General features: G+C 33.9%; 1 protein-coding gene across 1 annotated transcript; it reads left to right on the forward strand.

Annotated features, from left to right (window-relative positions):
• The first annotated feature begins 4,738 nt into the window (after positions 1–4,738).
• On the forward strand, positions 4,739–46,346 carry Lurap1l (leucine rich adaptor protein 1 like). Its single transcript, XM_026381791.2, has 2 exons — positions 4,739–5,734; positions 45,532–46,346. The coding sequence occupies exons 1-2, from the start codon at positions 5,429–5,431 to the stop codon at positions 45,904–45,906; spliced, it is 681 nt and encodes a 226-aa protein (XP_026237576.1). The 5' UTR covers positions 4,739–5,428; the 3' UTR covers positions 45,907–46,346.
• The last annotated feature ends 25,743 nt before the right edge of the window (positions 46,347–72,089 follow it).

Here is a 72,089-nt window from a genome sequence, read left to right on the forward strand (position 1 = left end):
GTTTATCTCTGTATGTCTCCCATTTGGAAAATGATCAGGGAAACGGAAGATTCTAGTTCTTCTGCATTATTTACAGCCTTGTGTGCAAAGCATACCTCCAAGACCCAGTATTATTTCATAATGTAATGGGTTGAAATGTGTCCCTCATAAAGATTTGAAGTCCTAACCTTATGGTACCTCAGAATGTTATCTTATTTGGGGATGATATCATTGTAATTAAAACTTGCTATGTTAAAACCTACTAGAGTAGTGTGGGCCCATAATTCAATATGGCATCCTAATAAGAAGACACAAATTTGAATGTAGGTGCAGAGGGAATAGAGCCTTGTGAAGACAGAGGCAGTGATTGGAGTTGCTCTCTCACAAGACAGGGAATGCCTTGGCTTATCAGAAGCTGGAAGATGCAAGGAAGGAACCTCTCCTAGAGGCTTTGAAGGTGAAAAGGGACTGCCAACACCTTGATTTTCGATTTCTGTTCTTTGGAACTATAACACAATAAATTACTATTGGTTTAAGCTATTCAGTTTGTGGTACTTTGTTATGGCAACCATAGGAAACTAACACACACAATTTCACGAGTCTCCTAATCTTCCCGCCTTCTGAATTTAGGACTTCTTTCCCCAAGTTTGGATTTGCTCGACCCCCAGATTTAAAACTGCACTACTTTTTCTGGCTTTCAGTTTTTATTTCTTTTCTTAGTCCTAATAAATAACAATCCTCCAAAGACTTTATGGAACAGGGGTGTGTGGGATCCAGTCCAAATTAGTTTGCAGGAAATAACTGTTACATGCTACTCAGAACCATGATTTTTAAAATTACATTGTACAAGCTTTAAATTAGATAAACTAAAAGGTAATAAATTATCAAAATTCATCACTGCTTTCTAATTATTTGACTATATTTCACTACTCTATGTTCTTGAGCATATTTATTTACATCAATAATTTATTAGTATTAGTTTATTTACATACATTTTATCTGTGTGGTGAAAGCACTATGTAATGCTATACTACTGCCCATCTTTTCCCAGTTCACATTGGCAGCTCCATGTCAGTCATGGTATAAATATTTACATGATAAAAATTGTCAAAGCTACAAATCAATTGTTTTTGTATTTTCAGGAAGCTAGTTGCAAACATTTACCCAGATGGCACTGAAATAAACAATAAAGTCCATTCTCTTACCAAGCTGAGTTGGCTACAAAGGACCGGGCCAAGATAACTGAAGAGATCTCTTTCTGGGCTTTACGTTGAACTTTTCAGTAGGAATTCAGAGCTCTGGAAAATAAGACAAAGCAAATAATACACTCTATTACAAATAATGATGGCCAAGAGATTTGACAGGGATTGTGAAAAGGGGATAAAGGAGACTTAGATGCTGGTGACCTACTTTTAGTATTGTCTACTAAATCTCTCAGGGAAGTAGTTAGCTCTGATTATAAATATTAATTAGATTTCAATTAAAGCACTATGTAAAGGCTCTGTGCTTCTTAAACAGAGATATTTTGGATGTACAAAAGATAGATAGATAGATAGATAGATAGATAGATAGATAGATAGATATGGGTAGATAGCAATAGATGTGGTGTAAATATGTACAACTTGTTCAAACTGGTGATAAACTAGATGATATCACTAAGTAAAACAGACCCAAGCAACTACAAAATCATAGGTGAATCAGATGACTTCATAAACATGGCAGATAAAACCACAGTAGTGCTGGCTGAAATGCATAGGTGAATCAGATGACTTCATAAACATGGCAGATAAAACCACAGTAGTGCTGGCTGATATGCAATTCCACCATATAAGGGTAAAGTCAACATTCTTACCCTTTGCTATGACATTTTCCTTGTGACACCTATAAGCTGAGCAATAATATTTATAGGAACAGCAGTTCTGCTCTGTTAAAGATTTAAGAATGGTATATCCATTAAATGGTTACTTCCTAAGATTCTTAAGGGTAATTTGAGGCAGTTGGCTGCTTAATATTCTTCTTCACTGTGAGGAGTGGAATCTCAGGTTAGAGACTGCCTTTGTCCTCAAACTCTGTGCCAGCAATAGCTGGGAATGCTTCAGACTTTCAACCAGTGCCAGAGAGAAGGGGAAGGCCTTTCTTCTTTTAACCACAAAGCCAGCAGCAGATTAAGGAGTGGTGTTACCCACCCTACACCAAGTCTCACTGAGTCTACTTTTGCTGTAAGTCCTGTGTCTCATACCCGGAAGTGTTCCAACTGTGGAATGTGTGAAGCATACATCACCTCAGTCTGTTGTGACTGAGGCATTCTTTCAAAACGTGTCATCTGAGTCCAACAATATCACTATTTAATTAACCATTGGGTTTTATATATATATATACATACAAAATAAGGAAGAGGCTCCCTTTCCTTCTCTGTGAACACAATCCAACTAGATAATAAACAGTCTCCTAAAGTTCTCCATAGTTTACCATTCATTTTTACATAGCTATTGCATTTTAAATAAGAAAATAGGCAAATCTAGCCCATACCTAAGGCAGTCTCAAAATATTAAATGTATCACAAATACAATGTACAATGGCTAATTTTATCATTTTGCCTTTAAATATATTAGGCCTAGGGAAACCCCCTGGGTTTGGTGTGTTGCAGATAGATATGGATAGATAGCAATAGATGTGGTGTATGACAGGTAGGAATAACCAGGGAGTGATGCTAACAGGGCTTAAGAGGTTTTCCTCTCTACTTTACCTGTTCTTCCTACGTTCCCTTTTTCACTTGTTGCTGACCTCATTCCTAACCGAGTCCGCATCCTGGACCCATTGCTACAGGATCTTGCCAACTAGTTTTTCAAACCAAGGTGTGTAATTAACATAGACTGTCACACATTTTCTCATGGCTGAATCCAGAAAACAAACTAACAAAAACAAAACAACAACAAAAAAATCTGTTCAAGAGCAAAAGGTAAAAAGATCTTGTTTTCAAATATTTTGGGTAAGAAATGTCCTCAGATTAAACTATATGACAGAGTTAACTCAAATGAATTATAGGCCTAGTGAAAGTTCTGTGATTCTAATATATTCTAAAAATTAGCTAAACTAGCATTCAAAATATCTCTATTTTGAATTAAAATATAATAAAGCATTAAATAAAAACTTTTAAATGCTTAACATAACTAAGATTTTAAGTTTATGCTGCTTCTATATTTCATTAGAACAAAATGTTAATTTACATATATACCACACTTTTACTATTTGAAGTTTTTTCTGTTCACTTTCTTGAAAAGGAAGAAAAATATCTTACATTTTTGAGTAATCTTTAGCATCAAATATTCATTGTAGTGTCTATGACTCATAGCAAAAGAGGTAGTCATTATTTTATATCAATGATGATCTAACAAAAAAAGTTTTATTGACTAAGTTTAAGCTAAATATTATATCTGTAATATTCCTTATGTCAAATTTCATAAGGGTTTATAATTAAGGAAAAAAACCTGTTCTTGACTGAAATGTAAGCCCTCCATAATTACATGTCACACTGCAATTCTTATGCTATGAACTTGTGGTTTTCCAAATATAGGACAAAACATGTAGTTTTATCAGTGAGTTGATATTTAGTCTTTTTCTCCTTTGATTCCATAAATGGTGGTTCTAACTTTGAAATGGATCACCTAACTTACAACTATTTCCTTTATTTCTTTTTAAGAGAAAAAAATAACATACAAATTTCTGGTGTATTGACAAGAGAATTCAGCAACTCTCCCCCTGCCATGACCTTATCATTCAGGAACCCTGTTTTCTCTCTTTAGAAGGTTTCCTAAAGGAAGACTATGATTAAAACCAAACCCAGGGATGCATCTTCCAATGTTCTTACCAGTGTAATATCTGAGTGTGACATCTCTAGATGTTACATCAGTGTAACATCTCTAGAAATGGAGGGCTAGAGGAACCAAGAACACAAACACTTGTCCCAGAAATAGAGGGGCCTAAACTTTGGAATATTTCAATAAAAAATAAACCAAATTTGCATTTTAATAGATTGAAAATAGTATCTTCTACTTGAAGATCATTGTCACAAACCCAATGTGGAATCAATCCTATTTTGTTTATAATAATTTACTTAATAGAAGTATCTTTAAATTTGGTGCAATTGGAGTTTCCCCCAAGTGGTTGAAAAATTACAGAAGACAACTTTTTCGCTAGCTAAGCTCAATATGTTTTTCTTCCATAATTATAGTAAAAGTACCTCAGCAACAGCTTCCCCTTAAAAATTTCACTGCTATCATGGAATTATTCTGGATATTTAATTTTTCACTTCAGTTGTGGTGATATCCGGTAATTGTAGTAAGAAAATTATTTTGGATTGTACATTTTTCTTTGAACTTTTGGTTAAATCTCTTCATTTTTCTGATTAGTGTAAAATGATTAGGAAAGGCTTCTAAAGTTAAATAATGTTTGATTTTAGGAAGTTGGGAATGGAAAGTAACACCAAAGTTATTCTTCTGCTTCTAATATTCAAAAATCATTTTAAAAGTTGTAGCTATCAGAAGATTTGGCTGGGAAAACTGAATACCCAATTCTCTAATGTGGGTTCTCCCAAGTACAGCAGAAAATGTTGAAGCTCTGCTCCTACCAGGGAGGTTGAGAAAATGTGTTGCTCTTCTAATCTGCGATATACGGTACAAGGGTTGGCCCTAGTTTGGTCCACCTGCCAGTGGAGTTTAAAGTTTCGAGGCTCAGAGGAACACAATGACTTGGATCAAACACCCTAAATGAGAAGAGGGCATTTCTGCAGCATCCAGGGAATCGTCAAAGTCCTGCTAAACCAACTATCTCCTCTTTAAAGCGTTCAAGCTGCGGAAAGAAACGACCGATTGACTTCCTCTTTCAATGACCAGAGATTATTTCTGACAATCCAGGATATCCCGAAAGCTAGGAGACATATGGCTGGAAAATGAAACGATCCAGGAGCGTGGCCACATCATTATTTTGTGTCGCGTGGGGCCAGATGGGCACTCGGTGAACGGCGCAGGGATGCGAACGGACAGTTTCATAATGTGAATTTTTTTCCCCATAACGCTAAAACAGATTTCGTTTCCTTCTCATTTCTTTGGGTCTCTAGTACCTGCTTTTCCTCCTTCTCTGCAATATCAATTAACTCAACTCTGCAGCAGGGTGGCCAGAAAGGAACAGAATGAGGCGATCTCCATAACCTTAGGAAGTGTCGGAGGAGTCGCAAACCAGGGAACTGCGGCTGCGACCCGCCGCGTCCAGTGCGGATTTCAGGGTTAGCCCTGCCTTGGCCATCATGGAGCGGGCCGTGCCCTCGGTCCATGGAGAATAGAGACCCGGGCGCCCAGAGGAGTTCACTGATCGATCTTGTGGCAGGCTTTGAGGCCGTGGCTGGCTCTCACCCGCTGTCTTTTATCACCATTATCACCATTCTCGAGAAGTCATGGAAGAGGGCCCTCTGCCAGACCTCAGAGACATCGAGCTAAAGCTGGGACGCAAAGTACCCGAGAGCCTAGTGCGCTCGCTCCGCGGGGAGGAGCCGGTTCCCGGGGAAAGGGACAGAGACCCCTGCGGGGGGAGCTGCAGCGGCGGCGGCGGTTGCTGCAGTAGCAGCAGCAGCTGCTGCAGCTTCCCTCCCTCCTTAACATCCTCCTCTTCGTCCTCCCCAACCTCTGGCTCCCCACGACGTAGCCACTCCAGCGCCCTGGAAAGGCTGGAAACCAAGCTTCACCTCCTCAGGCAAGAGATGGTGAGTGCGATGCTCCAGCCGCCGGGGCGGGCCCGGGTGGAAAGATAGGGTGATCAGAGAATGGGGCCAGAGAGAGGCCATCAAGGGCTGCGGAGCACAGTACCGTGAGTGTGGGAAGTGCGGGGTTTAGAAGCACGCAGGGGGGCGTGCGTCCGGAGGCAGCTACTGGGAAGCTTGTTTACCACGGACTTTGCTCGGTCATGCTTTGCTTGCTACAACAGCAGAGTCTGCTCTACTCTGTGTACTTTCTGATAGCGCCAATTCAATACGCCCAGCTCTGACTATGTAGCTGCCAGTCCAGCTTCCCGAGCACCAGCCAACAGAAGGTTTCCAGTCACTGCATCCATCTGGGGCCTACAATGTGCTTTTACACTTTCGGATAGGTTCAAAAGGTGGCTCAGTCCAATGCACTTACTGCAAAAATGCTTCCTAGCTTGCCGAGGGGTGGCGTGGCGGGGTCCTTGCAACCTTCCTTACAGCTTACTCTTTCACCACTATGGCTCCGCCTCTACCCCCACCCCCTCCCTCCTTAATGCAGCTGCAGCTGTTTCAAGGCCACTGTGGAGCATATTCTGCACAGCTGGCTCTTTAAACAGTGGCCCACTCGTCCTTGATGTGCTTATGAATAGATTGTTTCACTGTTTTGATCCAGGAAAGCAGGTGATCACCAGGCCCAGGGATTTGCTAATGACCATCTCCAACCCTTCTCCCTCAACCCTCAATCTGCAATTGTTTTCTCTGCTGTTTGCAAACGTTGGCCTAAGAATAGGACAATGGGACAAGTACAAGGTCTAAGAATGCTTGTTATTCCGGATGCACTTAAACTAAAACATTTATTTACTTGCTTTGAGCCTTGGGCGAGTCTCTGTACCTCAGTTTATTTTCACAGTGATGAACTGATTGAAGGAAATTCTCTTGCTAAATCCTCTGAAGGAAATGACCAAGAATCAACATCGTTTTCTACCAGCTTGCAGAGGACAAAGGTTTCAACAGTGGGCCTCTGTCATCCAGGGGATGGTGAGAAGGATTTCCGACAAAAATGACCTGGTCTTTGGGCGATTTGCATTTGAAAAGTTTCCTAGCTCTTCTTTCTGTAGTAGAAAACCCCAGGAAGTATTAAATTCCAAGCATAAAGTAATCTTGGCAAATATGTTAGTGCAAAAAGTCAGTCTTCAAAGGTCATGACCTGCTAGAGCACTAAAAACGTCTCTCTAAAAACCTCTCACTAGATCTTTAAGGCTGGCCAACTTAAAAACTTTAGTTTTTAAGGTCTCAATTATCCATTATCTTCACTTGGCATGTTCAACATGTTGAAAATGAATATCCGTGTGAATATATGTACATTTATTTATACTTACATTTACATGTGAATATATGTACTATATATCTATATACCATGCACTACAAGGGAATTTATTATGATATTTATGGTTCATTGCCTAAATACACACACATACACAAGTTATACATTTTGGTCATTCAGTATTTATTAAACATTTACTATATCCTGATAATTAACTGCATGCTGAAAATGCAAAATGAAAATATCAAGGAGCATGTCTATTAAGGACTCTCATTTATTATTTATTATTTGTAGTATGCCAAAGCAAGTATGTTGAAGAATTACATAGGATAAAGGCAAAAATATTATTATTTTTGACTAAGGATATCTTCTACACATATTTTTCTTAATGAAAATTTCAAAGTAGATAAAAATCTATTTCCTCAAACCAGATCTGGCATGTATAATATGGTATATTAATAATTTTTTTAAAAAGCAAATAGACACAGTAACAGATTGCTTAGTTTACCATTCATTATATTTTGTATGTGAAGCTTCATTTTCTGTAGACTTAGAAGAATTCTTGCCAAAGCAGATGCTTTTGTGATAATATTCTTAATAGTTCTTCATCTAGCAAATTTCCAAGACTATGTGAGTTTAGAAAGAGGTGACTGGAAAAGTTATATTTCCTTGCCAAAGAGACCATTCCATCCATTTAGCACCGGTGGATGCTAAATATCTAAATATCTCAGCTTTAGCACAATTGTAAAACATCAATTTTTACAAAAAAGTTGGAAGTGTTGTTATAGATGCTGAACAGATGTAGTTCTGCAATTCTGCCTGTCTCCTCCTAGCATCCCCCAGTAGAGAAGTTAAAGATCTAGAGTTGGGCTACAAACTCTTAATCATGTCTATGTTCTTTTCTCTGCTATTCCATGGACACTATGTTAACTTCCTCAGTATTATGTGTGACTTCATATCTTATTCTCATTCTATTGACTTGTTGACACATTTTTCTTCTGGATGGTGTGGAATTATTAGGCTTTGGGCCTGCCCTTGGAACTCTTTCCAAAAAAAAAAAAAACACTTTAGCTATGTGCAAACTTTCCCAGAGATGCCCAGGAATGAAGACTTTCTTCTTTGCCTATAAGAATGGATGTGCATACCAATGACATAGTACAGCATACATTTGCAGGTAGTTAGTCACAACACTTAAGGTTCTTTATATACACATGATTTCATCATTATCTCTCTCACCTCCTTTTATGGTTTTATGGATAATTTCTCTAATTCTTGTGTAAAATGTTACAGTCACTATTGTTAAAAATCTATGAGATGAATTATAAAGCAAACGAGTTGACAAAGAGTTTGAAGAGGGATGAGAAACTATTCTTAATGGCCAAACTTCTTAATGCTGAACCACTTATTGACAACACAAAGAGTGTGATAAGTAATAGAAGGTGTTGGATGAAAAACAATGGAAAAGGAAATTTGCAGCCATATATATGACCCAGTAGGCCAATTCAAGGTAACTTCCAGGATGCTTTTGGGAGGGAACAAATATTCCCAATGCAAAGTGTTTTTAGTTAATTTAGAGATAAGGGATTTTGACAATACAGTAAACAAAGGCAGAGATATACATAGAAAATTTATTATGAAATTGAAAATACGTTTGGGCCTCTTACACAAAGTCTGAATAATATTTGTTCACTACTGTTCAGTTCACCTTTTTTGTCTGTCGTATCATTTGAGCATAAGGAAATGGGAAAGAGGAGGTATTTTCATCCACATTTTTTGAAGAAGATCACTGTGTTCTAGAGAATGGTTGTGAAAGCAGGCCAAGGTCACATAGCTAATAAGAGAACAGAACCAGAACTTGAACTCATATCATCTGACTTTGTACTATGATTTTTCCCCATGTCAGTATGTATTCCAGTTATTTCTCTTCAAAATAAAGTATGGCCCTTATAAATCTGTAAAATCTCAAAATCTAATGAAGTGCAAAGGGACTCACCAAAACAAGCCCTCAGAATGTGTGGCAGGGTTTGTTTTATATTTGGATTCATTCAATAGTCAATAGTAGTTACTAAGCTCCTACTGTGTGTCAAGCCTGCCTCTGACCTGGGGATGTAGAACAAACCGGTGAAGTCCTACATTTGAAGTTTTCATTCCATTGAATATGCAAATACTTATTTTGAAAAATCTTCTTAAGAATGGAATTTAATATTGTTTATTAAATATTACTGTTTTTAAAATCTCACAATACCCCAAATCTTTTTCTAATAAATGTAAGTACTCTCTATCAAAATCTCTTTCAGTGTGTTATAATAAATTTTATATTATATCTTCTTTTACAAGATATTCAAAAGGTTTCAGTGCTATTTCAGTATGCCTATATCATACTTCTAGTTTGAGAGTGAAAGTTATTTTCATCAATTTACTCTAGAGGAAGTTTGAAATGAATACAATTATGAAGGCAATTACTAAAATATAGAAAATTAAAATCAGAAGGGGTTTAATGTACTCTGCCAAGTTTGTCTTCCTAGACAATGACTATTCAGAAAAATTTACCTATTGATGCCTCATTCTGGATTCTAGTCAGTTCTGTATTATGTACAGATGGTTTACCAATGTTAAGATAGTACAGTGTCATTATGAAAATTGGATAGAACATACTGTGTCCTGATCTCCTTATTTGGGGCAATATTTGTACAGTAGTTGAATAATAGTGATGAATAAGAAATCTCTAACTAGTTACTTATCCTTTCTTACTATTAAAGTAGTCAAATTCTTCACCTGATAACTCACCTGTTTTAATATATTTCCCTAAGCAATACTCAGAACAAGATAAACACACACATATATACAGAAAAGTACACAAATTCTAAAAGCATAAAGATAAATGTTAAAATTCTTGAAAATTGTATATTTATATTTTGGTTTTATTGACACTTTCTCTTATTGATGTTTCCCCTCTTGTTTTAAATATCTTGGTCATTTTTATAATAAAAAAATGAAAATACTTTTTAAACTCCCTAAAACTTTTTTTTATTAAATTAACTTCACATTGCTTTGGGCACACTTCAAGGTAGTCTACACGATTTTTATCCTTTAGATACCCTGAGGCAGAAGCTGGAAAGTGGAAGTTATCTTCCCAAGATACCAAAATGATAACATGGGAATATAATTTAACCAGAGAAAAGTTACAAACCAACATGTCAGCAGGTGCCTGAAGCCAAAGCAGACATCAGATATAAGTGTTAAGAAAAACAGATATAACTGAGGAGATATTTTACAGGAAAAGTGTCTTGTGCAAGAATTAAAAGCAATAGTAACTATGCAAAGTAAGGGCTTCATATTAATGATAAAGACATCACAGAAATGAGGAAGCTGATTCCTGACAGTGGCTTCTTCTGCCATTTTGCCTACAGAATGTTAATATACTTAATGGAATAAATACATCTGTTTAAACATACTTCCTTAGTCAGTGGATCAGATTAATAGCAGAGCAAACAAATGCAGTAATGTCACTTTATTAGAAATCCAGTCATATTTTAGAGGACTTATATATAACTCAGAAACATTGAACTTTGAAAAAGCCACAGTTCTGTCCTGTACCTAGGAATGTATGTTGACGCATACATGAAAAACATTTTCTGAAAGAAAAAAAAAAAACTATCTTCTCTTCAGGTAACACAGCCAAAGCCATACTACCCTGTTCAAGAGGGACAGGACAAGATTTTTTGTGACATTCTATTAGCTAAACACTTCATAGGTATCATTGTGTTGAAACCTTAAAACTCTTGTTAGCTTACCATTGTGTGTGTATTATCCTTTTGAACCCTTGTAATACTCTTTTAACTAGATGTAATGTTCACAACAATTTAATAGATGAACCTTGAACTTTATCGAAATTAATGCTTAAAATAGTAAGTGAATGAGCCAGGTTGTGGTTGAGATCTGAGCTTTTAACCAAGCCCATACTATCTTATCACTTTTCAGCTTTCTGTTTTAGAATATCTCCGCACTCACATTGACACTCAGAATCAAATGTATGTATCTGCTCTTTTTCTAGAGTCGCAAAACAATTAACGTTATAATGTATGCCACTTAGTATAAGCCCTCCCAGGAGGGACAAGTACTAAATAAAGTCCCTGACTGTGAACTCTCAAGATTTAGATGACAAAAGCTAGTTGGTTCCCAGCAATCATTCCCTTTCCCTTTTACCACTATCACTAAAATTTCCATAAATATTTCACAAGAGCCACTAATGAAGAATTTCCTGCACTGACCAGTCCCATGCTCAGAGCTCAAAATTAGAGCTCAATAGTGCTCAGGACTTAGGAGTTCCAGGAGCTTTCCACTGGTAGAGATGGTATTCGTTGACCAGCACTCTGTTGTGCCTTTCTAGTTGTATGGGTGAAACACATTGATTCAAACTGTGCTCAAAGTAAACTCCATTTATAGAATTCACAAGGAAAAAGAAGATTATATTTTCAGACATGCATTTTGAAAGTCCCAGTCTTAGACATCAAAATAAAACCTAAGGATTTTTTTTTTCTTTTAAAAAAGAGGCTAAACTGTGTTGGGATGTTTATTTTTATAGCATTTTCTAATATTCATTTTACCAATAAGGACACTATGATTCAAACAGGTTAAGTAACTTGACAAAGTCAGCATAAAAGAAGAATCCATGATTGACCCCCAGCCTTCATTCAAATAAAGACTATCATGGGTCTGGTTACACACTGGATCCAAATTGTTTCCAAATTATACTATATTCACATACCATATAGTGTACCCATCTATTCTGAAGGAACATTTTTGTAATAATTTTATTACATATCTACAACACCAGATCTCTTGGCATTATTTTTAAAAAGTTTATTTCCTTCTTTAAAAATATGTGATTTCTCATGGTAAAACTTGATCCAAATTGTTTCCAAATTATACTATATTCACATACCATATAGTGTACCCATCTATTCTGAAGGAACATTTTTGTAATAATTTTATTACATATCTACAACACCAGATCTCTTGGCATTATTTTTAAAAAGTTTATTTCCTTCTTTAAAAATATGTGATTTCTCATGGTAAAACTTACAGAAATACAGACATGTATGGTAAAAAGCAGAACAAGCCCCCATTCACCTGATATTATGCTTCCCATCTTACTCTGTATTCCAAAGGAAACTGCTGCTGACAGTTTGATGTGAATCCTCTCAGATTTTTTTTTTGTATTTACCCCCCACCCCTGTGTGAGTGTGTGTGTGTGTGTGTGTGTGTGCACAAATGCACTTAAATGATATTGGTGTGTTTCTATTTTATTTTCCTTACTTGATATTTTATATTATATATATATTTTTTATGATTACAGTAGGACAGTTGTATTCTAAATAATTTGCATGTATTATGTCATTTCATTATCATTTCTCCCGTATTTATGAAATAAGCACTAAGTGGTATGAAGTATTATAAAATGATTCTTGGTAGCGCTTAAGAAATGTTTGGCTATTCAGTTTTTATCATATTCTCTCATGTCTCTTATAAAACCTGAAAATGTAATTATTTCACTGTTATAATAAGAGACTATCCAAACATTTAAAATTTATATTATAAAGTAGATTTTTTTCCATAGAAGTCATAAAAAACTTAAACAGAATACTTCATTCTTTCATCCATCCACAGAGGGGAAAAATAACTTTCAAATCGGAATGTACATTTTTTCAATCATGTAGTATTTTAATATAATCTTATTAGGTTTTCTACTGATAAAAAAGAGTACTTATAAAAACTCTAAAAATTGAAATAAATGCTAACATGGCACAAGGTAATATCTATTACATGAAGAGGACAGAATGGCCACCCAGGAATATAGTGTGCCTTTAGTCTTCATGGTTCAACAGGATTTTAGTTTGAAGACTTTGGGAGGCACATGATAACAAGACAAATTATATTCCTAGATGTCAGATATCATCAGAAAGTTGATTCTACAACTGGAGAAACAAATAATATTCTACATGTTTTTCCTTCAAAAGGTTAATTCCATCAATCAGGACTTGGTCATATTGAACCATCTTTAAAGGGTGACTTCATTCTTGATCTTTCTTGATCTCTGATGAATTGATTTTAGGTTTTCAGAGGATAATCTATTCTGTCATTTCTCAGATCTAGGGAAACATTACTCTCACTAGCATATACCCTTTACTGTCAACTGCACATTGCTTTTAATTTTTAGTTTTCAAGAAATACTTGACATATACATTTGAAATAAACACTGGATAATATAGCTTGCTTTTATATGAATTAATAATGATTAATATGTCATTGTAATTAAAATTCTATATTTTTTTCTTTGGGTATTATAGGTTAGGACAACTGAAGTGAGATAGAATTAAGTCTTCTCATTTTCCATATAATTGGTGAGCAGAATGAAATTGTTGCTATATTAATGCCCACCTCAGTAAACTCATGAACAAGGTTTTCACACCAGTATCCAACAAAACAGTTGAGATACATCTGGTATGACTCAGGGATTACCAGGGAAAACTATTATGTTAACATTTTTTGTGATGTTTTGGGCAAAAGACATATACCTGAACTTGTCTATGTTAACTTGTTCTTTGCCAACCAAAGCAAGCTTAAGAACAAAACTGAGGGGAAGTTGGTCCCTCCAGGTAATAAAGTTGAGTTTTCAAAGTTGCTCTATTGAGAGAACCACCTGGAATTCCCTGGCTGAGAATTTAATCATAAATAGCTGCTCTTAGCTTTTTATAAGTGCAAAGTTAACTGTGTTTCTAGGTTTTTTTTCTTAACTTCATAAAATTTTAAAATTATTATTAAAATAATATATACTGTTGTTAAAACATAAACAGTATAGAAGGATCTTCAGTGGAAAGTGAGCTTCCTACATCCCCCTTTTCAATTTCTGTTCCCTACAGATGATTACTAAATAATTCTTTATGAATTCTTATAAACATATGCAATCATAGTTTGGACCTTCAGTTATAATTACAGCCATAGAATTATATATATGTACTTATATAGAGTTTGTAAATCAAGACTGTTAGAAACTCTTGATTCAACTATTTTTCTATGTTCAACAGATAATTGCTACTCTTTTAATTTTTTTACATATAATACACACATACTTTGCTTCAAATCACAACTTAGCGTGCTATGACTTTGAATAGATTATTGATATGTATATATTATTTTGCAGCACATATATCTGAGTTAATAAATTTGGTATGTAACATCCCTCCACAGAAGTAGCACCTCAAGTGATTAGTATCAAAGTAAGAATAAGTCACTTCCATTCTTTCTGTAAATTGTTTAAAAATCAATCAGTGGTTCCGGATTTTAGTTATTCTGGCATACTGGTTAAAACAAGTAATGGAAGGTCCACCATTTGAAGGCAAAGAAGTTGAAAAGTCAGCTCAAATATTTACAAACCATTCTACAGTCTCTTCATAGGAATTTATGAATGCCTTATGTTTCGTGTCAGAAATAATTAAATAGAAAATATTAAATAAATGTTCAAATAGGCTTTCAGAGAGGAAGTTAGAACTTAACCAAGATCAATAAATGACTAGAAATCAATAATACCTCAGAAAAAGCCCATTTTGAGGATTTTACAGAAATCGTGGACAAGAATCTGAAACCACACTGTGGTGTTTTACCATTTTAAAATGTAATGATAAAATCATATTACTAAGAAATAATGCACAAGGATCCACCTAGTATAGTTTAATTATATTACATAGATTGGTGATTTTAGCCACACCATTAAACTTAATGAGTTGGTGGCTAACTAAATGCTATGCACTGACAAAAATCCTTTTGCTGTTAAAGCACATTATTGTTTTTTTCAGATTTTTATAAGTCTCTGGGGCTAAAGATTTCCACAGAGTGACAGCCTGAGAGATTCTAAAAGTATGGCTCCATTTGTCCCTTTCTTCTTGTGTCAAGTTTTTGGTTATATATTCCAACTTGGTTATTAATATTGCTATCTTTTCCTCCCACAGTGTAATCACCTCGAGGGCAGAAGCTGTGACTAACCAATCCTTGTACTTGCTTAACACCTGGACATTTAGTTAGGAATTAAATACTTGTATAATGTGTGAATGAAAGTCCATCTTAATTCTGCTTCCCATTTTTGGTTTGGAGCACACTAGTAATATTTCCTTTTTTGGAGCAGAGCAAAGAACCCAAAGCCTCCTTTGCCTCCCACCAGCCAAGCCCAGTCACTTGGAACTTAGTTTCTTGATGAAAGAAAGACTCATACATCTTTCTGCTGTCTGTTATTGTGATGATTGAATTTAAAAACAAAATAACCGTTCTGTCTACTTTGAAATGAGGCAGGAGAATTTCCTCTTGGTTATGGAATCTACTCTACCATCAGATAGAGCCAATCTCAGGGACCACTGCTCCTAGCAGTGTTGCAGAGTATGGAAGTGAAAGGTAGTTGTTTTTCATCACCCATAAGTGCACAAAAATTATGCACACATTAGGTTTTTCCACCTTCTTTTCCTACTCTGGGATGAGATTTTTGATGTCTCAGGGCAAAAAGAAAGAATTTTAAAAAGAACCATATTTCTAGTACTATAAATATTGATATATGGCATAGTCTATATGATTTTACCTGAAAATAATCATTCAATTTTACAGTCTAAGTTAGTAGCTGGGTAGCATGAGGGTATGAATTCTCTGTCCCTATCATAGCTCTCGGTTAAGGTTAGGAATTTACAAAGTGTAGTGTGAGGTGGACCAGTTGTATCTGAGGTGTTTGAAGCAGTCAGCAAACTTTTGGTAAACATCATATAAGCAATGTCCAGATGGATAAGCTGAAAGGGTAAAATGAGGAAGACTATTTCTTGAGTTTTCATTCATTATAGATTCTAAAATTGGTAGGAGTTTCATTTAATTAATCCACTTTTGTGTATGTATGTGTGAGTATGTATGAGTGTGTGTGAGTGTGTGTGTGTGTGTGTGTGTGTGTGTGTGTGTGTGTGTTTGAATTTGGGACCAGATTACAAAAATTAAAAATGTCTATCAAATATTCTAGTGTTGCAACTAAACTATTGGCTGTATCTGTATGTGTTTACTTCTGGATATATATAATTATTTTTTTTGTCTCTACACGAACTTTTTAAATACTCACTTTCCCAAAAGTACCAGTCTTACCACCTTCCAAGAAACTCCTCTACATGAGATTTTCCTGCTTTTAATCTCAGTCTTTCTTAATTACATCATGCACTGGAGAAATTTCAAATCTGTGGCAGGGATTTTAAAAATAGTTTGGGTTGAAAGAATTTTACTCTTTACAAAAAAGTTGCAAAAATTGGGCCCAAAAATCATTGTATGACCCTTACCCACATTTCCCTAGGTTTTACATTTACCTTTCTTGTGTTCTCCCTCTATCTTTCTACACACACACACACACACACACACACACACACACACTCTTTCTTAAACATTCTTCAACTTTCTTAAAAATTGAAGACATGATATCACTTTGCCTCTAGATACCTCAGTAACCATTTCCCTGCCCCCCCAAAAAGAATAATTATGGGTCACACAAAAATGCTATCTTTCTTCCCTTTTATGTACATTTTTACACAATATCACAACTAATGACTTACATCACTTTTCCCTACTGAGTTCAGATCTATTCTGAGAATGTTTTTCAACAGAGCACTGCCAATGGTCATTTGGCAGCCACCTGTGGCCAGTATTCAGTTAGATAACACAAGTCCACCTGAAGCATAGTAGGGGTAATGAGAAACACATTTCCTCAATTTCGCACCTTCTTCCTGGCTTAATGTCAGAAACTATGTCCTCATCAAGTCAACTTCTCATTTGGAGCTTCTGACTTATATGAAAGTAAGAATAATAACTAAATGATTTTGTTTGATACATGGTATTCAGCAAATATAATTCAAATACTAGATGAATCACTATTGCTTTGTAATATTTAAGCAGAGCAAATATTCTGAGAATCCACTTTATTAGATGAAGATGAAAGAAAGAGAACAACACAGAAAAAAGTAAGAATTTGTTGACATTTTATCTCAAAAAGATTTCTCCTGTTAGTCATTATTTTGCATCGTGTAAGCACTTGGATTTATATCTTCTTTTCTCTGTCCTGAAGTCATAAGATTACAATAATCATGCAGTGAATACAGCATTCATTTCACTACAATGTTTACAGCATATATTTGATAAAATCAAGTGTTAGCCCTATATAGGTGGCTTAATAACAGACTTTTGCCTGATATAGTATTCTGTATAGTAGTCGGTTGGTCAGGGAATGAATGAATCAATTGGCAATTGCCATCACTATTGCCTAGTTATATCAAATTTATTTTTTAAATTCAAACAAATTACTTGGTGATTATATTTAACAATAAAATCCATATATTGGATTTTAAAGACGTTTTAAGAGTTCTTAAAAACTACTCACTTAATTTTTCTCTAATCTGGTTACAATTCATGTTTGCCAGGAACTGTGATCCTGACAACCACAAGAAATGAAATAAAATTTTTAACTTTTATATTTCTGCTTCTTAACTTTGAGTTTACCATTTCATTTTTAGAACTTGCCTTTGTGTTTGCATTGCAATGCAGTGCTTGTTCCAATTATTCCTTATTTGGACACTTCTAAAAATTAGTTTGAAAACGATGGAATAAATATGCGAAAGGAAAGTCAGAATAAGTAAGAGATTTATGATCCTTATATGTGTGCTTTTGCCAATGGGACAAAATGAATTAGAAAATGACAAGGAATATTTTTGCAGATACTAAATTTATACTTCGTAACCCTTAGTACATGTTTTCTTAATAGGGATCAAACTTAAGAACTTAGAAGTGGATCTTGAAATTTCCTCCACTGTTTCATTCCCCTTCCTTCAATTATCATCCTTTAGCAGCCTGGGATATTATAAAATTATTGCTAAATCTACCAATATGCACCATAGGGAAATAACATCTTGATTATTCACCACTGTGCTTAATATAAAAAAGGACTCTTAACTGTTGATATTGATGCAATGTAGTTTATCATTTAGTCAAATTGATTCTGAACAGTATATCTTTTTGTTGTAGAGTTGGATGTATATCCTTTATTTCCTACTAGGCATTTTGGACTTGTTTGTTTACTCAGTGGCCATGGTTTTTTCATTGTTCTCCTTTCCAACAATGCTATAATATACATTTATAAGTAGAATTATAAGGAGAATAGTTTCATGGAAGTTGGGAAATTTGTTCAATGAAGCAATTGGCTATTTCCCCTTTACTGAAGTTAAAATTTTATGTGGATTCAGACATGCTGAGATAAAAAAATCTGAGAAGATTTAATGACTATTGTGTACTCTATTAAAGTGAGAAACCTACTGCCAAGGGTATTCTTTGTAGTTATAGTACAAAAAAATCTCTTCAGTGAATAACAGCTTTACCTAGAACCAGACATAGAAAATGAATGTGCTTTGAAGGGTGGTGACCAAACAAACCATTTTCATTTATTTAATTAATAAAATGAGTTCAGAATATGGCCATGATAGTCAATAAATCAAGAGTAAGACTGAACCCACAAATGGTTGCAGCTTTCTGTATTAGCTGTTCTTAAATAATCATAGCTCAACCATCTTGCTTCATTGGTATTAATAAGCAAGTCCTGGAAACGATTAAGGTCTGTAACACTCTTTTATTAAAAACCACTAAGCATTAATTAAGTCTCTTAGGAGCGATAATCAAATGCTCAAGTTGCTGAACTGGAAATGGAGACACAGAGATTGAGTGATCTCACAGTTGATAAAGATGAGGCCAGCTTTCCCACTTCCCAAACTGGTTGTTCCAGGTGTCATAGAGCAGCCAATATAAATAGAGGAAATGATTTCCATTTATGCTTTAATTCCAAAAGTTCAGGCATCATTACTAGGTATGCTCAGTAGTTTCATAACAATAAGTGTTGGTTCATTTTTGTTTGCATTCAGTTTTAAGACAAATTGATTCTATTTGGATTTCACCCAATTCTTAAGGAGGAATGTACTATTACTTTTTTTTTAAAACATCATTGAGCTGATTTTGTGTCAATAGATCAAATAACTTAAAAAACTATCCTCTACATGAAAATTCCCCAGTGCTCTTTTGTAAACAGAATTTGGAGCTACTCAAGTGCACTGACTCTTCTGAGAACAAACAAAGCGATTTAAGGATATGCCGAGAATGTCAATTTGGTTCATACACTTGGGAATGAGTCTAACAGGAATCTATTTGCCATCTCTATGACTTTCCATGTGAAATTAACTTTACCCCAGCCAAATATCTTGTTCATTTCAATTAAATACTGATGATAGAAATCTATAGCAAATATACATATTTCTAAATCCTCACTTCTTGTTGGGCTTCAGGGACAGATGGAAATTCTCAGCTGCACACCATTTAACTGTATAAATATCTACCCTGGACATGGTTCACCATCTCTGCTTCTAGAAATGTTTCCATAATAGGCATCAAATGAATATAAGACATATTTTTTAAGCATCAACAATATCCCACTCCTTTGATAAGCCCTAGAAGGAATACAAATAAAGTTGAAGACACGGATTTTAGTGTACTTGTAAATCAATCAGGTAGATTAAGACATGAGGTTACTACTAAAGCAATTTAACCTCCATGGTATTGAAAATTCCAATCTCACAATCCCATCATCTGTCATAAAATGTAATTTTGTAAACAATAAATTCATCTTAATCATTTAAGTAACTCGATGCCCTAAAGCTAGTCTTTTGCATGCTGACCTGAGCCTCAGCTCAGACTTACCCTGTGTACTTCTGTCTCTCATCATTTGTAGCTACTGTTCCTTTTGCCTAGATTTTTCTTCCTTTCCCATCCCACTGTCTCCCATGCTTTATGTATCCTTATTATCCTTCAGATCAAACCCCTGATTTCCTTTTATTTAACTTTTGTTATATATTTGTTTATTTTTACTTTTTTATATCCCTTGGTAGCTAGAACCATACCCAGTTTATTTTATCTCTAGGATTTAACACAGTACTGGAGGAATACATTAATAGTAAATGGACTTATTAATTTTCTAGGTTAGCCCTTTGAGAAAGTGATAAGAGATAAAATTAACAGCAGAAGTGATTAAAGTGAAGGGTAAGCTACTTAGATAGTTTTAGCAAATTCTGGGGTAGTGATAGGCATAGGCATGGATTGTCTAGGAAACCTTAAGAATGACTGAGATACGTAGGGTAGTTGTGTTGGAATTAATGAAAAAAAATTAAAAAGTCAAAGTAATTAGTTAGTAGAGAATACTAAATGCCAAGCTAAGAAGTTCAAATATGATGATTTAATAGTCAATAAGGACCAACTGCATCCTTATTTTAGGGAATTTATTTTATTAAAGTTGGTTTACTATAGCATGCTTATTCATTTTTTTTCTTATAACTTTGTTCTTGAGAACCAAACAATTTCCATGTGTTTTATATTATAGGATCTTTAAAGGATGTTTCACTTTTGAACTAGTAATAAACAAGAAAACACACTGTTGATTACTGAGGAATGAAAATATGCAGTAAAACAAAAAATGACAAAAATATTTTTGGAACAAGAATAGAAAGAGTCAAAACATTCATCTTGTATAAGATATAAATATTTCAAAAAAAATGTCTGTTTTTTCCTATCGGATATAATTTCCACATTAAACAGGTTTTATGATTTCATATTATGATCTGGATAAATCATAGTTTTATTACCATTGAAGTATTCTAAATGAAAAAATGACATTTATCCATAATGTCACATTTATATAATTCTCTATGTTTATGATAGTTTGATTTATTTTGGAATTAAAGATCTTTTCTGATTAAAATATTTGGGAAAGTTATAAAATATTAAAGGGGGGAGCATGATTATAATGCCCAGAGGCCATTATCATCAACATTTACTTTGAGTTTTTTTTCTATAAAATTTTCTTTTGCATTGTTGAAGTTACAATTTGTAATTTAGATATTATTCTGTGTACATCTTGCTTCTCTGTTTGACATGGCATTATAAAACTTTTCCTATGTGACTTTCCTAAATTCAATTTGTGTTATCTGAAAAGTATTCTCTAATATCTGCATGTTCTTAATATTGGAAGCTTAACTTGTTTCTTATATTGTACTGTGATGAATATCTATTCTATATTTCAGGTTATTTTCATTATAATTCCTAGATTAAGGAATAAATGTGATTTTTTTCTAATTTTACAACAAGATTTTCCAATTTGTGATTTACATTTCTTTTGTCAGACCTACTATTCTCGTTATTTTTTTTTTAAGTGCATGAATTCTGAATTCTTGTAGGGAGCAAGCAAGCAGGTTGAGCATGCAGGCTTCAGAGTTGGGTACATTGAGGCCTAAATCCCAGTTCCATCCCTTCCAAGAAGTGCAGCTCTCTCTGAGTGGTAGTCTGAAGAGAATGATTTAGGGGTTTTATTAAGATTAAGTGAAAGTAAGTAAGGTATTTGTTCTAATGTCTTGCACTAAAGTTTTATTAAAGGTTATTTATTATTTATTATTCTATTGCTATTATTATTATTAGGGTTCTTTACTGTCACTATTAAAGTCAACTTGAGTTAGTTAAAATTTTCCATGTGGGATTACAAGACAATAACAATAAGAAGAAATTCCAAACAGCCTACTTACTCAACAACAAAAACCTCCACTACCTCTGAAATGCATGACTACCAGAACTCTTCCCATGGAGGGCTTTACTTAAGAGAACAATACTTGTTTTCCAGAAAACAGTGTAATACCTCCTGCTGCTCCTTACCCTACTCCCTGAGAATTGAACTCTGATAATTGCAAAGTCAGTCTAGAAAGATGCTACTGCTATTAGTAACCAGTAGCAATGGGAATCACATTCTGGCCACTTTATAAAAGCAGGACCTACAAAATGTTAGGAGAAATTCATGTCAAGTTTTAGTTGCTTGCAAAAACTGTATTCCTGAATCAAGGATATACACTGGAGAAGAAAAAATAGGCTGTTTTACTATTTTCCAAGGAGTCTAGGTACAATAGAGATTATAGTATTTTAACTTCATCCAGGAGGATTTTGATTAGTATAACATTGTCTAAAATTCTATTGAAAGTTTATGCCAAAGTTTGAGATTTTTTTGTTGACTTTGACTTTTTTAATTATAATTTGTGAAAGGGTTTTGGGTTTTATTTGAATTCAGCAAATTCTTTAATTGTTTTATTTGTGTAAGTTGTATATTTGCCTTACAAGAGAGAAATCAAATTAACCCAACAGAATCTTATTTAGAAAATTCATAAACAAGGAATGAGTTGCTAATTATATGACAGTTATATCCAATAGTATTCAGCTATTAGTTTGATAGACACATGAATATACTTCTTGATTTCATTTTTGTCTTATGAGATTATGCGTTATGTTTATGATATAACCTCCAAATAATTATGGAATATTTCTTTAAAATGAGCATGAATTTAGATTCTAGTTCTATGATTCAGCATCATATCTGAAGATATCTCTGAAGTGTTTTTTATATATTGAGACAAAGTTTTAACATAAGCATCATTCTTATTTCTAATTCATAATCAAAGGCATGTGTAATTATAATATAAAATTGTAAATGTTCCATAGGTGAAATTTTCAGTGCAGCATTCAGATAAGGCATCATATGAGCAAGAATAGTAAAACTTGGTATTAGAAACCTGGTGTCTAGACATGTCCTAATGAATTCATCATGTACCATCTGCTCCAATAATTCTTGCCACCGGCAGTCATATTTTGCCAGTGATATTATGGAATTTTACCTATAGTGCTTTGGCTTTTGTTTATGAATTTTTCTACCTGGGTATTGAAAACACTGTGACATGAACCATACTTCCAAACTGGAAGTCCCATATTTTAATAGGACAGTTAAAAACTGTGGGAAAATTAGGACCCAATTAAATCTTCATTGCCTACATTATTTTCTTTGCCATCCTTTGCACCTTTCTTGATGAGAATTGAGAAAAGTGGACCAGGCTATTCCCAGTAGCTTTTCAGAAATGTGGTGATCCATCTGTTGCCATATGCCAGACATCTGCTTTTATCATCCTCATTTGTGGTCCTTCAAAGCTAGAAGTGATGAATTAACATTGAATATATGCTAATTTGTAGTGCTAGAACCATTATTTGCAAACCATTTAATTAGGCAGCAGTAATTTTCAGATGTAAGTAATATTAGAGGATAAGAACAGAAATCAAAAACGATTTGTATTCCCAGTCACCGTTTTTGAATCAGTTTATAATTTCTAGATAATTGTGACATCTTCAAGATTTCATTTTCTTATCAGAAAAACAATGAGGAGGGATCCTTGCTTATAAAACTTGCTGAATTTACATCAAAGTGAATATGATATCAAATATAATAGGGTAGAATCATGGATGAATGTTCATGCAGGTCACCACTTGGTCCTGATTGTACATTGTTTCTTTCTTGGAAAAGATATTAATTTTTATCTAGTACTAAATTGTTAACTGCAAGTGTTGAAGGAATATTATAAATTAGTACCACACTGATCATCCTATAATAAAAACATCATCAATTGTTTTAGTATTATGGAAATATTGGTGAGTTGGAACCAGAAGGTTGAGTGAGGTATTTGTCCAATTTCTAGCAGTAAGTGATGATACAATTTTGGCAAGTCATCAATCTTGGGTTTGCATATGTTTCATAAAATGTGGTAGTCTAACTCCATCATTAACTATGGCTGCTTTTACCATGAGAAATCTGCAGTTTTATTTCTAGCTTTAAGGCTATATTTTCATTGTGGAATAGTAGTAATCACTTTTGAATTTATCAATCTTCTTGTTCTATGTATACATGTAATTATTTACAGCAATATAATATTGATGATGTTTTAGATTTAAATAGCATTTTCTTTTAAAATTGAAATTAAAGTTACTTAAGTAACATGTATTGGGCAAATTTTCTACACTAAAACATGAATGTCTACATAACATTTCTGAACAAGAGAGCAACTAGATTTTTAATGGAAACAAAAGCCAGTCAGTTTAACTGCCCTGCTTAATTGCGTTAAATTCCAATCCCTTTGAATATCGCATTTTAAAAATGTATGCTATTCTATTTTTTATCATACACATTTCAATTGTACAACCATGATGTTCTGATATACATAAAGAAATGGTTACTGGAGTCTTGGAAATTAACATATCTATCATCTCATATGATTTCCTTTAAAAAGTTTTGTATGTGTGTGATAAAAGTACATAAAATCTCTTCTTAACAAATTTTTGGCATACCACGCAATCTTAAATATACAGTCCTCATAAAGTACATTAGATTTTAGACTTATTCATGTTAAACTTTATGCCTTTTAACCTGTGTTATAGCATTTTAAAAGTAAAAGGCATAGGTAAATTTTATTCAGCCTTGTAGGACCCATTTCTATGCTACATGCATACATTATCTCATGCAGTTCTCTCAAGTAAATGATATGCACCATTTTGTATATTAGTAAAGAAAATGTTAAATAACATATTCAACTGACAAAAACCAAAGAGCTAATTAGTGGAAGAATAACATTTTAACCTTGGTTTTTAGAGATCAAAATATTTTTAAATAGGATACCAAGATTTCTGGAATACTATTTTATTATGCTGTACACATTTAAAGACTAAATGTACTGTTTCAAAAGGGGAGGTGGTGATTAATTACTCCTTATTTAAATTAAATTTAGAGAAATTGTTTTGGTAAATTCTTTTTGTAAATGGTATAACCCACACTTGGGCAATAATCTGTCAAGATCATCTGGATATTTGATATTTTAGTAATTTCCAAAATGTGAATGGTAGTCTCTCTTGCCAAGCTCAAACAGAAACTTTGACCTCCTATTTTAATTTTTATTGGGCAAAAGATAAATTGTGATTCCTAAGTTGTAAAAGCAACTAAAAATATTTAGGGTTTTTACATAGTGATAAAGATGTAAATTCTCATCTTTTTTAAAAAGAAGTATTTTTTCCTGTGAGTTACATAAATAGAAAATATTGTCTCTTAATTATAATAATGATAATGCAATTCCTATGGCCCCCTTCATCCAAAAATATACAAACACTCCATGAGCTCTAACTAATTGAGTCTAGCTGCATCTCTCTGAAGTAACATAGCATCAGAATATTATTTCAAATGTGGTGAAGTATATTAAGAAACTTGTTCATAGGGATTTGTGAATTAGCAGTTACTGATGGTATATCTATGAATCTGTACCACAATTTTTTTTATTGGAGTTCTGGTCTATATTTTTTTCTAACAGAAATCATGTTTCTAAAATAATCTATCATTTTTTAAAAAAGTTTTTCCTAGATCAATTTCATTAAACTGCTATAAGGCTATGATTTAAAGAGGAAATCTCAATTTAAGAACATGTTAAAATAATTTAAAACATAAAGTATGTTTAGGAATTAAAACTGGAATCAATGAGTTCTATTGCATTTGAAAATCAGGTGACAAACTTCTCTTGTGTTCATTTAAAAAAGGAGGAGGGGATATAAACAGACTTCAGAGAAACTTCAGAATGTCTCCAAACAGGGAAAGCAGCTCAAAATCCAAAAGGAAGAACATATTTACCATGAGAATTTTAAGAACAGTAAGACTGAGTTTATGGGGAGGAAATGGGAGATCAGAATAAGAATTTGGAGTCAGGCCCACTGGGCCTTTCTGTGTCATATACTTGAAAAGCATTTTGCCCTCATTTTTGCCTCTGATTAGAAATGGAAAAGAGCCTTGATTCACATATACAAATTAGCTTTTTAAATTTTTTTTTTCTTTAATTTCCAGCCCAATTTCTTCTAAGTGTGAATCTCTCACTCTGGATTCAAAGAGATGAAATAATACAATTTAAACAAACTCCCTACTAGAAAATTTAACAACATACTTACCGCCTCTTTTTTCCTACTAGAAAATTTAACAACATTTCAGAAAGAGACTTTGATAATAAAGGTGGCCTGTGTCAATCTAAGCTTTACTCCTTAGCTAATTTCCCTCTACGACTAAATTATTTTTTCTCTATTATTCTTTGCTCTTGTAGTAGTATATTTTTAACTACACAAAAGAGCCTATGATGCTAATAAAACACCCCAGAACTTTTTTGAGGGCAGTTCTGTCAGTAGCCTGCAACATAGCAATGAGTTAAAGCTCTGATCAAAAGCTTCTGTTTAGGATAAAGGGGTGAAGTTTCCCATGCAAAGAACTGTCACAGCATTTCCCAGGGTTGTTGTCCTTGCTCAACATTCAGCTCTTTCATGACATGCCTCCAAATTACCTTTCCACCTTCACTTCTCACCCCATACTAAATCTCTGGCCCCTTTAGTTGACTTGCAAACTTATAAACACAAAATGAACTTTGACATCTCTGGGGCTTTGCTCTTTTTCTTAATTTGAAGCTGAAATTATAATACCCTTCTCGGTATGGACCCCCTGCACCCATCTCACAACACATGACCTCTTTTCCCAAAATACATCCTTACTTACTCTCTGCTGCATTGCCGTGTACTGTGTGTTCCTTCTCTTCTTTCATCCATTTCTTAATTCAGCATACATGTATTGCTCTCCCATGTACCACACTGGAAATTAGGAGTATTCAGTAGGATAGAGTCACTGGCTTGGACTTCATGCTTACCACCTCTTTGTTCCTTGGTTTTGGGTTGTCACCAATATGTCTGTTATATCTTGAAAATTTCTCTATCTAGAAAAACCATTGCCCATGTATAAACCCTTTCTACCAATCCAGTTATCTTCCAGAATCAAACTCTGAAATCATTCCATCAATGACCTTTGGGGCACATGAACGAACCTGCACTTTTTTTTTTGTTTTGAAAACTATACAATATTTATTCACTTCTAATGTGCTGAATTAGAAACAAAAGGCATTGTAGAGCTCAAAATAATTTTAAAGATTATCTCCAATATTCTCATATGACAGAAAAATGGAAGCATGAGAAAATTAGGAAACTTATCATAAGTCACAGGTTAAGTTACTGGTACAAACAAAACTAACATCAAAGTTTAGGTTTCCTTGCCATTCCCACTTAACTATCCTATAAATGGGTAGTTGAGTCATGAAGTATCACAGTAGTAATTAAATTACAAATTTATCATTCCTGTTTTAAATGTATTTGCATATTATTTCTGCTGCGAATGGCCAAATGTAGATATAAACATGACAAATTGCACTGAATTCAAAGGAGAGCCATCTCTCACAGGGCCTGATAAAATTATCTGCATTCATGAGAGTGAAATTCTAGAATATTAAGTTGAAAAAAAGGAATATAATATTGTAATCATGGCTATTTCAATGAGTGCAACTTAATGTAAAACAAACATAATAATTGTTTAAACACTTTAATTTCTAAAAGACAAGATAGAGGTATATATAGTCATTGATATTCTGAGGGGCCAGAGATACATTAAGCTATTTGTAGAAATAAAATATAAACAGTTAAGGAAAATTATTGGTACTGACTCATTGTGATACTTAGTACCTAGTGTGTTCTGAGTCACAGTACGATGTTGTAAAATAACATACTTTTTCTGGCTTACTGGCATAAGACTCCTAAAATTCTTGGAATTTCCAAAGTAGCAAATGCTTTTTTATGTGCTAGTGAGTTGACTGAAGTTAGCAGCCTGTAGGTGGCTTCAGTTTTGGGACAGGTCACTATGAAAATAGCATTGCATGATTAGAGACCAGGGATTTATATATTTGTATAAATAAATTTATATAAATTTATATTTATTTATATATTTATTCATATATGGATATATATGTTCAAACCCTAACTCTAACCCTAAACCCATTTCTAAATTTAGTCCAATCTCTACTACTGCCCCTAAATAGAAACCTCTTTATATATAAACCATAAATGGTCATATATTTTGAGATATACATTTAAAATTCACATAAAAATTCATATAAAAATTTATACATATATATGTATATATATGTGTGTATGTTTATACATGTTCTTTTCTACACGCATACCCTATCTTTAAAACAAATCATAACAATTCCCCTTAACATCAATTTATCCATGTATGAAACTTTGGGGAAGGTTGAGGGGTGAAGGTAAAGTTGGTCAGTGATGTAGCCAGCCATCCTTATGTAATAATGATCTCCATGAAAACCACAAAGAACAGGGATGAAAGAGTGTTCTTACAGCTGGATCTGTGGAGGTTCCTGGAGGATGGCACACCCAGAGAGGGTATGAAAGTTCTTGCCCTTCTCACGTGCTTCTTAGTGTATCCTTTGCAATATTCTTTATAATAACTGGTAAATATAAGTGAAGTGTTTTCCTAAATTCTTTGAGCTGCTCTAGCAAATCAATCAAAATCCAAGAGTGGGTAGGAAGAATCTTGATTTATAGCTTATTGTTCAGAAGTACAAATAATACACTCCGGAGATTGGTATAAGAAGCCAGGGACAGTCTTGTGTGACTGAGCCTTTAACCTGCAGGATCTGATGCTATCTTTAGGAAGATAATATCAGAATTGAATTGAATTAGACATCTGAGCCAATGTCGACTGCAGAGTACTTGCTTGGTGTATGGAGAAAGTCCCATCCCACACATCCAGTCACAGAAGTATTCTGTCATGGTTGTTGAGTAAGAGAAGCATTTTGGTTTGGTTTTCTTTGTATTCTCAGATACAGATAATCAGAGACACAAATTCATCAGAAATAGTCAGTTCATTCTTTCCTCATGGAATTCACCGTGGTTCCCACTGAAAAGACAAAACGTACTGAGTCATCCTTGAAGTATTAAATTCACTATATTTCTTTGTCCTAGGCAATTAGGGTGACTTTTTCAATGAATAAAATATAAGAAAAGAATAAATGAAGGTTAACAAGGAGCTAAAGACCTTGGGATAGATGTTTATCACAGCAGGGTCACGTTTTTGAGGTCCTTGGTATCAGCTGCCTTGTCTATACTGTACTAAGCCCATCTCCATTTGTGTCCATTCTAAGATTTGTCTGCAGTTCTGTTTTATGATTATGTGGAAGTATGATTTACAAAAACAGGTTAAAAGCATGACATACAAATATAAAACAAGGTTATGCTAAAGATTTATTTAACTCACTGCAATAGATATCAGGATGGAAAGGGTGGTTAAAGGAAGAAATAGAGCAGCAGAGGTAAAAAAAAAAAAAAAAAAAAAATAGCCCATTAGGGAAAGTACACTAAGTTCAATTCATTAGGGAGTCGTGTCTGTTTTATTTTTTCATGTTTAATACCAACAAGGCTAGGACCTGGACAACTCTCTACCTAGATCCAGCTTGTTTGTTTTGTAAATACTTTTATTGGAACACAAGCTCACCCACTCATTGACTTGATTGCTATATGGCTGCTATCTAGCAATCTTAAATCTAAGGCAATTGCCCAGGGGCCTTAGAGAATAACTCAAAGATAATTTGTATGCAAAATATATTAAAAAAATTTTCCCATGAATTTAGGGTCCTACCTTGGAAGGCAAAGTTAAAAATATTATCTGAGTAATTTAGGTATTTGACTATAACGCTATCATATTTGCCTAAAAACAATGAAGAGTTATATTAGCTACAGCCCCTCCCCCTTTTTTTTAAACAACCAAGGACCTGCCAAAGTCAGCACAAAGCTCAGAAAATTATTTAGTGAGTTAGATAAGAAATCTCTGCTACCTGGCCAGATTATATAGAATAATAACCTTTCTTTTCCTTGTTAAAAGCAAAATTAAATTATAACAATTTTCATTTGAACAGCGGTAAAAAATAGTTCTTGTTTTGCATTAATATGTTTAAAGTAATATATTTGCAAGTACCTTTAAAATTTCTCTTTTGAACTAATTCATCAAAACTGAGAAAATTTACCAACATTTTACATGTTAAGCACTTCTTTTCAGAATCATTACTTATAAATATTACAGTATAAAGCAAATAAAGTAGGGTATTTGGCTTTTAGGAGTTCTTGTGTTGTTTTTGTGTATTATTCAGTTTTCCATATCAGTTCAACTTGTTTGTTATTATTTTCTCCACATTTCGGAACCAACAAACATTTTTAACTGAGAAAAAAACACTCTCCTCTTTGGTTAGTAAAAATACATTTTAGTTATAATTCTTTGCAATGTTTAGTCCTGCCCAGTCTCAACCATTCACATAAGCCATGATTTGCAATCAAATATACTAATCTTTCAGAGATAAATGGGAGAGTGATTTCTGCAGGTCACACACCAGCACTTCAGATCCTCACAGCCAACAATGTAGCTTTTATAACTTTGTAGGTGACAAAATGAATATGTTCACTAAAATGACTTTAATTTTTATTTTAATAGATGATAAAGTCTACCTTCTTTATTATCTATTATCTGTTAAAATAAAAAGCAAAGGTCTCTATCATAGTTTGTGACCAATGTTTCAATATTCTCTCTTCTTTAGGAATTATGCAGTATTCATAGATTTTTTATTTATTCACTTGATTTACTATCATTTTAAGGTCTAAATATCTTATAATTATATATAATAGTATGTTCTGCAACATAATTGCAGTTGAATGAAAAAGATTCAGAACTGTAATTCAATAGAATATATAATTACATATTTTCTTAACTCACATTTAACTTAATAAATGGAAGAAAGATTAGTTTAATCTCATCAGTAAACCAGTTTAAGAAATGTTTTGAAGATTAACTAGTATCTTATTAAAAAATAAATCCAAATCTCAAAATATTATCTCATGTATTTATTCTCCATATCAACAAAACCAGGAATAACAGTTAACTATGTATAAACTAAAATTATTAAACTGATATGTGTCTACATAGTCACTTTGATTCTTATATGAAAATGCCTCTGAGCTATCATTATTTTGGTAGAATTTTTCCCCATAGAAAGATAGAACATTTCTCTACAGAAAGAGTTCAGTTTATTTTCTCATAATTTGGGAATATTAATTTTTGCAAGTCTTTATTAGCCTCTATAACTAGAAAAGTTTACTTTTACTTAAGATATATTGTAATTAATTTTTTAGAAGTTGAAAAATGTTTAATGTTCCCATTAACTAGTGGTAAAAGGTTTTTCTCTATTAAACACACAATCACCTCAGGACTTAAAATTTCAATTCTGTAACCTCACGTACAGGGCACTAGAAAGAACAGTCTCAATGGGTTATTTTCCTATTCAATGGAAACAAAATATTTTCTTCATAGATTTGAGCAGACAAATGGACACACAGGCAAACAATAGAGAAACAGAAAATAAGCTTGTTACTTCTCTCATAACAGAGGATAAATTTTCATCATCCAATATGAATCAGCAAGTGATCACATCATGAAACCAGATGGCTAATTACAGTCACCCCAAATGGGAAATAATTTAAAGATTATGTGACCTTTACTGGCCTCAATTCTCAGTACCCACTAGTCCCTGGAATTGACTGTTTTACACATAATGTTTTATACATGGGGAATCTTTTGACTATATAATTGAGACCAGCATAGCAATCCACTATCTAGTTGTAAATATGGACATTTCCTAGCCAATGAGTTAAACAAAAGAAAATATAAGGCACAATCCGAAACAACAAAACAAACCAGAACACTGAACCAAAAAAAGAAACGAAGAGTCAGAAAGGTAAAGTTCTATTGCAGTTTATGATTCATTCCAGAAGCTTCTTAGGTAAACTTATTGAGCCAGATCTAGTATATGATCACACTGTGCTTATTAAGAGCAACCTGCAAATATGCCAAAATGTAAAGTCACAAACCTGACTCTTATTCAAATATAGACAGAACATGGGCTGGGGCTGTAGCTCAGTGGTAGAGCGCCTGCCTAGCAAGTGTGAGGCACTAGATTCAATTCTCAGCACCACATATAAATATATAAATATAATGAAGGCAAATTAACAATAAAAAAAGAAAAAAAGATTGAGCTCATTTGATGAGAAAACCAGTAATGAGTTACAGCTGGTTAAAAAGAGAATTAGAGGAACAGGGTGCATGTTATTGCAGGAAAGTCATATGAAATCAGTTTCTTAATTTAGGGACAAAAGTGTCAAATGTCACTGCACAATAAAACTAACTTTTGAGATTATCTGTTTTACTAGACCAAAGTCATTTATCTTTCTTTGATACACAAATCTACAACTTATAAGTCTCAGGAAAGTCAATAGTAAACAGCAGATCACACAAAAGCATATCCCTACAGACAATTAAATAAGACTTTGATGGGCCTCTTAGGGTGTGCTCCAGCATTGCTGGGGAGACATTCAAACTTCACTTCATTTCCAAATGTGGGATATGTTTTTAAAACAATTTTATGTTGTCAGGCTTTTAGAAGTCTATAGATATTCTCAAGGAAATTTGGGGTATAAATGGATTGTACTTATATTTATTTTTTAAATTTTTGTTGGAAGCCTAGAAGAAAAAAAATAAGGTACTATGATTTCCATTTCTATATTGTAAAGTTCTTTAGTTGGAGTGACAGTTAATGTTGTCTCTGTGTTCTACCAGCATCCAGAAGAATATCATGAGTGTACTCAATAAGTACTAACAGCCTTTCTCAGTTCCTCAATTAGTCCTTTGGCCACTATTCAACCATATTTTCCTACTTCTATGAACAACTAATGCCCAGAATTGAGACTGAAAAGGATAACTGGTTATGCTAAACTGAGGGATTATCAGTTAGGTTTGGAAGAGGCTGGCTGTTTCTCTCAGCCTGGGAATATAAAGACCATTTCTAGGCTGTGCAACTGGAGAGACTAAGAATATGTAGCTAAATTAACTTCACTGCAGTTCTACCTTTGCCACTTTAAAGCTACAAGAACTTGAACAAGGATACATTACTTCTCTGATTGCCCTTTTCTTTCAGCTGCATAAGGAGATCACTGTGTCTTTATATCTATAGTATGTTTCTTGTAGACAATGTAGTTAGGTTTTGTTTGTTTTTTCAATCTCCATCTGTTAATTGCTGTTTTTGGAATGTTCACATTTAATGTAACATTTGGTATAGTTGAACTAATATATATCATATATGTAACTGTTTTCTAATAGTTTCCTTTGTTCATTCTTATTTTTTTCTTTCCTTCTCCTCCCCTCCCCCCTTTTTTCCTTGTCTTACAATTCTGTGGTTTAAAATGGGCATTTTATGAGATTCCATTTTCTCTTTTTTTAAAAAAATATTTGTTTTTTTAGGTGTAGATGGACACAACACAATGTCTTTCTTTTTATGTGGTGCTGAGTATCGAACCCAGGTCCTGCCCGTGCTAGGTGAGCACTACCACTGAGCCACAATCCCAGCTCCTCCATTTCTCTTTGCCTAGACTATCTATTGTACTTCTTTTTTAAAATACAAAAAAAAAAAAAAAATTAGTGGCTGCCCTGGAATTTTCAATATACATTTTCAATCAATCTGTGTACTTTCAAATATCATGCCACATCATGGTAGTTCAGTTCTTGTTCTAGAATATTCCTGATTCTTCCTTTGAGTTCCTTATAAAATCACTGTCATCCATTTCACTTGTATATAAGATACCACTAAATAAATTGTGGAGGTGGTGGTGGTTACCTTGAACTGTTACCTGTTAGATCATTTAAATATGAAAAATAATGTATTTTATATGCATTTATTCCTCTCCTAGTACTCCTGCATTCCTTATGTAGATCTAAATTAGTCTATACATTTTCCTTCTCTCTGAAGCACTTCAAATCTGCTGGTAACAGATTCCTTCAATTTTTGTTTGAGAAAAGCTTTATTTATCCTTTAGTATTTTTAATAATATAAAAATATATAAACAAAATCTATTTTAATCACTTTTAAGTATTCAGTCCATTGTACTATGGAGAGTCCTATTGCTGTGCAGCTACCACCATTGTCCATCTCCAGAATCTTTTTTATCTTCTCCTTTACTTTGAGTTATAGTTATGTTGCATACAGAATTCTCACTGATTCTTTGTTCCTTCAGGACTTAAATATTTTACTCTGCACTGTTCTTGCTCACTTGGTTTCTGAAGAAACATCCAGTTTATTGCTTATCCTTGTTCCTTGTAAGGTGTTTCCTTCCTGGCTTTTTTCAAGATTTCCCCCACCCCTTATTTGATTTTATACAGTTTGAATATAATTGAGATAGGGTTTAGACTATGTAGAAGGGGCTGAGATAGGCCATTAGTGTGATGTTTTGTGTTTATGTGTGGGGGCATTAGGTTCTGTTCATTGTTTGCTATTGCTGGGAGGTGGGTGTCAGTGAGTAAATTTTCCTCTGGTATTCTTGTTTCTGTCTACTCTATTTTTATTGGGTTCTTTTGAATATGCTTTAATTAGGGTCAGGGGCCTGAAGCTCTTTCACTGTAACTCCTCAGTAGCCTTGCTGATATGGTAGTAGAATGTAGAGGAAGGACAAATACTCTATAATCCATGGGTAAGTCCAGTCTTCCAGTGAGCTGAGGTGGATATTTCCTTCTCATAGGTTGGCTAGGCTTTAGTGACCATCCCCCATTATGTTAAGATCTGGTAAAATGATTTCCCTTAAGGACAGGCCTAGGTAAGGAGAAGAGAGTGGCCAGTATGTATTTCAAAGCTTCCTTTCCTCTATCAGAAACAGGGTGGATAAGAAGAACTTGATATGGCTCCAGGAGGTAAAACTCATGCAAGTGAGGAGGAGGTCTACCTGAGACTGCCTTCTTAGAGTTTCTAACACACATGTCCACACAAAGTCTCCAGCAATTCATCAATTGCAGTTTAAAGTTCCTACTGACATTGATTCTAGCTGACCTTCTGCTTCTGGGCTTCTGTTTCCAGTAAACTATGATTCTGTGTATTGACCAGTATTCTAGGGCCATATGATTTGTCCTGTGACCTCAATACTCTGATTATCCTTAGAATAGTTATTGAATTTCCAGTTTGTTCAGCTTTCTTCTCCTTGGGAAGATGGGCATAACAACTTCTAAGCTCTTTACATGTCAGACTAGAATAACAATGAAAATAATAATCAGCTTTATCATAGTTTTTTGTGATGATGACATTAAATTTATTACATAAGTTAATATTTAAGGCATCAAGTTAAGTACATGGTTATTAGGAAGCATTTGACTAATGGCAGATACTTTTATTAGTATTCTCAAAGCCATTTTTAAAAGGTGAGACTGACTAAATCACTAGACTAGAAAGTCAATGTGTTGTTAAGTATTGAAATATAAAAGTTTATTTTTATTTTTTTATTGGCTGTCCTTCCGATCTCTGATCCCAGCTAGTCAGAGTTAGATCACTGCTCCCAGCAATAGAGACTCTCCCATCTGGAGAGTCCCACCCAAGAGTGCCAAATGAAAATATTTAGTCAGTGTTTAGGTATCATATGAAAAACAAGAGAAAATTGACTCTCAGCTTTATGAAGTAAAGCACTTCAAATATTCACAAATTATTGTCATCAAGTAAAAAGTACAATAAAATGGCAATTTTTCAGTTTTATTTTCTAGGCAAAAGAACTATGCTACAGATAAATCTTTCCAAAGAAAATTAATTAATATATGAAAAAATATCTGGCTCATAAGAGACAGCTCAGTATTTATAACTCTTATCCCCATCCTAATCTCTTCTCCTTTTGGCTCAAGTGAAGGCCAAGTTAGAATACATTTTCAAATTAAAAGGGGAATTCTGAAAAACAAGATTCCAGTTTGATAAAGTTGTCAGTATGTTCATCTCTTTGTGTCTTCTAAACTCTTCAAGTTGTATCTGAATATTATTATCTAAGCATAACTTAGTTTCTCAGTATATTTGCTACTTTTTATGACCCTCACATTATAAGGAGTTTTGTAAATGAAATCCATTGAAAGCATTACCTGTGGCACCAATTACCAAGCATATCATCTGTCATTTTCCCTTCAGTGTAAGAAACCAACTTCTCTAAGGGAGAAGAAAGGTTGCCCCATGGGAGATGCCCTGGCCGCTTTGATGAACCTTGACTTCCCTGAACACTCATTGTTTCTGTCCGTAAATATTTAACTACTTACTCTATTCATGACTTTTTTTTCAAACTGCAAAGTAATGTATCAGAAGAGTAGAACTCCATGGACACAGTGGTTTAGCATCCACCATTCCAAATTATCCACCCGTAGAAAAATCTCCAAACCTTCACAAAATTTAAAATATGGCCTGTGTAATATCAGCATTGGTATATTAGTTATTCATGCTATGTAATAAGTAGCCTCAAAATTAGCAACTCCAAAATCACATATGTATTATTCCCTAGTCTCTGTGAGTCAGAAGTCTGCGCACAGATTAACTTGTGTCCCTGGCTCAGGGTCTTTCACAAGACTGCCATCAAAGTGTCAGTTGGTGCCTGAAAGCCCAATTCAGGGAGGATCCACTTCATGATCACTTATGTGCTCAGTGGCAGATGCCAGGTCCTTTTCCTTGCTAGTTGTTGACCAGTGATCCCAGTTCCCTACCACGTGAATCTCACCATGGGCCAGTACACAGCATGGAGGATGGCTTCTGTCAGAAAAAAGCCAGACACTGTTGTACCCCAGACAGAAGCCACAATCTAGTAATGTGTTTCATAAGTAATAACCTGTGACTTTTGCCCTATTCTGTTCTTTGGAAATAGTCAGTAGGCTCAGTCTACACACAAAGGCAGGGAACTGTGTGAGGATACAAATACCAGGAGAGGGGATAATGAAGAGATTTTTAAAGTCTGCTTACCTGATCAGTATCTATTGGGAACTTGTTAGAAATACGAAATGATGAAACTATTGAACTAAATAGAAATTTTAGCCAGATTTCTAGGTGATTTGTCTACACAACAAAGATTAGAGGAGATTCCTGCTCTAAGAGCAGGGCTATGTTGAAGAGTCTGCTTCCTCACTTAATTTTACCTACTTATTGGTAACTTTTTAATAAGTCAAAGATCTATTGTCCTTGCAATTTAGTTCTCTCCTACTCAGGAAATAGAAAAAAATATATAAGGATACTGAAGCACAACTTGGCTATGAATAGCAGATTCAAAATAGAATTGGGAGAATAAGAAATAGGGGACCTAAAAACTATGCCAAACAACTAGTGACAGCATCAAAAAATTATGGAAACAGAAGATGCACCATCTAAAATGGGGTATTACTACCTTATTTCCCTTAAACGCATTGTTGAATAACTCTGCATTATAAAGCTTATTATTTACCATGATACCCCATACTATCTGGATCATGGTTCTGTTTACAAACATAAAGAAGTGTACAGCATTATTTTAGAAATATATCCATCAAAAATTATCACAAAATGTAAATGCTCATCTAAGTGATTTTCAGATTTTGTAACTTGATTATTTAATTTCCCAATATATTTCATGTCTCAATGATGCAGAAATAATTTAATCTGTATTCAGTACTTGACATTTTTTATAAAAGGCATTAATAATTTTACTGTATTTTGTATTTACCTCAAATTATATTCAGTTGAAGAAATAAAATTATATTCTGGTTCTAATTTTATACAGAAAAATAAAAACACTAAGGGATAAATTGAACATCTCTGATGTATCACAAGATGTGTGAGCTGTTTATTACATTTTTAGGAATTTTCTGAATTAGTTAATTACAGTCATTATTAAAACTTAAGGTACACGTATAAATCTATGAATAAATGTTAAATTCAAAACAAAAGCAGTACATACTAAATATTAATAGGTTCCTAATTATTTTACTACTTTTTACTATTTATTATTTTCTTGAGGTTTTGTAAAGTACCTGTTATATCTAAAGAATAAAAATACGAGTGAGCATCTTTTGAAACATCAATTCCATGTTTCGTAGCATCACATCAGGACCCTTGAGATTGGCCATGATAGAAGTTTTTAGACCCCAGAAATTATAAGAGATATAAATTAGGACTTGAGTTTTATTGTGTTGATTTTAAGCTTAATAAAGTGATGGAGAAAATGTTAATATTAGAGTAAATTAAACTTGAAAAGTGTGGCATGTCCCTAGTTGTTGATCTGCTAATTATAGGGGAATGAAATATTCTCCAGGAAGTCAGAAACTGTTATCCAATTCAGTAAAGAAGTTTCTCATATCATTGATGAACTGGTAAAGTTCTGACATAATTAATCCTGAGGCTAAAACAGGTTTCTGTTTAATGGTTATAATTTGCACTATGTGAGAAATAGCTTAACAGTAAATCACATATCAGATTTAATGATTAAAAAATTATTGAAAAAAGAGTTAAATTGTGACTACCACTATTTGTGAAATCCTATTTGCACTGCAATCAGAGGTTGTTATGCTCTGAAGGGTTTAGTAAGAATGAACAAAAGCATACCCTGAGAATTAATTGGTTATGTAAAATTTATAATAAAAAGTTATTTTATGTTTTATTATTTTTATAAAGTATGCTATATACATTTTATATAGGCACAATTTATATTACACTTATAAAGATGATTAGTTTGGAACTTAAATGTTCATCAGAGGACCATGTGTTAAAAATTTGGTCCCCAGCCTGATTCTGTTGAGATGTGGTGGACCCCTTAAGAGGTGAGCCTAGCAATAGGAAGTTAGGTCATTGGAGTGGCCCTTGAAGGGAATATTGAGACCACAGGCCCAGAGTGACTGAGGCCAAGCAACCATGGATTACAACCTCTGAAAGCACAAACCAAAATAAATCTTTACCCTGTATAAGTTGATTATATCAGGTACTTTGTCACAGTGACAGAAAGCTGACTAAGACAGTATGTAAGTGTGTATGCATACATGTATATATTTTTTCCTAGGAAGCTGGTTATTGAACAATTAATTACCAGCACACCATTCTATATCCTTCCCTTACAATGTAAACATGGCTGCTACAAATCACAGAGGAGCACATTACCATGTCCTAGTCTTCTATATGAAAATACTACTTTAAATTTTAAATTGGAAAAAAATAAATATGCAGAATATTTATTATAATTTTCTAGAGACACACTTCTCTGGTTCCGTGTGTATTAGCTTCTCTGCTATGAACTTGGGGAGTCCGTGTTTTTGTTAAATCTTCTGAGTAATCTCAGTTCAGGTGATTTGCAGTCTGTTGCCTTAGTCACAATTAAACTTTGCACATGTATTTTTAAAGCACTCAGGGAAAAAACTTTTCCTTTATTACAATATAGAAAAAAGAATCAACATCACAGGACTGTAGGTATCAAACTGATCCTAGAACCTGATGGAATAAGACTGAAAATCTGTGTGTGCTCCTTTAGTAACCGGAAGACTTACCAGGAGGAGTTGTACAGGCCTCATGAGCAGGCATGCTGGCAGGCATTTATGCTTAAGATTCAGAGGAATCACATGCCCTTTTTCAAATAAATCAGATAGAGCTTTCTATGTGATCAAAACAACATCCATCAGTCAGCTGTGTTGATGACAGTGTTTTTATGTGTGCAATTCAGCCTTTCGGGAAATTACTCTTCTATATGGTTTCTGGAAATGAATGAACTGCTTTAGTTATTGTTCAGTTCCACCCATAAACAACTCAAATGGAAGAAGACAAGCTGACGCGTATAAAAACGGAAGCCTCCATGGTCCAATTAGAAAGAAATTTTGCTGTAACTTTTGAACCAACTGAGAAAGGGAAAGAAAATGCTGAAGTAACAGCCATGACTTCTATATGGCTGCAGGCTTTTCTCCTGAATATTCCAGATGAAAAGCATTCAGTAGAAATGAACGTTGTATAGTGGCTTTTCGAAATGCAAAAAGATAATAATATCCTTGTGAGTCCTCTGAGAAAACAGCTAGAGGAGTACTTTATAAATTAATATTTATATTATTATTACCATTAATAAAGTCAGAAATTTTAAGAATGGGTATACCAAAAATCTTCTATGATCATCAAATTGAGAATGTGGTAAATTTGGAGAAGGAGCAGATTTGGACAGGAGGAGTTTATGCAAGGGAACTTGCAAATAAAATGAGATAAGCTGTTGGAAAAATATTCCAGGCTCCTTTTTACAAGAGCTCTTCAAGCAATACAGATGCTTTAAGTTTTAAATGTATATAAAGTAACAGTGATTAGACAAGTTAGAAAAGAAGCATTTCCAGAATTAAACTCTTTCCCCAAAACAAATCAGAGAAAAATGCTGATTTGTTTCTCCCAGTTAGAATCTAGGGTTAGAGTGTCACATTTAAAAGGCAAGTCTGATCTGTTTTCTTTTCTTCATGAACTTGATTATGGGCTTAAAAAAAAAAGAAAATGCCTTTCTTCCTTTTAATTCACATTATAACTATCAGGACACTGGAGATTTATATCTGGATATTGTGAATTTTACAGTAGGAATGCATAACTGGGAGATGTCTTGCTTTTATCTGTTTAGCTGACATTCATAAATAAAGGATAAAAATAGTGGGGGAGGACTTTAGGAGAGTTGTGATTACAAAGTGCTATCCAAGCTTCCCATATGACAAGATAGAATGAAAACCATCCCTCTATGGAAGATTCGCTCAGCAGCTCATGTGTACACTTCAGTTAATTTATGGACATATTAAACATGATATGCATGTTTGTCTTGAAACACAAACATGACTTTTACTGAAGCCTAAATGGTAAGAGCACATACTATTATTAAAATTACCACATATTTCTGATAAGGTCGATAAAATGCAAAAAAGAGCTCAAACTTCTGGTGTTTTATCAGCAGAGTTTTTATCAGCAGCATCTTTTGTTGAATCTATTGACCAGCAAAATTGATTTTTCTGTCTCTTCTATAGTCTACATAACTTTTGTAGCTGAAACAATTTAGTAATTAAACAGCCCCAGGAAAAAACAAGAATCAAATGTCAGAATGGGTGGAAATCCTGGGATTATCTCATCTGCAGAACCTCTTTATCAAATAACAGCTGAAATGCAACCTCAGTATGAAATGCAGACAGTAATATAAGAGAACTCCTGAGCTGAATTCAGTCTTAATTGGGAAAAATTTGTCTTTGCTCATAGAACTGCCTTACCATCCACCTTTTATTGAACCCCGTGGCTCATTGGAGCTCAGAATAAAACCATGATTTTTCCTCATGTGTTAGGAAACTGAACTTCTCTACCCTGAGCCACTTTGCCCAAAGGTCACAGGTAGATCACATCAGAGGTGAACTGGAGTCTTGTACCACATTTCTCATACAATACCACAAAAGAAGTGAACTTAATAGCAGCTCCTTGATTAGTTGAAAGTTTGCCCACATTCTTTCTTGGATTTCATTATGCCAATTCATAACCTTTGCATTCTGTCAGTATTAAAAATGGTAATTTGAAAGAAAACAGATCTAGAAAAGTTTACTAATAGGAATATTTGATTTTTCAAGATCTTTTATTTCAAATTCTACCATAGACTCAGTTCACCACTTATCCAAAAATTACATGAAGTTTTAGAATTCTCCCTAAAATACAAACAGCTATTATTCCACAATCTTAAAGCATGAGAAACTTAGGATAAAGAAGAACCACTCTGCAGAAACTGTAAGGACTAGAGATGGAGAAGGGAATCCAAATACTTTTGGGGGGGGGAGTACGTGCCCTGTTTGCATGTTCCCTTTGTTCCACTCATTTCACCAGATGTTTACAGAACACCTGCGCTGTGCTCAGTTATCACCTCTAAGCAAACAGAATAATGTTTGGAGTGTGACTCACACCTTGAAGTCCACTTCCTTTTAGAAAAATTATCTTGTATTCTGTAAATTTTAGCAAGGAAGAATCTTACTGCAATTACTCAATGCCTAAAATTTGAAATGAATAGAAATAAAACCATATACTGGGAACACTTCAATATTGAAATGTTCTTTCTGAATTACCACTTTCCTTCCTCTTCAGTCACATATCACTGACCCACAGCAAAACTCCAGGTTCCCATCAGTTGTTCCAATCTGGATCAAAGCTGGTTGTTTGGTGGCTGGACAGATCCTGATAGAGTACCTACTATGTGTCAGGCACTCTTTCAGTCTTGGCTCAGAGTTACAAGAAGGATGGACCAAGTATTCCACAACTCCTCCATGTTTGTGGGGGTGGGCAGAGAAAAAGCACATGAAAAGCAGGATGATTTTAATTAGTCCTAAACATTATGAAGGAAACAAAAGACCTACAGAAATATAAAAATAGGCATGAGGGCTGGATACCATGATTGATCAGGAGAACAGGTTCTCCAAGGAGGTAGCATTTAAGCTCAGATCCTGAAGAGGGCTCCAACTCTCAATATTCGCAGAGTAAAGTCATGAGACCCCAGCTGAAAGAACCACCAGGATTTGTGCTGCCAGGGCAAGGCTACCCTGTTCTTAATTGATGGCCAGACTTCCCAAAGACTGAAATGAGTAACACTGAGGAAACGTGGGGCAGCTACTGGAGACAGAAGCAACATTGTGATTTAGTTCTTTGGTGGATTGCTCATGCTTTCATCAGTAGCATCACCACACCTTAGTTCTTGGAGAATGCAGAGTGTGAGCCAGGGCACTCTGAGCCTGGAGCTCCAATACCAGACCAGCAGCCAGGCGTGTGAACCAGCACACCCAGCGCTCCCACACAGGGAAGCTGTTTACTCTTCTCAGAGGACACAGGGTTAGACACAGTGAAATCCATAATCATTATCAGCCAGATCAACTCGTTCTAACCGACCTACTTTCGTCATATTTTTCCCCAACAATAGTTCAACGGCCTGTGAATGTTTTGCCTTCAGAAGCAAAAGATTTTCTTATTTAAATAGATCATTTCATGGTCAAAGGAAGCTTTTGTTGCTTCATAGCCTTACTCCCCTTTTATTCGTATTGCTCGATAAAAGTTTTAAAAAGTATTTGATGCAGCCACTGTGTAAGTAAAACAAAAATTGCTGACAGAAAATTTATTCTAAGTACATATTAACCCCAACAGTGACATGGTATCTGGGAACATATAATTGTGACTATATTAAGAGATGAACTTTCACGGATGCTAAAATTTTGACTATTTCTCAAAAATCAATCAGTGCTTTGAAGAGACCTTAGATATAGTTTCAGGCTGGACATGGTGACTCACTCCTGTAACCCAGTGACTCTAGAACTAAGGAAAAGGATCACAAGTTTGAGGCCATCCTCAGCAACTTAACAAGATCCTTAGCAACTTAGCGAGATGGTGTCTCAAAATGAAAAATATAAAAAGGGCCGGGATGTAGTTCAGTACTAAAGTACCCCTGAGTTCAATCTCCAGTACTACTACTACTACTACTACTACTAATAATAATAATAATGATACAGAGTTTCATGTAAGACATGGCTTCTTTCTTTGGGGAAAGTCTAAAAGGAACAGTAATTATTACCACTATAAGATTGTATAAAATAAAGCTCATTTTAAGTTATAAACCAAACAGACTATAGAGATAAAATGGGCCAGCAGGACATCTAGAGTCAGCAAGGAGTGCTTGACAGAAGAAATAGAACTAGAACATGAAGAATTTGAAAGAGTGAAAGTGAAGTACTTTAAGTGAGGGGAAGATCAGGGCACATCCCCAAAGCAGAACTTGGGCTGAAACACTTCCATGAACAGGGTAGATATGTGAGTATATGCAGCTTTGGTCCATTTGGGGAGCTATTTGGAAATGGTCAGACTGATATTACACCATGCCTACGATGGGCACAGCAAGGTGCATCAAGTACAGATGCCTGCTAAAGGATTTTGTAAGAGTTTAACTGATATTGATCTTTCTGCACTTCTCAATGTACCCAGGCACGTTGTTGGTCATTTGTAAATATTTGTAATATTTCTAACTTGAATGATGTCACAATGACTCATGGAATATGTGAGTGAATCTGAGCATAAAGACTGCCAAAACCTCCTTCTCCAACATAAAGTTATTGCAAGGTCATTGAGACACCATCAAAAACAGAGGAACATCAAGATTTACTAAGTTCACAACCTTCACTTCATGAACATTTCAGAGAGAAATAAATTTCCCTGTACTCTATCTAGTCAATTTATTCTTGATGCTTTTCTCAGAGAAGATGAAGAATTCATTAGTCAATTTCATATCCCAGCAAATTTATTTTTTTTCTTAATGTGTACTTTTTTTCATCTTGAATTTCTACTTGCACTTTTGTGTCTCTAAAACCTGTAACCTTACATCTACTGAAGACATGAGTGTAAGTTGCATCTCTACTGAGGTTTGTGTGTCATGTTCATAGAAGCCAAAGTTCACCTTCAGTTATGGATTAACTCTTCACCAGGAAATATTTTTATATGAATACATATCTTGGAATACAATGAACTCCTTTTTCTCTTCTGGCTTGAGTCATTCAAGAATGAGTGCCTTTTATAATTCTAGAAACACACAAATCTGAGTTAGTCTTCGATTGTAAAGAGAGAATTGGCCTGGCCCAGCCTTTTGGGCTAATACCACAAGTAAAATAACAAAAAATCCATGTTCAAACCATAATGAATATGAGCGGAACTTCTAGTGGCCAACCAAGACCAGGCGCACAGATCTTTAGAGGATCCACTTCTATCCAGTTCCAACAAGAACAGGGGCAATCATGAGAGTTCTCTTCCCTAAGCTACTACGTAGTTGATGTTATAAAGGGTTCTCATTAAATTCTGGGGCATACGAAAACATCCTGCTTTATGGCTGTGGAAACAGATTTCTCTGAAATATCTTAGAATTGGCAAAAGGACTACACACTTAGATGGCTCTTAGGGGAGTCCCAGGACATTTTTATATCCCAATTTTGATTAGAGTGTCCCTGACATATCTAAAACAAATACTTAGATCTCCAAACATATTTGTAGCCTTCATCTTGTAAGTTGTGTCATTCTAGTGCAGCAGCACCCTTTTCAATTCAGAGAATACTAGGTCAATTTGGTTCTTGTTAATAGTAAGAGTAATAGTCCATATTGTTTGTGCCAATGTCATCATGAGGAGTATAGCCTTTCCTGTACTCTTAACCCTTTTTTGTAGATTTCAATTTCTTCATCTGTAGATAAGAATAAAAATAATAAGGCTATTGTACAGTGTTATTAGATTTTGCTAATTAACGTTGAATTTTTTATAATGATGCCTAGCATGGTATAACTCAATAAGTAGAAGTCCCATCATGCTGATGAGATGTATTAATTTCTATATCTTCCCCCTTTCCCTACCCTTTAGTGTGGATATACATTCCCATGTAAACTTGGATAAACTATTAACCTGACAAGAGAGAATATATCTCTCAGCAGAGACTTTCACATTCAATATACTATTTTCTGGTAGCTTGGTTAGGGTCAGGGATGCAGAGGGAATTTTATGGACCCTTTTGGACTCTGATGCATCTGGCAGGAAGCGAGTTCTTTGATTATGACTCCTGCCAATGGTCAGCAATTTCCAAAGAGATCCTGAGATCAAGTATACTTGTATTTTATTCTGTGGATTTAAAATCGTAGGCTGTAGCGGACAGTATCCACATGAATTTGGAGTTTGTTAAGAATGTAGAATAAGTGGCATGTCTTTCCTGTCTCCCTCTTCCACATAGGTTAACCTCAGAGCCACAGATGTCAGACTTATGCGCCAGTTGCTCCTCATCAATGAGAGCATCGAGTCCATCAAGTGGATGATGGAGGAGAAAGCCACCATCACTAGCCGAGGCAGCAGTCTCAGTGGCAGTCTGTGCAGCCTGTTGGAGAGCCAGAGCACCTCCTTACACGGCAGCTACAACAGCCTGCAGGATGGCAGTGATGGGCTAGATGGCATCTCTGTGGGAAGCTACCTGGACACTTTGGCTGATGATGTCCCAGGCCATCAGACCCCTTCAGACTTTGACCAGTTCAGTGACGGCTCCATCATAGAGGACTCACAAGCCCTGCACAAGCCTCCTAAATTGGATTCTGACTACTACTGCTTTGGCTAATGACCCAGTTTTTTGCATGGGACTGGTGTGCAATTAACTTGTATGTATCTTTCTTCTCTGCTGCTATATTTTTGGTGTGATTTTGTAAAATAAGACAACCTTTTAAAAGAAGCTTATTTTTAAACTGCTTAATGACATTTCTGTTGCTCCTAATATTTCTCATCTAGACTGATTTATTTTTCTCTGTTACATCTCTATTTTTATTTATTAAAATGATTTTCCTCCCTTCTTTTAGAGTAGCACAAAGAAAGTAGGGGGAAAAGAATAAGCAATAATTATGTTTTTGCTTTTGTTTTCAGAGCAAGGGGTCAGGGATTACAAGGAAAACTTTGCTAAATTTTACAATAAACCAAAGTATGAAAACTGTTAATCTTGTTGCTGTGTCCTTAAATGATTCAAGATTTTATCTTCCAAAAGATACTGAGATCTATTACTGTTTGTAGATTAGGTTGCACAAACTCCTTGAACAAAATCAAGGGTGCCAATTATGGTACACTTTTACATGCCATCATTGGAAAGCCCCCAAGTGTATGCAACCTGATCACTTCACCCTTTTGTGAAGGATTTTGTCATCAGTCATTTTAACTCATATATTAGACATATCTGTCTGACAATATGTATTAGTACTTCAAATTTTGAGGAATATTGAGGTCAGGTATGATGGTGATTAAAGGCAAATATGCCCTACATTTAAATTTGAGATTTTGTTGGTGTTTTCTTATAAGCACTTTGCAATTCTACCGGGATGTCTAAACATATATGTGTATCTACAGATGGATAGATAGACAGCCATACAGGTAACAGATATCATAGGAAATCAGCATCTTTATCCACTTATGAAGTCCACTTATGGTATTTTTTCATCCTGGGAAGGATAAATAGTCTTTTAATTTTCTGAAATGATACTGGAAATATTATAACTTATGCAGTGAGTGAAAATTTTAATTTTGATATTTTTAGTCCTCTACAAATTTTTATCTAGATGATTCCTAGTGAGACAATTTAATTAAAATTTCAAGCTGTTCTTTGTTATGATTTACAATATGAATCAAAAAAGTTTTCTCACTTGTAAATGAGAAGTTTCCTTTTATTCTATACTCATTGCACACCTGGAAACTTATCATTTGTTTCCAAGACATATATTATTCAATTTACATTTAAAACCTATCAGTGCACATATTTTTCATTAATTTTTTCCATAAATTCTTAGGTGTAATCCTCATCACTATAATCCCATAATGTCAGGATTGTCACTATTATAAGTTTAAGGAAACTGTGGCACAGAGAATGTGAGTCACTGCATTAAATCTTCCACTAAATGTCCAAAATAGAATTTGAACTTGGCTCTGTTGTATTCCTATCACTGATACTCAATAACCTCTTTGCTTATTGACTTAAAATAATAAATATGAGAAAGCAAATTTAAACCCATGATAAAAAAGTGTAGCAAACTATTTTCTGGTAGTATCCATGTTTTTCCATACGGAATCTACCAAGCTCTTTCTTGAAATTGCATGTATCAAATCAGTGTTATACCTAGTGATGACTCAGGGAGGGAGCCACACAACAATGGTTTTTAATATAATCCTTTCTCTCTCTGTACTTTTATTTTCAACTCAGTAAAGGGTGGTTGGCTGGTTATTTGTTTGATTTTAATCTGGAATCAAACCAAGAAGTTTTTAGCACAGATTGTTTATCATATTAAAATTCAAGAGCACACATTGTGACCCAACAGAAAAAACAACCTCAGAAGCAAGACCAATGAATTTCAAACAGAAGGTAGTGAAATATGTAACCATATGTCTACAGCACAGCAAAAAAAAAAAAAAATCCTTCACAAGAGGAAAGTGAGCAGACAGCAATGCAAGAGGAAAAAAGAGTGAATTCTAACCTCTTTAAGGCTCAACATTTGCCTACAAGAAGCTATGTATGTAAAAGACAATTTCTGCTCAGATCATAGATTCAGACTGTGAAATCAGTATGAAGATTTTTTAAAATATATTTTTCTTTTCCAACAAGCTTCCCTGATATTTGTTCATACCTTCTATAAATTGACCTTGTATAGAATAGAAACTTTAAAAAATTATGAGTATTATGTAGAAGAAATGTATAGAATAGTTTTCAGTTAGAAATTATATTTTAAGAAAACTATAATGGACATTGGCAGAATATCTGCGAATAATTTTTGGCTCCATTAATAGTAAGAGTTTTAACATTTATATGCTTTATATTTATTCCAACTTATTTCACAAGAGATAGCAAATATTGATTGTATATACCAATAATGTTTTCATAGTTGATTTCACTAAGAGGAGGAGAATATGGTAATAAACAAGATTAATTACTAACATATTAATTGGTCTGAAGACAATGAATGCAAAGAAGTGCCTCAATTAAAACTGAAACTGAAGTTTAAAACTCAAGAATCCCTACAACTAACCTTGTACCTGAAGCACTTCATGTTTCATCTCTGTCAGCCCTATCAGGAAACAAGATAAAAAGTTAAAGCAAAGGTGTTGTGCAAACTCTTCTGCCTGCAATGAGTTATGTCTTTCCATAGAAAATGGAATGTGCCTGAGTTACATTAATCTATTTTATGGACTTGTTAGTCTCCTATTGCAATGAAAATAATTGAATGTAAGGAATTCAGACAACTTAAAGCTAATACATTTCTCTTTGGCATTTTGCAAATTAAGGAGCTCTAGATCACCAACCACCTTAGAAGCCTTCACTTCGAGGAAATCCTCCTGTTTATCCTACCAGTCAGACTCAAATTACAAAGTACAAATTTTTAAGCATTAGTCAAGTTTAGAAATGCAATGAAGAGTCAGCAAGGGCTGTTGGATACATGATAAAGGCACTTGGGTCACCATGAAGAATTTTAGGCATTTGCTTCCCCAACACATCAAAACACAATCAAACCACCTCCATGATGCCAAAACAAATGGTTATTTCAAGATCCCCATCTTACTAACATCTCAGCAGCAGTTTGGCACATTGGATGGTGTCTTTTTGGAAGAATGTCTTCACTTGGCTTCCAGTGACATCATTTCCTCTTGGATTCCCTCATTGCCCACTGCCTGCTTGCTCACAGATTCCTTTTCTGTTTCTCTTCTTCATTTTCCCGACCTCCATAAAGCAAGAGTGTTCCAGAGCTAAATACTCTTCCAAAACTTGTTTCCCCAAAACCAAGGAATTCACTTAATTACAGAGTTCTAAATGATGTCTATATGCTGAGATTTCTGAATGTTTATCTTGTGTCCAGTCTCCCTTCTTAACTTCAGTCTCCCATGTCTACCTTTCTTCAGAGCATCTCTACTTGATATCTGATAAGCACCTCACTCTAAACATTTCCCAAACTGTGAGAAATCTTACCCAGTTTTGTTAAGTGATGACTACTCTCATCAAATTCTCAGCCTGTTTTATTCAGCTTTCGTTGCTGTGACCAAAATACCAGACAAGAAAAACATAGAGAAGGAAAAGTTTATTTTAGCTCATGGTTTCAGATTCAGTCTGTGCTCAGCTCACTCCATAGCTCTGGGCCCAAGATGAGGCAGAACATCATGGTGGAATTGCATGGTTAAAAAAAAAAAAAAAAAGAAGCAGCAGCAGCTCAGGACATGGCAATCAGGAAGGGGAGAGAGAGAAAGAGAGATAGTGCTCCACTCACCAAGAACAAAATATAAACCCCAAAGGCATACCCCCAGTGACCTTCTTCCTGCAGCCACACCTTACCTATCTACAGTTACCCAGCCCGTTAAGCCATATCAGTGGATTAATCCACTTATTGGGTTATAATTTTAATAATCTAATCAATTTATCTCTGAATGTTCTTGCATTGTCTCACACATGAGCTTTTGAGGGACATCACATACCAAAACCATAACACAACCCAAATCCTTAAAGTCGCTCTTATTCTCTTTCCTTCCAACAATATCCAACACTATTCTCTCCACTTCAGATGTAGATTGGGATTACAACAAATTCTCACCACAACCTCTACTGTCACTCTAACACATCTCCCTGGGACTACTGCAATAGCCCTATCTTGTTTCTTTGCTTTCATCCTGATCACTGCCAGTGCTTAACACAACAGAGTGATTTTACAAGATACAACTCATATTTTGCCAGCCTCTATCTCAAGCCTGTAATGGATTTCCATCTCTCTTGGAGTCTAATCCAATTTTTTACTGTGGACTACGAAATCCTGGGCCCTCTGTCATCCTTATGCCTATCTGGTCTCATCTGGTATCATCCCTCTCTCATTTTTTGTGAAGCCTCATTTGCATCCCTGTTATTTCTTAAAAATCTCAAAATCCTGTCCAGTATGGCAGTTCATGCTTGTAATTTCAGGGTGCTGAGGCAGTAGGATCACAAATCTGAGGGCAGCCTGGGAAACTTAGTAAGATCAGTCTCAAAAAAAAATCATTAAATAAATAAAAAATCCTAGGGATATAACTCAGTGGTCAAGTGCCCCTAGGCAAAATACCCAGTAATACAAACAAAAATCCTCCTCAAAATGCCTATTCCAACCTCAGAATGTTTGCACTTCTCATTTCTTCTTTCTGAAATGTTCTTCTGCTCCTTGTTGGTAAACCTTGATTCACAGTCCTTTGTGATCTGCAGTCAAATGGCAGCTTGCCTGAGAAGACTTCTTCCATAATAAGCTGACTGACACTCCCTGTGCTCTTTACTGTGGTTTACTTTTCCTCATAACCCTTTCTGTCATTATGGTATATTGTGTGTGTGCTCTTTGCTTCTCTACACTAGGATGCAATGAAAATAAGTTAATTCTGCTCACTTCCACATGTCCCATCGCCTAAAATAACATCTGTCACACAGTAGGTACCAGATAAATATTTTTTTAACTGTAGCAATTTTTGAACATTTGCTGAGTATCTTCTAGGCACATTTGACTGTGCCAGGTTGTGGTGATGCAGAGGTGAGGAAGATATAAATCCCATCTTCAAGGAGCTCATTTGTTCAGTGAGTTTCTCTGGTAGGAAGAATATGTTCCTCACTTCCACCCTGGAGCTGCCCATGTCCTAATCAGTGACCCTGTGAATATATTACCCTGCATGGCAAAAGGGACTTTGAAGATGTGATTAATGATTTTGGAATAAAGACCCTGGTTTATCTGAGTGAGGATTATAACTGAGAGGAAAGACTGTCAGAGAGAGAGAGAGAGAGAGAAAGAGAGAAAGAGAGGGGGGGAGGGAGAGAGAGAGGGAGAGGGAGAGAGAGAGATGTGTTGAAATGTTCTAGTTGGCTCTTCTGCCTCTGTCTCCAAAAGACTTGATAAGATCCATTTTAAAGGAGGAATAATTTATTTGTTGCTCACAGTTTCAGAGGTCTCAGTCCATAGATGGCTGACACCATTGCTCTGGGCCCAAGGTGAGGCAGAACATCAAAGCAGAATGATGTGACAAAGGAAAGCAACTCAGGATATGACAATCAGAAATCAGAAAGAGCTCTGCTCACAAAAAGATTTTGTGTTTATATATATATATATATATATATATATATATATATATACAAATTATAAACATATTTTGTTTATAATTTGTATATAAGGCACAACCTGAGTGACCTACCTCCTCCTGCTCATAGTTACCACCCAGTTGTTCTATTCAAATGAATGAATGCACTGACTAGATTAAGGATCTCATAACCCAATGATTTTATTTCACCTCAAAACATTCTCTCATTGTCTCACACATGAACTTGTGGGAGACCCCTCATATCTAAACCATAACAAATGCTATACTGCTGGCTGTGAGGCCAGAAGAGGCCATGAACCAAGGAAAGCACAGCAGGGTACAAATTCTATTTCCAAGCATGGATTTTATTAGCTAGGGTATAAATCTTACACTATTTCTATATAATTCCAGTTATGATTGTTTAAATTTTTAGTTGATTGTGTCCATTAAACACTAACCAACACTCAAATATTCTCACCTATCATTGTGTAGCATGTTTAAGCCATGGCCTGGGTGAGTTAAACCAGAGCCAGTACTGGAATCCCATCTACCTGTATTTGGCTGCTAGTTAAATTCCAAACATTGCCCAAAGTTGGCATTCCTTCAAGTCTTAACATCATGTGCAGGACCTGTTTATCTAATGTGGGAGGGAGAATTGTCAGAGCCTGTGTTATTTCATTCTTTACTAATAAGAGATCTTGTACCAATAGGGAACTGTATGCATTCTTAATGTTTTTAGATTGTTCTCAGAGCAATTTACTATCATTATTTTTACATCAGCCAAATCCACCTATAAATCAAACACACGTATAACTATCAACTCTGCATTTTTCCCTAGCACAAAGGAGTCAGAAGATCTCTAACTCCTTTGTAGCTGATACACTGCAGCTTTTCACTTGCCCTTTTCCTCAAAGCATTCTCTTTGAGATTTTAATTGAAGATTTTAGGAAAAATGATAGCAAGGAGTCCCTCAAACAACCTCAATATCTTTCTATTATAAAATATATACAGAGTTGATTGTGCACAATATGTCAGACCCTCAAAAACCTGAGGTTGTAAAGAATTTTGAGATCTTTTGATGTTGAATCTGCAAAGACTGAGAGAACATGCGAAATGGTATCTCTTTTGGCAAATAAAGAGAATAAGACATTTGGGGGCGACTAGTACCATGTGATGGACAGTGTGACCAAATAATCTTTCTAAACTGATCCACACTTGCAGCATAGTGAATGGTTCAAGGTGTCTTAATGCAAAATCAACAAACAAAAATAATTAATTCCATTTGAAATTCAAATGATGCAATGTAAAACAAAAGAAAGACACTTGAGTAGAGAAATGGCATAGTCATCATCATCAACATACAATTAATCAGTGCTATAAAGTATAAAGGCTTTGATTTTAGAGTATCTCCCTTCTGACAATTACTAGATGGTGAACTTGAAATAAGTAACTATTTCTTTGCATCTTTGTTTTCTTATTTGTAAATAGGCATAATGAAACCTGTCTCATAAAATTGTTGGTGAATTGATTAATATTTGAAAGTGCTCAGAATATCTCTTGGCACACAGAGATGCATAGCAAATGGTGTTGCTACATGCCTATAATAAATAATTAAGTAAAAATTGTTTATATATTAAAAGAGAAGAAATTAGGACTGGTTAATCATAGTGCATACAGCTAAAGTATGTACATGGTGGCATAACTAATCTGATCATTATTTCCAACCAACTCCTCTGTGACAGAGGAATAGAAGTTAGTCTTACTCAGGGTTGCCCTCATAGCTAGCCATGACCATGAGACAAATTTTGACCACCAAGCTGTTAGCAGAAATCTGTCAGAGAATTCTGGAAAACCTTTTACTGACTTTGAGCTGTGTATATAAATCATTCCTGAACTCGATATTTTGAGGTTCTCACATGCTTATTTCCTATGCAGTTGTAAAACTCTTAAAGGAAAGGGCATTAAAAGTGTAACTTATATTTCAAGATTATTAACACACAGTGACAGCATTTAATTTAAAATAAAAACTAAACACAGTTGTTTTTATTCTTTCCTTGGGATCTCCATAATATAGCTAATATATGAGATTTTTTTTAAGCAAAACAGCTTTTCACCTTTATAATACATGCTTTAGAATAGCAAGTCTTCAGAATGGTAAGAAGGTACTAAATTCAAATTCTGTTTTCTCACATTTCATTTCTAGAAAACAATCAAAGTGCATAAAGAATCATTTTGACATGAAGACCTTCTAAAGTATTGCTAACTTGTTATCTCAAATTTTATTTGGAGTTATGTTTTAAGAAATAGAAAAAATATTGATAGAATGTTTCGCTTTTTCTTTCATATCTTTTTACAGCTATTACATGAGATAAATACGATGACTTACTTTTATTGATTTATTATAGGTGGAAAAAACAGTCAATATAAATAAGAATGGAGTTTAAAATGTAGCTCTACCTGACTGCCTTTTCCTACTAGTTTTGTCAAATTAATCAGTGAGGTAAATGATAGTGACAAAATGATGACTAGTGATCTGATTTCTAGTCTTATATCAAAAGATTATCTTAATTCAGTAGAACTTCACCGGACAGTCAATGGAAATTCTATCATGACTTTACCCTACTTCCAAATTTTTATAACTCATAGGATTTTGGAATATTAATATCCTAGTGTATTTTACTGGCATGGTTCTAGGCCTAAATATTTGCCAGAAATTAGGATGAAGGACTTCATCAAATTGATGATGAGTGGCTCCCACTAGAGTCAATGAGAGGCCCAATGCAAATACCTCCTACCAAAAATGGCTGAGATCTCAAGTGCTGCCCTGCAAGGTGGATGATTAATTAGGTTAAAATGAGCATTATGGTTTGGATATGAGGTGTCCCCCCAAAGCTCCTGTGATAATGCAGCAATATTCAAAAGTAAAATGATCAGTCCATCTTGTTTTGAATGGACTAAGTAGTGACCACAGGCAGATCTGGGGTGGCTGGAGGGGGTGGGTCATTGGGGGGAAGATTCCCTCTATTGCACCCTTTGGCCATGATGTGCTGCCTCACCTTGGGCCCAGAGCAACAGAGTTGGTTATCTATGAACTGAGTCTTCTGAAACTGTGAGTTCCAAATAAACTGTTTCTGAAAGTTTTTCTTGTCAGATTTTTGGTCACAGAGATGTAAAGCTAACTGAACATTAAGCCTCTCAGAGAATTTGCAAAGTTAACAAGTTGGGTTTATTAAATGCTATTTTGAAAGAATGAAAATACCACAGTAAAAATGTCATTCTTTTTTTATTTGAGGTTCCTACATTGATGAGAAACATATATGAACTTGCAGGCCCAGAAGGTCTAAAGAATTTAATTTTGAGGTTTTGCTCTGGAATGGAAAAAAAATGATATATTTTTACCACAAGATTGTATTTTAGGAGTGCTACAAAGAAATCTGAAGTACTAATAGCTGGAGTCAGTGTGATTTGGTAGCCGGGAATTATTAGGATTTTTTTAAAGTTTTAAGCAATTCAGTTTTGAATAAGTACAGCAATCCATTATTTCTTTTAGTGAGGCAAATACCTCTATATTCTTACATTCTTGCAGAGCTTTGTCTTGCTTAATTATGAAAATCTGTCCTGGCTCATATTTCACATAGATTCATTTTTTAAAAAAAGAACCATAAAACATATTTTTATATAAAATATTCCTTTGCTCATGGTTATTATGTAGTTCAGTACTCTAACATCCTCCATTTGAGGACTTTCTATTGCAGAATCTCATCTCCTTTCCTTGGAACTCAAACCTACAACTTTATCTTGTCCAACATCAGCATTGAGAGAGTCAAAAACATCACAGTGAGAGGGTCAAAAACACCAGATAAGCCAAAAAGACCTAAAAGATGAATCATAATATAAATTATTAAAAATGTTATTGATAACAGAAGCCAATAATAAAACCAATGCAAAGTCTCAAATCCTGCTCAACAGACAAAGACCAGAGACCAGGAAGATAATTAAAAGAGACTACGTTGAAAAATAAATCAGGGTACAAAGCTAAGAGTATGTAACCTTGATACATGAACCTTTATATGATAACCTTGATAAATGAACCCAGGGAAAAAGGTTGGGCTCCAATGGTGAAAAAGTATAAACTCTGATCCACCACCCACAGCCTCAGGCTGTTCTAAAAGCCATCAGAGGCATGGTTCATTAGCAGGTCAAGCTGGTTTAAGAAGCCAGGGAAAGGCAAATGCAAAACGTTCTTTCTAGAAACATTCCATCTCCCTGTTCTCCGAATATGCCTTAACAATACTTTATCCATATCTTTGTTATTCCTATACTCAAGAATATCTCCCTCTATTTTCTATATATACCAATCCATTTTGGTTTTGAAGACCTGTTTTCTCAGTACCACTCAGCTTCTCTCTATACGAAAGTACTCATTGATCTGACCACATATTTTGGTGCCTAAGAATTTTCTGTAACATGATGTTACTATGGGTATGTAAATGTATGTACACATAATCAATTTGAAGGTGAGTCCACACATTTTTACCTCCCCATTGCCTAGTATATTATAGTATTCCATGCTTATTAGTAAATGTTCAAAATATTGCTATTTTTTGAGTGAGTGGCAATATGGAAAAATATGAGAACAGAAATGAAAGATATCAAAGAAACACTGAGAAGCTAAATAATGTGCCTAAAAATGCCAACTATGAAATTATTTTTTTAATTATTAAAAGTGTTAATAAAATAAATTGATCAAGGTTTTTTAAATTTAGTTTTGTTATATGCCATAGTCATTTGAAAGATCCCATTTGCAATAAGAAAAACTACATAAACTATTGAAGAAGAATTACTAAGAAATGAATTTGTCCTACTATAAACTTTTCAAAATAAGTAATATAAACTTTAAAAAATATATTGCAATCATGTACAAATTTTTCAGTAATTTATATTTTAAAAAACAAGTAATAAGATAAAATAGACTATTATGGAAGAAAATAGCAAACAGAAGAATCCATTTTTAATTTCATCTAGTTGAAGGACCCAAATAGTGAAAGAATCTATTCAGTAAAGGAAGAATAAAAGAAAAAAAAATTATGCTAGTTAACAAACTCTTTCAAATCAATAATAATTTTTTTAAAAGTCTGTTGCTGATGAAAAAGAGATCTCTAGGAAAAGAATAGATAAAATTTTATAGAGACATTTGGTATATATAATACATGTACCAAATAATAATAGAAAAAAATAGTTATTTAATAAATTCCATTGAGGTAAGAAGTTAGGAATTTGAAAACAAAATCTATTTTTTACCTACAATTGAAACTACAAACAAAAATAAATATGATGTGTATTAGTCTTAGTTTAAAAAATAACCCTGAGCAAACCAGAGAAGACCACTTATTTAATTTTAAATCAACTGAGATTTAAAAACAAATTAAAACAATGAAAAATTTTGTATGTAAAAGTTAAAACTGTAGAATGTAGGAAGAAAGACAAATAAGTTATTAAAAATGCAGCAAATGGAATAATATGAAGAAGACAATTGGAAAGAATATTATCAAAACACAAATAAATGAACAAAAGGAACAAAGGACATAAATTGTAAAAAGCTCAGTTAATAAATCACTATATGACAGTAATCTTGATATTAAGTAATGATAAAAATAAGTTCCATATTTGCCTATTAAATTTCCCAACACTTCAAACTTATTTGTATATGTAAATTACTAATGCCCTAATATATTTTATTCATTACAATTAGAAAATATGTAAATTTATAAATCTTGAGGGCAAAAACTCAGAAATAATCCAAATAAGGAGAAAGTCATAAGTAGAAATCTACATATTTACCATGAAATTAAATTAGTATAATAGAAATAATCAAAATACCTAGTAATAGGGAAAATGTTAATTGACTATGTTATATATACTATAATAAATTCTGCTAATATAAGCATCAATAATGGTAATTATGAAGTTTATATAGTAAGGTAAAATATTTTTTATTAATGCAGAGTGACAAATATTAACACTTTTATGCAGAATAACTGTGATTAGGTACATTCGTGAAATAGGTACATATGCATATTGTGACGTTTTCCCCATTTATATTATGAAACACTATATTATTGAACTTACATATTGAATTAAAGAAAATTTTAAACACAGAGTTCAATTGCCCTCTAACTTCATTAAATCTATTTATCAATATTCAATAAGGATTCTATTTTTCATTGCCTTCACCATCTCTAAAAATCATATCTTTTAAAATTTTACCAGTTTAATTTAAAATCATCTTCCATTGGTATCTTTTGCTTCCTTCCTAATTAGTGAGATTGAGTCTCTATTCATCTTAAAATTTGCCCTTCACTTTTCTTCTATAATCAGAGTTTATTCTTTGCCAATTTTTATTAAGAGGTGTTCCTGTGATTATGTAGGTGATTTTACATATTACCAGGAAAATAACCTCTATTTTTTAAAGGCCATTTTTAAGTGTAAAGACTTTTAGAATATTAGCATATCTGCTTATACTTTGATAATTGATTCACTTATAATAACAGGTAATACTATTGTTTTCAAGTCATTTTGACATGCATAATTTAACTTTATTTTTACAGATTAGAGGGATTGAGCTTTAGATTGTCTATTATTGAAAAATGTCCAACTGACCTTATTTTAAGTGTGAGATTCAGTGAGAATTTTTAGAATTTTTAGAATCATATTCAACCATAATAGTTTAAATCTGAAGATTCCATCATGAATAAATGATCATCTGCATATCTTCTTCTGCAAACCTGATCTCATGGATCAAATTGTAAATTCATCTTTCAAGGCTATAAAATGAATCAACAAACAGCGTTATTGAACTACAAAATCCTCCTCAAATATTAGGAAACCATCCTCTTTACTTATGACATGGTTCTGCAGCCCTCCACAGAAAGTAGCTCCATAGAGAAGATCCTATTAATTATTTATTATTGTCTGGTGATGGTAATGTTTATTCATGATTCATCTGAAAGGCTTTCAAATAAAATATTCTACCAAGTCAAACTACTATGAAAATGTCATAGTTTTAGAAAAGCTAGATTAGAGAGTCAGTTATTATTGAAACTTAGCTTGATGTGTTTTGGTTACAGGCTCTGAGCTTGGCACTAAAAAATATCTGATTTCTACCCATAAAAATGCTTTAAAAAATCTTTTCCAAGATCAGGTGATGGCACATATTTATAATCCCAGTGACTTGGGAGGCTCAGTGAGGAGGATCACAATTTGAAGATCAACTGGGTAACTTAGTGAGACCTTATCTCAAAATGAAATATAAAAAGTACAGGGAAAGTAGCTTAGTGGTAGAATATCCCTGGGTCTAATCCCAAAAAGTATGCACACATGCATACATAAGAAACCTATCCCAAAGCTACCAGGAAGAATGATTAATTTTTTTAATCCAATGTTGAATACATTGTAGATACTAGATAAGTATATACTATATGTTTATTACTAGAAAAAAATCTCAGAAAACCTTTCAATGGTATGTGGTTAATTTCCAATCCAATTTTACTTTGATTTTGTATATCTTGATTTTGGAATAATGCTTTTTATTTCTCAGACTTGAACAATTACTTTTTGAATTGTGCATTGTTTCTGTATGGCTTTCCTTTGTTTCATAACTAAACTTGGAGTAAAATGTCTTTCATTGTACTCATTTGACAATGTCTATGCTAAATTTCATGGATGCCTTCTTAGCTTAACTTAGCAAATTAACTGCTACGACAGTTTATTTAGGCTCAGATTTAACCTGAATCAAATATTCACAAAAGAAATAAAAGGTATTTTAATTCCAAGAGTTCAGCAGAATTGCTTGAATTTCTGAAGATAAAAAAAAATGTTTATATACAAATACAAGAGCTCAAGGAAGTTGATCCATATGTAGTTTTATGAATTAGAATAGTACATTTTATAAGCTTTCTGACAAAACACAATATGCAACTAATATATTCTGTATTTATATTTATATTCTATAAGGAATAATAAGAAAATATGTGAAGAGGAGAAACAATTTTTTGGAAGCAACTCTCACTTTTCAAGTGGTCATTTACCCAAGAAACGAATGTATGATGTGCTCTGAAGTGGATGCTTTGGATGTAGAGGATGCTTTTTAAGATAAAGGTTGAATTTGGTTTTAAATAGCTCATTGTTGCATAAGCAAGTACAGTGGCAAATATTGACTGTGGTAGAAATAACAATAATGAAAAAAAACCCAAATACTTGTGTTTCTGTCCATCTTCTAAGGAGTATCATTTGTAAGTAAAACTTAATTATGTGGTTACTGTTTTACTAAGAAAATTCATGACTACACTTTCATAATTGGTGAGCCCAAAGAGACACTGACCAGCTTTGAGGTTAAGATATAAATACCTGGGGGAATATTTAAGAACTGGAAATAAATTTAGAGGAATGGGAGCAATAACCAAAGGGAAGCAATAGAAAAGAATAGCCAAATTGGAGTGTAATACAGAAATGTGGAGAGAGAGATAAAGAAGGAATAAGAAAGAATGGATTGTTAATTGATTAAAAAGGAAAAGAAAAGAAAAAAATGTAATTCAGATTAGTAGGAAGTACTCTTTGGTGTGAGGCCTCTTCTTTATATTACAAATCCTTCCCTAAGGATGAAGTTTGGTCCCCAATTATTTTTTTAAAAGGATTTGTGGCATCTATATAGGAGATGGGCACTAAGGTCAGCTTAGGGGTTCAAGATAGTTCACAACATTTGATTGAATGCTGTATTTGAGATATTATGGGAAAAGAGAGGAAAGAATTGCTAACTTTGTAAACGGGTGAGTGGAGAAGGAAAGACTTCACATATGCAGTCTGTGAATAAAAACAAATGAGAGATGTTGAGGAAATACAATCAAAGAAAAGCTGGAGAGTTTTTAGTTTAACAATACCAGATAAAATTGGGGAAATCAGACATTATAAGGCAATGATGGGATGTGACAGGGATTGAAAAACATAACTTAAATTTTAGTGCCTAAAAATGTAAAAATCATCAAGATTCTAGATCTAACTTTTAGAAATAGAAGGTATGAAAAAAACATATGAGGGATAAAAGAGCAAATTAAGGTACATAAAATTGCAATCATCCAAAACTATAAGGCTATTTTATAGGACAAATGAGTTTCTTCCAATAAGAGAATGTTCAAGGGAGAAAGGAATTATTAAAAAAAAGAATAAAAAGGATTTTAGAAATCACATTCAGATAAAATATGTGGATTTTGTTGTAGTTAAATTGAAACAAATCAACTGAAAAATTCTAAAAAGCTTTGAGAAAATTAAAGATATTGCAATATACATCATGGGTACTAGATAATATTAAAGAATTAATATTTAAAATATTAATATTTTAAATATAATATTAAATAATTATATTTTTGGTGTAAACATAGATATACTTTAAAATTTTTCTTATTAGAAGCATTCTGAAATACTATGGATAAAAGAGCATGATTGAAATTTACCTTAACAAAAACCCAGTTAAGGGGTTTGGGTTGTGACTTAGTGGTACAGCACTCCGCCTAGCATGTGCGAAGCTCTGGGTTCAATCCTCAGCACTACATAAAAATTTTTAAAAAAGGTATTGTGTCCAACGACAACTCAAACAAAAATATTTAAAAAAACAATTAAAACTGAATATGAAAAAAACCCACCAATACTGATAGTTTTTTCAAATTGAATAATGAATATAAAGGTGCTCATTGTATTATTTTTAAATTTGTGTTATAAAAAGAGAAAAATAAAGAAAAAGAATAAAAGTTCCCCTGCTGATTTTAGATCTCTAAAATCACAGTTCTAGAAATCCCATGTGTTTCTTTTTATAGTTTCCATGTTTCTACAATTTTCTCTTTTTAATTCACTGTAAACATTTAATTATTTATATTCTAGAGAATAAAATGAATAGCTTATTTAAAATCATTATTTGATAATTCAAATATTTGAGTTGTTCCAGAGTTGTTTGCCATTATTTTGTTCTTTATCTTAAAAATAGTTCATTTTCTAGTTTTTTTTGTATGTTGAATAATTTTGGATTTAAACGCTGAGGTTAGTCAATGTTGTAAAATTTCTAGATTCAATTCTATTCTTCTGAAGAATACCAATTTTATTAATGCCAATTTTTTAAGAAGACAATCAATATAGCTGGACACAAAAAGTAAACTTTATCCTTGGGCTTCTCAAATATCACTTCAGTGTTTTATTCTTAGCCAGATTTTGTCCTATTCCTGGTTCAGACAAACAAGTGGGCAAAGTTTTATACAGCATTTGGGATTCCTTCTCCCTCCATCCTAGGATTCCAATACTCTTATTAGTGACTACAGTTGCCTTAAACGCTGTCCTTTTGTTTCTTGAACTTGGAAGTCTGCAGATTACTTATTAGAATCTTAGTTGCCTAATAAACATTGTCTCACTATGCTTTCAGACCAAATGCCATTTAAAAAAGCAAAATCACCATTACTGTTTCCTTCATCCAAAAGTCAATTTACCTCAAAATTGTGCCTATTTTTATTTACATTCCAATGCTTCATATCATTTTACACTTTCTTCTCCAAAACGTATTAATATCCATGGCAAGTTTGGGTGTGATTGGTGCATTACTCTGCATACTACGAAAACACACATATATGCACACATTATTTAAGAGTGAAAAAAATCAAATAGGGAAGAGATAAGAATATTTAAAGGGATAAAAATAAACTCTAGAAGGAAGAAGAAACAAAATAGACAAAAAAGATCATTGTAGTGGTGAATAGCAGATGTGAGGAAAAAGGAAAATATACAAAACATTAAAAAATATTATCGTTTGTTACAGATAAGATACAGTATAATGGTATAGTGAGTTAATATTCTAGTGTTAGTGAATAAATGCATGGATTGACAGGTTAAGAAGCCATAGAGTGGTTGAAAATAAATTTGATAAAATCAGAGTGCAAAGAGTTTCATGTGGCTTACTGATTCTTTTTTTTAACTATTCATTTTATTAATTTTTAATTTTATTTATCTATCTATTTATTTATTTATTTTTGCATTACAATTCTTAATACACCTTTATACCACAATTTATCATATAAACAAATGCCAACGTCTTCTCTGATATAAAGAGGGTGACTCAAAATGGGGTTGGGAGGGAGAGCAAGGGAGGAAGATTCCCCTCTAGATAGGGAATAGGAGTGGGAGGGAAAGGAAGGGAGAAGGGGAATAGCATGGATGGTGAAAGGAGACGGTCATCATTACACAAAATACATGTATGAAGATGTGAATGTGGTGTCACCATACCTTATATACAATCAGAGATATGATAAATTGTGGCTTACTGATTCTTATAGAGAAAAAAGGAAAGGCCCAACACACAAGGGGAAAATTACATTACAACTAGAGTTCCTTGGGAGAAGATCTGCAGAAGCCAAAAAAGTTTTGTAATATATTTTCCCTTAAATATAAATGAGAGTGAAATTTATATCCAAATGTAAATTAGGAAGTTTTTGTAAATAACCCAACAGTTATTGCTAAATGATCCATGTTTATTTTTAAACACAAGCAAAGAAAAAAAAAATGAACTCCTAAAGCATTGAACCTGTCTATCAGTAGTGAGCCTGGGAATAAAATGTCATATTTTAGAAAGAAAATGTTGACCTTTTAAAAAATAAAACCTATCCTGAAATATCACAAGCATGATTTTTTAAAGATAGTTTTGGATTTTCTATAGCAATTGTGGCCTACAAATATCATCCCCCAAAATAAATAGAGATTCCACAAGAGATTAGGGGAAAAAATGAAGATTAATATTGCCTTTACTAACATTTTCTCAAAATAAGTTTTAACAAGTAGATTTAAAATAATTTTTAAAATAACTGGTTTATATCTAAAAGGAAATAACTTTTATAATAGGTGTGGATACACAGAGTATATGGAGGTCATGATTAAAAGTGGAGTGTGGAACTCTATAGATTTGGTACAACATGCATTGTTGCTGATGCTTCCTGTACTTTTGTAAGCATATGGCATGGGTCAGTTCTAAATCCATTCTCTATGTAAAACATATAATAATTTAAATATCTACCATTATTGAACACTAATTATGTATTAGAAACCATGTGACACAAACTGCATTTATTTAATTATTATCATGATTAATGCATGTTAGATGTCATTGCCTCAGTTTTTAGGTCAGAAAATTTTCAGATGGAAAAAAGTACAATAATATGTAACCAGTAAGCAATAGACCTGGCAATAGATATGAGTTCAGTTTAGCATGACAGCCTCTATGTCTTTATATTGTATTGTGATAAACACCAGCTTATAATACTCCTCTTATTCTGCCTGATAACACTAGCTGGAAGTGGCCATAAAGAACATAATTTTGTCAGGCATAATGACACATGCCTATAATCCCAGGGATTTGAGAGGCTGAAGTAGGAGAATCACAAGTTCAAGAATAGCCTCACCAACTTAAACAAGACCATGTCTCAAAATTAAAAATATAAAAAGGACTGAAAATGTAGCTCAGTGGTAAAGTGTCACTGGGTCCAATCCCCAGTAACAAACAAAATAAAACACCAATTCAGCCTCAGTGTTTGGGATTATTATTGCCACCCAAAGCAGCACATTGCCTTCAACATCCTTCCTGCCACTTTGCTAGTTGTGGGAACATCTGCAAAACTAATATAACATATGATTCACTTATCTATTAGTGTGTTTTAGTCAGATTTTTTTTTTTGTTGTTGTTGTTGTTGTTGCTGTGACTAAAGGACCCGACCAGAACAACTACAGGGGAGGAAAAGTTTATTTGAGGACTCACGGTTTCAGGTTTCAGGAGTCTTAGGTAGAAGGCCAGCTCCATTCCTCTTGAGCAGACCATCAGAGGTAGAGGGAAGCAGCCCACATGATGATCGGAGGGCAGACAGAATCCGCTCTCCATTTACAAAATATATACCTCATAGCCACATCCCCAGTGAACTACTTCTTCCAGCCACACCCCACCTGCCTCCAGTTACCACTCGGTTAATCCCATCAGAGATGAACTCACTGATCAGGTGAAGGCTATAACCCAATAATTTCTCCTCCAAACCTTCTTGCTTTGTTTCACCAGTGAGCTTTTGGGGATGCCACATCTAAACCACAACATATTGGAAGTAAGGCTAATAAAACTGACTCACGATTTAGGCACTAAAAAGATGGCTGTTTATGGCAAGAAATGTGTATTTGCCATACTCTTATGAAACAGCCTTACTTAATGCTAGGCTCTTTACAGGCAAAGCTGATTCTCAATATTTTCATCTTAATGAAGCTGGTGCTGTTTGCTCTTAGTCTGCCCTCAGCAGAACCAGCTGGCTCTTGATAGTCAGTAAAATGGTGCCCAGACTGCCGAGCTCTTGCTGCAAAATTCATGGGTGTCCTTCTTTCCCATCCTAGGGACTCATGCATTAGACTACAGATTCTAATATTTTTTTTAAATTCGATGCTCACTTTATTAAAAAAAAAAAGCCCCCATACTAAGTGTACAGCCTAATCAGCTTCAACAAATATCTATTACCCCTTTCAACACAGAGATCATTTCCATCTCCCCTAAAAGTTTCCTCATTTCCCTTTGCTATCAATTCCATTTCCATCACCAGACATGATTACAGAGATTAACCATTGATTTTTATATCTTTCAAAGGACAAAAATTGATAATTCTGAAAAAGCTTAATTTCTTAATTTTTCACTTCTTCACGTTTTGCTTTTTGAGTTTCATCTTTTATCTATTTATCAACGTTTTAAAAAATTTTTCTTTTATATTTTCTATATATTTTTTATCCATATGTTTTCTATGTTTTATAGTTTTAGCTTTTTAATTCAAGTCTATTTTGAATTATTTTGTATGTGGTGAGAGATTAGAGTCAAAGCTATTTGTTTTTTCACAAGAACATCCAAATTTCACCACTGTATATTTGAATAAATTTCTTTATTCATTGCGTTACATTGACAACTATTTAGAATCACTACACCACATATTTATGAGTCTATTTTTTAAGATATCTATTATGTTTCATTGATTTATGCTTTTCCATTCATTATTATGTCACTATCTTGAATAGTGCAGCTGTAATAAGTAATAAGCCTTGATATCAGGTAGTGTACTTTCTATTTTATTATTTTTTACTGAATGATCTGGCACTTTAAGTCATTCATGCTTCTTTATAAATATTAGAATCAATTTGTCTCACTCTTTTTTTAAAAAAACCTGCTACATTGTGATTGTCAAAATATGGTGTACCCCTCAACTTATTTAGGTTAGTGTAGTTCTTCTTAGCAAGTCTCATACATATTTTGACAAATTATCTTTAAATATTTAATATTTGTAGTGCTATTATAAATAGAAAGTTACTTTATCTTCCTCTATAGATGGTATATAAAAATACACTTATGTTTTTATTTTGATCTTGTATCATGGAACTTTGTTCAACTCATATATTATAGTAGCATCTAAATTGGTTCTTGGAATTTTTCATATTCCAAATTATGTCTAGTAAGTAAAGATAATTTTGTATATGTATTTTTGTATATGTATTTTTATATAAGTACTTGTTTCTTTTTCTTTATTTATGACATTGACTAAGATTTTCAGTGCAATGTTGAATAGAAGCGGTGAGAGCTAAGATTATTGCCCTTTTCCTGAAATTAAATGTAGTGTGTTCAGTCTTTCACCACTAATCATGATGTCAGTTTAGGTTTTTCATTAATTTCCTTTGTTAGTTTAAGGAAGTTCTGGAGTGGAAGTCATTAAAGCTTAGAGACTGTCGTCTATTCATTCTCTCTCTCATCTTGATATAAAGGAAAAACAAAAGAGGGAAGATGGCATGCCTCTACATAACCACTTTGTGAATCTGCTAACAGGGACTCTGGATAGACAGTCTAATGGAATTTTCTAGAAGCATCCTTATATACAAAAATTGCTTAATGAACTTAATGTTAATGAGTGCTACTATTAAATAAATCCATAACCTAATCACTATGGAACATATTTACCTAGAGAATATCACACAAGGTATAACTCTGAAATATAAAATGAAGAGATAATATAATGTGAATTCTCCTCATTTGAGGTAATTACTTGTATTTTATTTAGAGCCTTTCTCTACCTTGGTCAGGAAACACATGAAGAGCCATATGTATTGTCCCAGAATTCTCTCTGCTTCTCATAAGCCTCCTCATGGGATGAATCCTTAAAACTATCTACTGGGAAGAGCCATAGTTTGAACCCATATAATTTTAAATTTGGATCTTTTATATTATATGTGTATGTTTAATTTGCCAAGATTTAATGAATTGGGTCAAATAATTTTTTTATGGAGATAATCATGTGAATTTTCTTGTATATTTTCCAAATAAATAAAATTACATTGATTTTTGGCTATTAAATTTAACTTAAATTCTTGGGAGATAATCCATTGATAATGATATGTTATTTTTTAACAAGTTCTTGGTTAATATAAATATTTTATTAAGAATTGTTTTTGCCAGGCCCAGAACAGCCTTTGCAGACCACTGTGGGAGCCCAGGGCTAGGCCCATAACCACCCAGCAGACCCTTGTGGGAACCCAAGCCTAGGTCAGGCCTAGCACTACCCCCACTGATCCACCCAGGAGCCCAGGCCTAGCCTGCCTCCATCTTGAGACACTGGAGCCAATCCTATAGTTTTCTCCACATAGTAGCCTCCACTTTGGTACAACAGACAGGGCTTGGAGGCAGCTGCATCTCTGAACCAGCAGCCCAAAGCCATTGTAAGGCCTACTCTTTTAGCCCCATCTCTGAACGTGGTTGCGTCCCTCTGGGGACACCCCCACTGCTATAGTGAGTTACCTCTGCTATTGCTATCACAACCTTTAGTTTCAGTATCATCCATCTTGGGACACCAGGTGGGGACTAGAAGCCCCAAACAAGGTGAGGTACAGGTAATCTGCAGGGACACTACAAGATTATAGGGTAGAAACTGTAATACTTCAGATCCGCACTGCAAGAAAGGAAGACACATAGACAACATGAAAATATGAGGGAAGAAAGTGCCCCAAGCAAACCAAGATACTACAATAATAGAATCCACTGGCAGCACAGTTGATGAAATGTCAGAGAAAGAGTTCAGAATGTACATAATTAAAATGATCTGTGAACTAAAGAATGACATAAGAGAGCAAATACAAGCAATCATTGATCACACCAACAAAGAGATAAAGGAGCAAATACAGATAGTAAAATATTACTTCAAGAAAGAGAGATTCTGAAAAAAAATCAGAGATCCTTGAAATGAAGGAAACAATAAACCAAATAGAAAACTCAAGAGAAAGCATCACTAAACAACTAGAACACTTGGAATACAGAACCTCAGATAATGAGGACAAAATATGCAATCTTAAAAATAAAGTTGACCAAACTGTGATGATGGTAAGAAACTATTAGCAGAACATCTAAGAATTATGGGATAGCATCAAAAGACCAAATCTAAGATTTATCACAATAGAGGAAGGCATTGGGATTCAAACCAAAGGAATGCACAATCTCTTCAGTGAAATAATATCAGAAAATTTCCCAATGTGGGGAATGAATTGGAAAATCAAATACAAGAGGCTTACAGGACACCGAATGTACAAAATTAAAACAGATTTGCACCAAGGCAGTTATCATGAAAATGCCTAGCATACAGAATATAGACTCTTAAAGTCTACAAGAAAGAGAAATCTGATTATATATAGGGAGAGACCAATTTGGATCTCAGCAGATTTTTAAACCCAGACTCTCAAAGCCAGGAGATCCTAGAACAACACATATCAAGCTCTAAAAGAAAATGAATGTCAACCAAAATCTTATATCCAGCAAAATTAAACTTCAGATTTGATGACAAAATAAAAACCTACCATGATAAACAGAAATTAAAAGAATGTACAGTGAGAAAACCTACACTACAGAGCATTCTCAGCAAAATATTCCAGGAGGAGGAAATGAACAAAAACAATGAAAATCAGCAAAGAGAGGAACTACATTAAAGGAAAGGCCAATCAAAGAAGAAACCAAGTCAAGTTAAAAACTAACAATAAATCAAAATTTTGGAGAATTCAAATCGTATTTCAATGATAACCCTAAACTCATCAATTAAAAGACATAGACTAACACATTAGATTTTTAAAAAGACCCAACAATATGCTGCCTTCAAGAGATTCATCTCATAGGAAAAGATATCAATAGACTGAAGGTGAAAAGGTGGGAAAAAAATGTACCACAGACATGGACCAAGTAAACAAGCAGGGGTTTCCATCCTCATATCAGATAAAGTGGACTTCAAACCAAAGCTAGTTAAAAGGGAAGGTCATTTAATACTGATTCAGGGATTCATAAATCAACAAAACATAATAATTATAAATATCAATGGAGCATCTATGTATATCAAACAAACCCTTCTCAACTACAAGAACCAAATAGACCACAACACAATAATACTGGGTGACTTTAATACACCTCTTTCACCACTGGATAGAACTTCCAAAAAAAACTAAACAAAGAAACTATATAAATCTATAAAACAATCAATTATTTAGACTTTAAAAACATACATAGAATATTTCATTCATCAACAGGTGAATACACTTTCTTCTCAGCATCACATGGATCTTTCTCCAAAATAGACCATATGTTATGCCACAAACCAAGTCTTGGCAAAAACAAAAAGATTAGAGATACTGACCTGCATTCTATCAGACCATAATGGAATGAAATTAGAAATTAATGATAAAATAAAAAATAGAAGCTCCTCCAACACCTGGAGACTGAACAATATGCCATTGAATGTTGAATGGATAATAGGAGACAACAGGAAGGAAATTTAAAAATTCTTAGATGTAAATGAGAAATCTGATACAACTTATCAAAATCTCTGGGACACTAAGAAGGCAGTGTTAAGAGGAAAGTTCATTGCTTTAAGCTCATTTATTAAAAGAATAAAAAGTCAACAAATAAATGACCTAACTTACAGCTCAAAGCCTTAGAAAGAGAAGAAGCCACCAACACCAAAAGTAGTAGAAGATAGGAAATATTAAAATCAGGGTAGAAATTAATGAAATTGAAATAGAAGAAACAATTCAAAAAACTGGCAAAACAAAAAGCTTGTTCTTTGAAAAAAAATAAAATTGAAAAACACTTAGCCACTCTAATAAAATGAAGAGGAGAAAAATGTCAAATTACTAACATTCAAGATGAAAAAGGAAATATCGTGCAAGACACTATTGAAATACAGAAGACAATTTGAAAATATTTTGAAGATTTATACTCCTGTAAAATCAAAAAACCTCAAAGTCACTGACAAATTTTTAGAGGCATATTATCAACCCAAACTGAGTCAAGAGGACAATCACAAATTAAACAGATGAATTTCAAGCAAGGGAAAAAGAATATGCCGTAAAAATCCTACCAAGAAAGAAAATCCCTGGACCAGAGGGATAAACAGCTGAGTTATATAAGACCTATAAAAAAATTAATATTAGTACTCCTCAAATTATTCCATGAAACAGAAAAGGAGGGAGCCCTTCCAAAATCATTCAATGAAGTTACTATCATCCGGATACCAATACCAAGCAGAGAAATATCAAGGAAAGAAAATTTCAGACTAATATGTGTGATGAACAAAGATGCAAAAATTTTCAATCAAATTCTGGCAAATCACATACAAAAACATTTTGAAAAGTAATGCACCATGATAAAGTGGGGTTCATTCCAGGGATGCAAGTTTGAGTCAACATACAGAAATTAATAAATGTAATTCATCACATCAATATACTTAAAGATAAGAATCACATGATTATATCAATTGAGGCAGAGAAAGCATTTGACAAATCACAGCACCCTTTCATGATCAAAACACAACAACTATTAGTGATAGTACAAACATACCTCATCATTGTAAAAGCTATCTATGCTAAACCTAAGGCCAACATAATTCTAAATGTAGAAAAATTGAAAGCATTCCCTCTAAAAACTGAAAGAAGACAGGGATGCCCACTTTTACCAATTTTATTCAGTGCAGTCCTTGAAACTCTAGCCAGAGAAATGAGACAGAAAAAAGAAATTAAAGATATAAGAGTAGGTAAAAAATCAAACTATCATTATTTACTGATGACATGATTCTATACTTAGAGAATACAAAAAACTCCACCAGAAAACTTCTGCAATTAATAAGTAAATTCATCAAAGTAACAGAATATAAAATCAATACCCATAAATCAAATGCATTTCTATACATCAGTTATGAATCCTCTCAAACAGAATTTAGAAAAACTACTCATCCAAAAGAGCCTCAATTTAACAAAAGAGGTGAAAGATCTCTATAATGTTAACTACAGAACACTAAAGAAAGAAATTTAAGAAGCCCTTAGAAGATGGAAAGATCTCACATGTTCTTGGATAAGCAGAATTATTATTGTCAAAATGCCCATACTACCCAAAGCACTGTACAGATACAATGAGATTCCAATTAAAATTTCAATGTCATTCCTTACAGAAATAGAAAAAGCAATGAAATTCATTTGGAAAAATAAGAGACCAAGAACAGCCAAAGAAATCCTTAGTAAGAAGAGTGAAGCAGGAGGCATCACAATACCAGACCTTAAACTATACTACAAAACTATAGTAACAAAAGAGCATGGTATTGACACCAAAAGAAACATGTAGACCAATGGTACAGAATAGAAGACACAGAGGCAAACCCAATACAGTTATCTTATACTAGACAAAGGGGCCAAAAAACATACATTAGAGAAATGATAACCTCTTCAAAAATGGTTTCTGGAATTGGAAATCCAGGTGCAGCAAAATGAAATTAAATCCCTATTTCTCACCTGAGTTTTGTAACTCAGCTCAAAGTGGATCAAGGACCTAGGAATTAGACCAGAGATCCTGTGCCTAAAAAGAGGAAAAGTAGACCCTAAGTTTCATCATGTCAGCTTAGGACCTAACTTTCTAAAGCACAAGAAATAAAATCAAGAATCAATAAATTCATGGAATCAAACTAAAAAGCTTCTTTTCAGCAAAGGAAACCATCAACAATGTGAAGAGAGAGCTTACAGAATGGGAGAAAATCTTTACCATAGGCACATCAGCTAGAGCACTAATATCCAGGATTTATAAAGAACTCAAAAATCTTCACACCAAATAAAACAAATAACCCAATCAATAAATGGGCTAAGGAACTGAACAGACATGTCTCAAAAGAAGATATACAATCCACTAACAAATATATGAAAAAATATTCAACATCTCTAGCAATTAGAGAAATGCAAGACAAAACTAAAATTTCATCTCAAGCCAGTCAGAATGGCAGTTATCAAGAACATAAACAACAATAAGTGTTGGCAAGGACATGGGGAAAAGGCACACTCCTACATTGCTGGTGGGACTGCAAATTGGTGCAATCAATCTGGAAAGCAGTACAGAGATTCCTTAGAAAACTTGGAATGGAACCAGAATTTGACCCAGCTATTCCACTCCTTGGTTTATACCCAAAGTACTTAAAAATCAACATACTATAGTGACACATCCACATCAATCTTTATAGCAACTCAATTCACAATAGCTAAACTATGGAGCCCTTCAACAGATGAATGGATAAAGAAATTGTGGTATATATACACAATGCAATA

This window comes from Urocitellus parryii, chromosome 4 (assembly GCF_045843805.1).
Source record: "Urocitellus parryii isolate mUroPar1 chromosome 4, mUroPar1.hap1, whole genome shotgun sequence".
NCBI classification, from domain to species: Eukaryota; Metazoa; Chordata; class Mammalia; order Rodentia; family Sciuridae; genus Urocitellus; species Urocitellus parryii.

Bases quoted from the DNA above. Each gene is read 5' to 3' on its own strand.
- Lurap1l (XM_026381791.2), top strand. From the start codon at position 5,429: ATGGAAGAGGGCCCTCTGCCAGACCTCAGAGACATCGAGCTAAAGCTG. The intron at 5,735-45,531 runs GTGAGTGCGATG...TCTTCCACATAG, and splicing joins ACCTCCTCAGGCAAGAGATG to GTTAACCTCAGAGCCACAGA.